The 56151-nt window shown below is 43.1% G+C and overlaps 1 protein-coding gene and 2 non-coding genes across 4 annotated transcripts; 2 read left to right on the top strand and 1 right to left on the bottom strand.

Annotated features, from left to right (window-relative positions):
- Positions 1–11793: 11793 nt before the first annotated feature.
- Positions 11794–55362, bottom strand: kcna4 (potassium voltage-gated channel, shaker-related subfamily, member 4). 2 transcript variants are annotated; one of them, XM_053421914.1, is made up of 2 exons: positions 52131–55362; positions 11794–11841 (listed from the first exon to the last, which is right to left on the bottom strand). In XM_053421914.1, the coding sequence occupies exon 1, from the start codon at positions 55360–55362 to the stop codon at positions 53260–53262; it is 2103 nt and encodes a 700-aa protein (XP_053277889.1). In that variant the 3' UTR covers positions 11794–11841; positions 52131–53259. The 2 variants fall into 2 exon arrangements, with proteins under 2 accessions (XP_053277889.1, XP_053277888.1); XM_053421913.1 differs by lacking the exon at positions 11794–11841 and adding an exon at positions 40354–40498.
- Positions 13520–13592, top strand: trnav-uac (transfer RNA valine (anticodon UAC)). Its single transcript has one exon. It is a non-coding gene; the product is annotated as a tRNA-Val (tRNA).
- On the top strand, positions 15217–15289 carry trnav-uac (transfer RNA valine (anticodon UAC)). The gene has a single exon. It is a non-coding gene; the product is annotated as a tRNA-Val (tRNA).
- Positions 55363–56151: the final 789 nt, after the last annotated feature.

Consider the following 56151-nt stretch of genomic DNA (forward strand, 5'->3'; position numbering starts at 1 on the left):
CACGGCCCTGGTTTTTTTCTCCAGCTCGATTCCTGAGAATTGATCCAAAGCTGCGGTTTGCATTCTGGGTACTTATCTCTCTTGCTGTTCGATAGCACCCTTCATCAAAACTAACGTTGTTTCTCGGGTTCCTGACAAAGATAAATATGTGTTTCCTTGACAAACGCGTCTATCCAATGTCAGGGACTGTCAAATTTAATAAATTGACGGTGAAGGGAATATGCCAGGGGAGTAAATCCAAGGTCAGCGCCACTGGAGCTAAGTGCAGGAGCTGGTAAATGTTCCCCTGAGGAGGTCACTGGCCTTGGCTGTGCTGTACTTGTCTGGCACTATAGGGCCTGCTGATATTTGTTCTGGATGTAAAAGAACAGTTTGTCTATAGCGGGCGAGCACAATTGTTGCTGACATCTTTTGCACACGCAGCCATGTGACAGTCACTGAGGGGGGGGGGGGGGGGGGGTACCTTTTGGGGATTTGGCCGATTGGGTTTCAGGGAGCTGCGGCGTCGGGTTTCCACGTGGAGGGGAAGCGGTGAACGCCAAATCCGCTGGCATGAGTGTGTGAGAGCAGCCTTCCGAGGTCATGTGCCGGAGATATTGTTCCCTGTCAGGTGTCGTCTTACACCTCTGAGCGATGGGGTCTTTTCCTGGAGGACAGTAGCCGACTCGGACAGAAGCCGTGACACGTGTGAAGTGTGAGACTTTGCTGTGGCAGCACTCTGACTTGTTTACCTCAGTCTGGAGGTTTTAGCTGAAATTAAACTAAGGGGGCGAAAAATAATCATTCTCACTGAAACTTAGAGTTTTATACAAATGCAGTTTGTTTTTAAACTTTGACTTTTTAAGCAACAGCAATAAAGTTTAGAACAGTAACTGCTACTACAGGGCTTTTTGGATTTGTGTCTCATATATGCTTTTTAGATTGTGGAGTGCGATGTACACAACAGCACTCGTGGCCATTCTGCAGCTACTCCTACACAACTAACTTTTCGATGGAAAAGAAGCAACAACACATGAAGTGAGAGTTGTTCCTTCAGGTCTGCTGCATGGCCCGGAGGTTTGTCCTCTATTCTACCTCAGGATGCTACAAAATAAACTCACACACACAACCTCCAGCTTCAGTCGACACAAAACAGACATCACACTTTTTCCTCAAACTCTTTGTTAGATTTGGAAAAACGACTTAAAGCAATCTGTCATTCCATCTTCTGTCAATCAAAACACTTTTGTCTGCAGGTCGTGTTTTTTACAGACTCACTTGATTAAACTTTTTGTGTCTCTCTTTTCGTTGTGTTTTATTGCGTTGGTCGCAGAATGCAGCATATCTATGATGTGCAGTCTATTCTTAACCAATCTTCAGCCAAAGACAAATTTACACAAATAATTTTTCTATTCTGTATTCACAGTTTTGTACAGGAGCAAACCAGTAAAACGAAATGTTCCCCATCACTGTTTCTCCAGGTTCACTCCCAGTCCCAGAGCAGTCGTCCATGTCTGGGTGCGGATGCAGCATTTACTGCTTGTTAGGGTTTCTTAAAAGTGTGTGTCTCTGCTTCTGTGATGGTGTAGGACAGAACTCATGGACCTTGTCTGGTTCTGTGGAGGTAGCTGTAACGGATGAGCTACTATATATATATATCTTCACGCCGGTCTACTTCTCTCTCAGTGTGAACAAACTGCAGAGTCATACATCGACGCCCTCAGGGTCACTGTCACGCTCAGCACACCTATGACAACCTCCTTTAGTTTCTGAAATGAATGTGAGACATTAAATATAATGAATAATGTTTATTACAGTCCGTGAAGGTTTGATTCAAGGTGAGCAGGTTTGCATCCTCACAGGACTTGTTGTGTTTCCTGCAGCGAGCAGGCAGAGCACCAACCGGCTGCAGCGCGTCCATCACCAGCTTGATGGATGAACTGGTGCTCGTCCAGGAGTCAAGTAATTGCACCACAACGGACCCATTTAAAATATTTAAACAGTGTCAAACATGAACGGCTCGGGGCGTCGGGTTTCCAGAGCAGCCGCCGTAAAAGGCCACTGTGGAGGAAAACGTTCTGTCACCATGATACTCGGCCTCTGCTGACTGGGCGGATTCTGACCGAGGGACACCAGCTAATGTTCATAAACATGTCCCAGCAGATCCACTGGCAGAAAACAGGACCTCCCACTGGACGAGGTGCAGAGTCTGAGCAAATTAACTTCTTTACCTGCTCACAACAGGACTGGATTATATGATATAAGTATTTATATTATTGGACGAATGTCTGTGGAGTGCATTCATCCACTGATGGATCTGCACTTTTTGTCTGGATCTCAACTGGAATCTCTAACCATGCAGCAGCTGAAAGAATCCCAGCCTTCTTGGAAAACACATTTAAATCCACTAGATCTGGATTTCTATTTGGATACGAACCAAACTGCACATACATGTAGATCAACCCTGTAAATATTCCAATTTTCTTTTATCCACATTCATTAATTATTTCCTGGGAAACTGGTGAAATTGTCCAAAAAATAATTGGCCTTTTCAATATTAAAGAAAGTGAAGCAATTGTGTATAGGTCCTGCTTATCAACCATCAAACACACAAAAAGTCCTTGGTAATGATAAACTTAAATGAACAATATTTATTGAACATTTGTTAAAAGAAAGTCCATTTGTTACTGGTGCTTTCTCTGTGGTGGAACTAATCTGCGGTTCCATTTTTATTCTAAGGAACTGTAGCTCGACCCGAGGAGACACTGACCTGCTTCACTCTGTCTTTCCAAATTATCGTCAAACCGTTATCACAACTTTCTGAGCTGCAAGAAACGAGAAGAATAAAACAATTCTCTTCTTTTGTAAAAACTTGATCTGGCTTTTAATAAGTGCTGACGACACCACCCTCGCCTCAAGGTTAAACAGCGTTGGTTCCTTTTGTTTGAGAGGGGATGAAAGGCCTGTGAATATAAATTATGGGATGTGCTCTCAAGCAACTCTATTTACCATTTCTTACACAGCTGAAAGAAGCAGATTTACAGTAAGAGCAGGGCTTCCCCCCCTGAAGATCGACTCCAACCAGCAGTGGAGAAGCTGTTGACTCAGTCAAATCAAATCAGTTTTTCAAAGCTGCGTTCTTCAGGGAGCAACTCAGCATTTTGTCTCAAAATTCCCAAACTACAAGTGCAATTTGTCTTTCTCTCAATGTGCTGATGTTCGTAGTTTTTCCAACTAGTTTCAAACCAGATGCAGGTACATCCCATTCTCTCGCTGCCTGATGAGAAGATGGTAAATGATAAGCTTTCACATCACAGATAGAAGAAGGTATTACATGAGACATGTCGTGCTTTTTCAGTTTGTCTTTCCTCTACTTTGTTATAAAGGTTTGTCATGTATATAAAAGGTTTTTAAAGTTAAAGTCCACAGAGAGAAGTCTGCTCTCCAAGCACCTCTCATCAGTTGTCCAATACTTTCTCACAATGTCATGTGTCATGTGGAGTATTGGGCCCTAGCGACTGGTCCGACAGACTCCCTGACAAAGATAGGTATAGTTGACCAATCAGAGCAGAGTGGGATAGCTGGCCAATCGGAGCAAACTGGTCTTTATTGGGAGCAGGCCCTTCAAGAGACGGGAGATAGACCCAAGTGTTTCAGACAGAGGCTGAAAAGAGGACCAGCAGCAATGGACAGTCTGAGGAAAGTGATGTTTTCTGCATGAAAATCTTTTTAAGTAATAACACTAATTAAGATTATGAACCTGAATGTGAGCAGAATATGTCTCCTCCAAAATAAGAGTCTTACAGGTCACTGGTTAGCTGTTTTTCAGATTTCCTGTAGTAAAACCACATTAGTTTCATTGATGAGTATAAACAAATAAAAGCATAAATAAACAGGATTCACAAGTACACGATAAACAAGAAAACATTTCAGTATCAATATGCAGGTTTATAAATAGATGCAGTCAATATTGTCTATAACAGCAGAAGCTGCAGGAGTTCACGTCTGTCAAGAAGAACATCTCAAAACGCTTCTGTTTTCTGAATTTTTATTGAATATATTATATTTTTCTTTAATCAACATTGCACATATTCCATTTTTCAATCACATCTCATATTGCTGTCTACAAAATGTTATGAATGTAGAAAATCCAGAAGTTGGAAGGTTTACCAAAAAGTAAAACAAAAGAAGAAAACAAAAGAGAAAAACAAAAAAAAACTGAGGATTTAAGGTCAGAAGTGACAAGCTCCAAAGAGAGAGAGAGAGAGAGAGAGAGAGAGAGAGAGAGAGAGAGAGAGAAGGAGAGGGAGAGGGAGAGGAGCACCCTCGGGAAAAGAAATACGAACATATCTTGGGTTCGGATGCATTTTTCTCAAACAAAGCATCATGCAGAATAAAAGCAAGGCTGGCCAAAACCTCACATGGATATTTCTCAACACCTGAACTGTAGAAATATATTATACATGGTCGTTAAGAGTAAGAGTCGCTGATTGACTGATGATTTACCTCCTTTTGTTCTGACTCAAGACAAAACAGCAGCAGGTGAACAGTTTGGATATCGAGCAAACACACGAACGTGAAGCAGCAACATCGAAGCAAATGAACCCTCGGTCCCTCGAACCCACCAAGAGCATCCTGGGAAAAAACAGGTAGTTGACCTCTCTGCAGGTGACATGAGTGTGTGTGTGAACCATCGTGACTAATGTGGATCTGCTGCACATACAACCGTGGGGTCGGCTGACCAGACTGCAACCTATAGCTTGCATAGACACCTGAATATCACGGGTTTGAATCCCATCCTTGTGTCGGGGTTGTGATAAATTCACCAGTACGTTCAGTTTGTTCTCCATCTGCAAGGTTTCATTTTTCAATATCACACACAAGGTGGGCGTCCTTCATCAAGCTCTCGTGGAGTGAAGTTCAGAAACTAAAACAAAGTTATCCAGAGTTTATTCACTGTTAAGAGTCTCTCAGCTAAATGCAGATGATATCCTGGATTGATTAATCAGAAGAATTGTGGGGGGGGGGGGAAGTGGATTTTGAGTTATACACACTCAGTGATTCCCTGCCGATAAATTTGGAGGCTTATTAAAGGGGAAATATTTCAATATCTGCTGCAACTGTGAGATACACAACATCTAGTCATCGACTGAAGCTTTGTTCTTCTAAACAAGTCAATGCCCTGCAATTAAAGAAACCACATCTTCACCAATATGATAGCATGAAACATAACAGAGCAATATTCTTGTGTGTTTCGCTGTGTTTTGTGTTATCTATATGTTGTCAAACCTGTTTTCATTCACCCAGGGCTGCTCAAGTGTCGTCATTTTGTTGAAAATGTTTCCTCTGTTAGTTTGTGTTGTGTCTACTCCGATGTGTGTTTCCTCAGATGCAGCGCGTCGAGCTCCCAGGGCATTGAGCACTGAATTTTTTATTACCTAAAGTGATATGAAACATTATGTTGCCATATTACAGAGCACGGAGCATTTATCACACAGCAGACATTACATCATATTCTGAAACTCCCTGTTTTCCGCCGTTGGAGCTGCAACGAAAGATTATTTTTCACTTCTGCCAGATATTTTGTCGTGTTATCAATCATCAATCGTTTTACAGTAATGTAATAAAGTCTAATAGTTAGGGGTTGTTTTTCAGATTGCTTGTTTTATTCAACGCTCCAGAACTCAGGACATTCCATCACAAGTGGCAAATTAAAGATATCAAACATTTGCGATGCTTGAACGGGGCCGTAACTTAATAAGTGTTTAGTCCATCGAGTTAGAATTGTCTGATCAATATCAACGATTTGTTCTGTCAAGTAAATCTTTATTGAGCTGCCGGGGTTTTCATCAGCGTTCAGCAGGATGTTCAGTGTGACATTAATATTCATTAAATACAAACAAGCCACGTTACCCATTCAAGCTAATGAGCACTAGCTGTTCTAAAGATGGATTGGAAATGTGCAACAACTTGTTTTGCCTTTTTGACACTAGATATCGAATAAAAGCACAAGACTTTATGGTATTAGGGATTCTGTGATGGAGGGCTGCCTCCATATCCCTCAGACTGACCCCTGGTCCTGGGTCTGCAGCTGGATGAACCTGTTGCTGACATCTACACCAAGCGTAGAGGGCGACTTGATGTAGTGGAATAACTTAAGCAGCAATGAAAACCAGGACCCCTGACTCTGCAGAGTTCTACTGGGACTGAAATGGCCCCAGAAGTACACACCGTGTTCTGACTGAGAAAAAACTGCTCAACTTGAGGAATCATCATTCGACCGATGGGACGTTGAATCTTTACCTTTCACTGCACAGCCCTGTCTGAAACACAGAGTATTTGGAACCTGTGCTTGAGAAATGACTGAAACCATCATCAAAACTGTCGCCAATCAATTAACTTCACATCCTGGAAATCTCCGTGTTGAGAGTCACTGAGCCTGATGGAGGAAGGCCGTAGTCATTAAGGGTGTGTTAACACATCTGTCCCAAACACCCAGAGAATGTCAATGTCAATTTCTATTCATTAAGCACATTTAAAAGTACGTGGTTGACTTAAGTGCTTCACAAATATTGAAGAAGACGGCAGCAGCCAGGACAATGAGGTCTGAAGCAAACACACACTCTGCTCAAAGAAACTCTGAAGTCACAAGTTGTCGTGACACTCCACAAGACGTGTGTGTGTTTGACTTTCTCAGGTCCGCGGCCGTCATTAAATTGGTGGAAATGCTAATTCGCTTTTAAGGATTAGCACTTAAGCATTTAATTCCCCGTCTTGATTGAGCCTAACATGGTCTCCTCACTGCCCCGGTACACTCTGAGCAGGAAATTTAAAAGGTGTTCCAATATTACCAGGTTTAATCTGTGTGACGTTAAAGCTAATGAAGGCTATTATCATTTAATCATTATCATAACATCTGAAAGAGAATGTGTCATCTTCAATCTGCAGCCAAAATGACAGCTTTAAGTGATGATCAAGTGACGTGTGATGGTGTTAACCCAGTGACGTCTGTGGAGAAGCTCACACCGAGGCCTTTCAACAATTATATGAATTCTGCAAAGCCTTTATATTTATCTTCCTCGATACAGATGTGACCGGGCAGACCCTGGATCAGCAGAGAGCACCAGCACTGTTCAGCAGGAGGCAGCAGACTGTGCAGAGCGAACCCCCGAAATCCAGTCGAGTCACATAATATCCAACACGAATACCAAATAAATTCCCACTGCGTCACTGTTCAACAGTTTTTGCAGCGCTCCTCATAAGCCACCTTGTTCATAAGGAGATTAGGACATAAAACGGGTCCCTGGTGTTATCTAACACTGTGCAGGTTACAGCTAGTTTTATTTTTGAATGTGTGTGTAGTTTAAAAACCAAGCCACGAGAAAATGTCTATAATGCTGCCTGCGTAGAATGTGAAGTGGGGTTTTTTTACATCTAATTTAATACAAGATCAATTAATTCAGATATGTAGAAAGTCGGTTTCGTATGAACCAGTTCATCCTGATTTCGAGTTCACCAGTTTCCCTGCTCCTCATCTGATTGGTCGGATCCCATGTGTGTATTTTTACACCATCATGGTGGTTTCCTCCACTGTTTCCCAGTGATTTAGCTCCTCCCCTCCTCTGGGCAGCATCACAGAGATTGACACGATCCAGATGATCATTAAGAAGAAAGGAAAAAGACAAACCCAGTTTGCTACAGCTTCGTTGAAACTCTTATTTTTACTGTTTATTTTATTATTATTCCTTAATCGGTTTTAAATAACCCGTGAAGGCTTGAGTCTCGTTCTTATAAAGGAAAGTCTTAATGTTTAATCAATACCCGAAAGATTAGCTTGAGGTACTTTTTCTCTTTTATGACCCGATAACCCCCCCCAAGTTTATGGTTTGCTTAATTGTGCAGATAAAACAGACGACAGAGGAATTTCCTCCCAGCACCTATTTTATGCACGTACGTACATTTTTAAAAATAAAATTATCTGACGTGCATCGGCCAAATATGTCATCGCTGGAAGGAGTGCAAAACCTCAGTACCTCACCTCATCCTAACACTGGGCTGTTGTTCCGCTTCTGGCCTTAGATCAGTGGTCAACTGGTTGTGTTTTTAGAAGAAAGCCTTTGTTATTGATCAGCGGAGGCATTCACCCTAAAGTCAATCTCGCCCGAGTTGCTCTGCTGAAAGCACAGAGAGGATCGGACGAGCCTCGGAGATGTTTAGGTCTCGGAAAAGTTACCGTGAGCTGGAGCTGAACAGCAGTTTCTCACCATGTGGACACCGGGACGGCTCGGGCCTTAATGTGAAATCAATCCCCAGCGAGAATTATCTTGCGAATTAGTTAAATTCTTATATTTTTAAGAGCGTAACTGAACATGATTAAACTGTGGAGGGGTAACTCTCCTCTTCCTCCTCCTCCTCCTCCTCAGGCCAGCAGCCCTGATGGTGAGGAAACATTAGAAAACGCAGCTCAGAGGTGATCGTGATTAAACTTGTTCTTCTCTCACCTTGTTCTGTGTTTTATCTGATGTCCCCACACAGACTCACTGTTAACCTCCCTGACAGCTTTTTCAAATCTACTTGTTAACGGTTCTGAGTCACGACAGTCCCCACACACATCACCACTGCAGGTCATTCCAACATCTACAGGAACATGTAGCACGAATAAGTCGTATATATTATTTTTTCCCCGCTCATGATATGACCCGAACGTCCTCGAGTGATGATAAATGTCCGTGTGGATCACTCTGGATTATGACCTTTTTATTCTCTCCTTCAGCTCACACCAGGATAAATTAGTTTTTTCCTCCTGTAATATTAAATCTGCTTCAAAAATCTGCCGATCGACCTTCATCATCCTCTCCCCTCACGCTTTACAGTACGCTGCCTCTCTCCGGGCTCCTCGGGATGAAGCAGATTCAAGTGAGGGCTCTGTGTGTCGGTGCAACTTGACATCAATTGTGGCCTCTAACCAAATAAATCACTTTAATTAATAGGTTGAGGAAAAAGGGTTAGACAGAGATCTCTCAGTTGTCTTTCTTTGCTCTTGTCTTTTCTGCCTGAGTTGATGCAGCGGCCTGGAGGACGGACTCTCAGGCTGATCTGGTGCTTTGTGCTGACCTGGGAACAGGTTTCCTCTTCGGCTCTGCATCTCTTGTGCTGCTTCGTGTCACTAAATAGATTTAATTTGTCTCTCTCACAGCTTTATCTGTGTTGTTGCAGTGCAGCTTCTGGCCACTATTAGCTGCTGGTTATGATGGTCCTGGATCTGGGATCAGCTCGGGGTCCATCAGCCCCTAATCTGACGTAATTACTATTAAAACCACGGCTTGGAAAAGATATTATGATTTTTATTTATTTATTTTCTTTGTCTTTGACTTTTTGGGGAATAGGCGTTTTCAGTTTTTGTGTGTTTTTTTGTGTATCTGAATCTTAGATGACAAGATGGATACCTCTCTCATGTCTGTGATAAGAATGTGCAATACAGGCAGCAGCCAGTTAGCCTAGCTTAGCAAAGAGGCTGGGAACACTGGGAAACAGCGAACAAAGACCTGAGTACTTCCTTGTCTATCGCTCTCTTATTGATCATTGTTTCAAGTTCAAAAGACGTCTAACTGGGAAATTTGGGAGAGTAGCGTGGAGGCCTATTCCTTGGCAGAAGTTTAATGTTGATACATTTAAGAATTACATTGGTAAAATGGTCTTTATGCTAAGCTAAGCTAAATGGCTGCAGGCAGTAGCAGCAGGATGGTTTTTGGTGACTGGATTTATCCTTAAACATTTAAAATTGTACTTACTTAACTCTTCTTTTTTTACTTTTCAACTCTCAGGCGTATACGATGATGTTTCATCTTTACATGAATGTGACTTAATTATTTTTTATTTAATTCATTCTTCACTGTTTACTCTTTCATTTCTTGGGTTCTATGTCATTTTACTTTTTGAAGAAGCAACAGCTTTTGCAAATGTGACAGTTCCTGTATTTCCTGTAGTTCCTGTATCTATGCTCTTCCCGTAAACATCCTCCCCATAAGAACTCCTACAGCATTGACATCTTAAAAATGATTGTGGCTATTCCGTGGGTCTGACACTACAAAAATATCTGGAACATTCAGTAAACAGCTTTTCTGAGGAATGCGATTATTGAGGTAATTATAGATAATATGAATATTTGGAAAAGAACAACAATGTGAACTTTGGATTTTTCTTGAAACAGACACAAAGATTAAGAGTGTCCTAATCGTTAAAATAGTATTTTAAGGAAAACATATGAAAATAAAACACTATCTTCATAAAAAATATGTCATATAACTTATTACTCCTTCCAATAACAGGTAAAATAAAACTTCCTCTTGTTATAATTTCTCTCAAGGGCAACACAGCGTGTCTACGTGAGGTAACACGATCAGATGCCTCTCTGACATCAGCGACTTCATGTTTCAGAATGTTAAACCAAAGAGAAAGGGGGGGGGGGGGGGGGATTTTCAATTCATAAGCCAAAAATCATGAGAATGGACAATGTTGAAGCAGCATTGGCAACAATATGAAGACCAGTGTTGTATCAGCGAGGACAAAACCGAACACAGATGACGATGAGTCGATGCTCGTAACAGTCAACGAAAGTAAAAAGTCTCAGTTCACTCTAACCTGCAACACATCTCAGGACACACAAGTAGAAACGTCTGCTATTTACATTGGGTTTTTTTTCTTCTTTTTCTCCTATTCAGTGTGCATCTATATCACAAACATTTTTTTCCAGAAGTCCACGACATACAATAGATTCATAGGGGTTTCACCTTTGGTTGGTTATGTAATTATCAAGGCTAGGTTTTAAAAAAATATAGAACACACGTCCATGTTGCTTTGTTGCATACAGTTAAAGTCAAAGTGAGAAAAACATTAAACGAAAGCAGCCGGTCAGCTCTGAAAGTTGCATCTGAGAAAGAAACCTAAAGGTGTTTCGCCGTTATGTCCATGCCTCTCGGGGGGGCGGGGGGGGGGGGGGGGGCAGAGTCTCTGTTTCCCGTGATAGAAAGTGAGAGTGGCGGATATTCATGAGGATGTTTATCTGCCTGACATCTTTGCTTTAGTGTGAGTGGATCTTAATGTAAGAGGATATACTTCTGATGTTGCAATTAGTCAGTCAGTATTTGTCTCGCCTTTCTTCTCCCGATCCCTCCGCACACTTTTCCCGGATGAGGATTGTTTTTCATGTGTTATGACTTAAAAGTTTTTCAAGTTGCCAGCAGGGTTGTTTTGTTTTTTTTCGAGCGAGTGAGCGAGCAACTCAGGGGGGGGGGGGGGCAGCCTTGTTTGGTTGGACGATATGAAACGAGATTAAAAAATAGATTGAAGTCGCCCGAGCAGAGAGCGACACTCACCACTTAGAGGAACCGGTGACACCTAGGAAGCCGACTCAACTAAAACATTATGTCGACGTTTACAACCAAACATTAACTCTATCATATTAAAATATTCACATCTGTTCCTTACAAGACACTTTTTTTTTTTTCACATGTAGAGAAAAACATCTGTAAGTCTCTTAGTTCCGTCCCTCCATACATCTGTATATGTGTAGTAATTAAGGCAATCATGTTGGGCCACGACTCACTCGTTTGCCAACTTCAGTCCCGACCCTCCAGGGTTTTTATTTACTGACGTCCAACAGCAGCTCTCACCTCCGGGTCCCGTCCATTTGTTGTTGTTGTTGTTGTTGTTGTTGTTGTTGTTGTTGTTATCAGTGTCCGCTCGTGCTCAAGACGACCGTTTCGCAATGTTTTGCTTGTTCTCTGCAATTTCCAGAGGTCTGGGGGCGGGGTGGGGGGGGGGGGGGGGGGCGGGCACTCCCTCTCCCTGTCACTGGCAGCGCTGCAACACAGACACACAAACAGGAAACGGATGCAGCTCTGTCATCATTCTTGAGATAAATGGCAGCGTGAAGATGGAGCAAATTGCCCCAAATCGTCAAAGTGATACTGAACATGTTTTCCTCCCCCCCCCCCCCCAGCGACTGAGCAACATGCATCCCTCCACTGATAATCATCAGGCTCATTAAGCAGCAGCTCTGTGTGAAGGGCTCAGGGAGAGCACAGGTCTGAGGTCTGTTAAGCACAGTCCTACGTACATAATAAGTTATTTGTCATCAATAAGTCATTAACATACACGTCTCCCTTTGTTTCCCCGTCAGCAGCTGAAAGATAAAACTCATTTCATTCACCTTTGAAGAGCATTGTCTTCATTGTTATGTTTTTAAGGCTGCAGCATTCCATCAAATGTAAATATTCCCGATGTAGTACACACTTAATACACACTTCAACCCCATCCAGCATTTTGTACCTATGGAGGTTTGAAACACTTCATTTCATACATATTTTGTCTTATGGATTCAGAATGAATATGAGTCTGTTGTTTTGAACAGAGTTTGGCTGTAGAGTTTGTAATGAGAAGCCTGCTGGTGTGCAGCCGAGGTTAATGGTCATGTTAAAATTCAATTAACCTCAATATTATTGCGTTAATGTTGATTGAACTTCTGCTACAAATTTAAATCATGAATAGTTTGATGATAAATGGAACTAATTCATATTCTTTAATGACACAAATTAAGCCTCGACAAAAGCACAGAGATATTTAACACCTTATTTTTAGTCCCCCATTCAGAAAATCAATTTGACTGATATAAACAATTTCATGAAGTTGAAGTTGTAATGGCATTTTAAATGTGTATTAACAGGGAGACTTAAATAGAGGTTTTACCAGGAGATGATATGCAAATAAAAATTGAATTGTTACAGACAGGTAGAGCTTAGTGATATTTACTTTCTCTCAAGAAGAGAATGTGTTTATGTTAAAGTTAGAAACAGAACGGCCGTCATAATTCCAGCAAGAGCAGAGGAGGAAGTCAGGAGACATCGTCCATGAATGGAGGAGTTCTGAGGTGGATTGATACATAAGCAAAACAAACCAGGACGAAAGATTAAAATATGCCACTGTAACCATGACATAAAAGTCTCTTAAACTTGAACAACTAATCAATTTAACCCAAATTATGATGTCATCTTGAACAGAACCAACCTCCCTGAACCAGTTTTGTCAAATCATGAAACAAAACAGGAAAAAAAATCATATTGTCTTGTGTTTCAGATTAAAAAAGACGTCTTGTAGTGTTGTCCTGAAAGTAGATATTAGAATTTGTGGTCGGGTAAATTTAATTTACACAGCGATTTTCACATGATTTAAAAAAAAACTCAATAAATTAATATGAAACTACATCAAAACTTCTACTTGAAGTTGTACAGATTTTTATAAATAAAACAAAAATTGAAGTACCTTCCAAAAATGTAACTTGTACTTAAGTCATAGCAGCATATAGAGTTTGCTATGTGCTGCTATTACATGAATCCAGATAAAGGGGCTGAACCTGGTGTTGACATGTTTTACAGTTTTCCCAGGGAGCAAAGCTTGATTGAATTCATTGATTACACAAAAAAAAAACTACCAAACTACTACAAGGTGTGTAAAACACCCAGTTAACATTATCACTGCCAGTGGTTTCATAGTGTAGTGGTTATCACGTCTGCTTTACACGCAGAAGGTCCTGGGTTCGATCCCCAGTGGAACCAGCTAAATCTTATTTTTTATTTAAGGAGTTTAACTTACTCAAATATTAAAGAGCTGTAAAAGAGATCCCACAAGGCCAAATGATTTGAGCAGTAGTGTTTGGTCCTCAACAAAGAAATCTTTATGATTTATGCCAAACAGAAAAATTGCAGCGACAGAGGGAAACAACACAAGTTGATCACAACCAAACCAAAGCAACTAACGGACACACAAACATGCCAATTGGCTTTCCGGCCTAATACGACCCTCCGCTGGGTTTGTGAAAATGATTCCAATTCCTTCTTCACAGAGTGTTCATGTTATTCTCGCGACCCCCTGTAGGCCGAAAACATTTCACACAATAACTGTTCTGTGTCATGGCTATTTGTGTTTATTAAGACGCAGCGTTCTCTTTAAACAGCTGTTGTATAATTCTCCACCTCAATAATCGGAGGATTTCCACGTAGTCTCCCAGGAGTTGAAGACGCTCTGTATGCAATCATAGCTGCGGCAGGCACAAGGCAATTACTGAGAGTTTCTATCTAATTCCCTTATTAAGACTTAAGAGCTAAATCTGCGCTTGTTTACATTCCAGGCTTTGTTTGTTTGGCGAGCTGCTTTTGGTGAACACACACAGGTACAATGTCCTGCGTTTACCCTGCACTTGTAATGGTAAAAGGACAAATATAGAAAATTCAATATTCAGGTCAAACACTGAACACACACAGAGAGTTGGAGACATGGAAATTGGCGAACGCGTGGCGGCTGCAGTGTGAATCCAGAGGAGAGCCGAGGGACGTCCTGAATATTACAGTATTCATCGTTGTGTTCCGAGGCTCAAATGTCACCGAGTCGCTCTGGGGGAAAGGAAAATGAAAAGTGCATTGTGAGGCAGCGTGGTGTTCAGCACTGAAGTCTCTCTTTTTCAGGTGCTTGTGTTGAAATATAAAAGCAGCTCCCGGTTGTGTGAGCAGTTGCAGACGATAACAACAGAACGAGACAGAGCATGAGACGAGAGGAGGTGGACGTGAACCAAGCTGGGACTTCGCTCCAGGTTTTAAAACCATAATAACAACAAACAGTGCGACTGCATTTTAAAATTACCTGCCTGGGATTTTATGAGCTGATATGATGGCAACAAATCAAGCTTAATTTCCCTCCTAATGGAAGGCTGTGGTGCAGTGAGGTGACCGAATGTGATGAATGGGAAAGGGAGCGGCGGGTGGGGGGGGCAGCCCCAGGAGCTTCAGAGCTGGTTGCCAAAGTTGACAGAGTAGTTGCCATATTTTTTCACAGCATCTAGCCGGAGTAATGTGATGTTTAGTAGACAATTTGTGTGCGTCGCCAAGGAGGTTGTGTTTCCTGCCCCCCTTTCCATTGGTTTGTTTGTTTGTTTGTTTGTTTGTTTGTTTGTTTGGATTACACCTGGAACATGGGCCAAGAAACAACCCTTTAGAAATTTTGCATGAATCCAGAAAAAGGGGCTGAACCTGGTGTTGTTTCTCACTTCCTTTAAATTTCAAGATGACATTTGTTACAGATTTCCTCGAGAGCAAAGCTTGATTGAATTAATTGATTACAAAAAAAAAAAACTACCAAACTACTACAAGGTGTGTAAACAACCAGGTCCATAGTGGCACTGACAGTGGTTTCATAGTGTAGTGGTTATCACGTCTGCTTTACACGCAGAAGGTCCTGGGTTCGATCCCCAGTGGAACCATCACATTCTTATCCTATTGAGGATTTCTTATTTAAGCAGTTTAACATACTGAAGTAAATACAGCTGAATCTGTCCTTTCTGATTCATGTGTTCGTAGTATCACCACACACATGCAGATGTCGCCTAAGAGACACAATACTATAACACAATGAGCGGTTCCCCTCAGTTCAGATGACAGTTTTCTCATAAGAGTTTTAGCAATAAACCGGTCGTGATAAAGGAGAAATATTTCCCCCGAGTTCTGCTGAAACCTCACAGCATGTCTGACTCTAGATCAGTCACTGAATCAGAGAACTGCTGGGACTCGATGTTCAGACGACACAGAAACTAAAACACAATCTTCAGAGTAACGGCTTGTTGAACCCGGCCCGGCAGCTGTTTGCACACCTGGATGCTCTCAGGTACGTGGCCCAGCAGGAGGCACGGCTGCTCTCCCGGTGCCACATGCAGATTCATCTCACAGCCCGTCACATTATGGGATGCTGACTTCTCACAGGCCAAGCCAAGAGCGCCGGGTTAAACCGTGTTCTGATCTACAAAACCACCTGCTACCCAGAAGCTTGTTTGTTCAAGGGACCGTGCTTAAAATGATTGCGGTGTTTGCAGGAAATGATTGTCACAGCCCCGAAGGACAATAACAACACAACAGCAGCGCTGAGATAAAAAGTTAATACAGAAAATGAAAGTAATTAAATCCAAATGACTCAACAGCTATTTCAACAGGTTTATGGAAGCTTGTGTTGCTGTTTTGGGACAAATATGTTTTGATTGACGTCATTTCAATTTAGGGCTTTTTCACACCTATGCCTTATTTGGTCCTAACCAGTATAACAGGTGGGATTTGTGCCCTGTACCACAGTCTGGACCAGCAGACCAAAATATAGTCTGAGCGAAAGAGGTGGTTTCAATCCAGATCACCATGGTTTGGTTTGTTGGGTAGTTTAAGAATCTTTGGACCAATTGCAGCTTTGAAAATATCTTTAGAAATCATCTAACTTATCCCCACGTGTTCCCTCCTCCATGCAGTCTGAGTGTAGCTTCATGCAGCCTCACATCTCGTGGCTCTCTCAGGTCGGTCGGTGGCATTAAGAATTGGGTCGTGACAAATAGCAGCAAACATGGATGAGATCGATGCGACCGTACAAATCGAAACGTTTCCTTGATCAATGTGAGAAATTTAGCCCCAAACAACAAGCGAGTGCAGCCTCTGTGAAATCTGGAAATTACATTGGTGGAACTGATTGTTCACGGCAAATGGAAAACCAAATAACTCCCCCCCCCCCCCCCCCCGCTGAACATGACTACAGACTCAATGGATCAAGTGATATAAATGGCGTTATGCTTTGATTATCACGCTCCTGTAAACCAGGGCCAGTTATTGGTTTTTCCGAGGGGAGTGGGAGGTCTTGACAAAGATGCTGCAGTTCTGACACTTGCAGGAAGTGGCCACCAGGGTCACAAGTGGCAGGAAAACATATACGTGAACTCAAGAGCACACACGTGAGTTCTGAGAGAAACATTACGAACAAGCATCTTTCAGAAAAACAAAGACCCTGTGACCCTCTCGACTTTCCATCACCTTCCAATTCTCTTTTCCCAGAAACCACTTCTTCTTTGCTGCTCCTGAAGAGCTGCACTTTCCTCCCTGTACTCCTGTAGTGTTTTTAGATCAGTGAGGAAGAAGGGATTTCCAGTAGTGTAGTGATAACCAGAGCTACCGCTACACTGAACTAAAATGTCAGCAATTCGCCGATATATGAAGCTGGAAAGTCCGAGAGTAAAAAAGGAAAAATGTATGCGTCTGCAAGACTTCAGTTTCTGTTCAGAAATGTGTATCGGACAATTCACAAAGTCCAGGCGTCAGAATCCGTGTTGAAAAGTAAAAAATGGAATCAGAACATCTCCTCTGCTGAGGGCCGCACGGAGGGGGTGGAGCCAATCCCAGCTGACATCGAGCAAGAGCTGAGGTTCATCCTCATCAGGTCTTCAACAATTCATAATCCATAATCCATTCAGTTATTATGTCCCCGCAAATAGTTCCGGTGAAACAAATATGTAGTCAAAACATACATTTTATTTCAAGAAGGAAGCGTTTCACTGCATCACTACAGATCTATTGATATGCAAACAAGTGCACGTCCACAGTGTTTCTTCAGTATCTATCTTTGGTTCAGTGTGAATGTAAATCAGGCCTTTGCATCTGAAATGATATTTATTCAACAGGACCACGTCCATATCAACAGCTCTGTGATCTTTTTTTGATATTTGAGTTTTAGTCCTGACCCTGTGCGGTTTGATGGCCTCTGCAGGGATGTTCAGAGCCGAATGCTTTTCCACGTGGACGGAGCAGTAATGTCTGCACCCCCGACCGGAACCGACTCCCCTCCAGAGGGCAGATAGGTGAGGACATTGGTGGTAAGTACTATCACGGCTGAATCAAGTGGGGAAATGAGACGTTACCATCTTCTCATTACAAACTGCTTTGCCTGCACAGCAACCCTGCAGCTGCCCTTGACTTTATTTCTTTTTCTTTTACAAGGAAGTTGAAGGTTAAATCAGTTTTTAATGGGTCTTATTACCTCCTCTTTAATTTAACATGGGAATAACCAAGCAGTGTGTTGTCCGTAATGTTCAATTATGTTCTTATGTAGCAAACAACTCTTCCTGTAAAATGAAATTATATTTTTTTCGTGAAAAGAATTCTGCAGTTTTTAATATAACGGGTTGTTTGGAACGTGCTTCCTGGTTACATGTTAATAACACTACATTTGAACCAGCAGCTAAATTGCTGGGATCTGAACATATACAGAGATGTCCCCAATATAAAAAGCATCAGGGATGGAGGCTTAAACGGAAAACAACACCCGCTAATTAAAAAAGGAAAACAATGAATAACCCGTCAGGACGCACTAGTGCAGTGAGGCGTGGTCACATGGCTGCAGGCCGTGAGCTCCGGGTTTTATTAATGTGTCGTTCGTGCTCCTCCTTGGTTTTAACACCCAGTTTCTCAGCTTGGTCCAAAACAACTCTGACCATAGGCTGTATGTGAAGATGGACAAAGACTCTCCACATCCTCCTGTTGTTTCAAAATGAAAATCCAGATGTTTCACTGTGTTTTATATCATCCAATAACTCATTTTTCTTGCTTAGAATTGAGATGATGATTCTTTTCCGTTTATCTACACAAACCTATCGACACTTGTCTCATTCTCTCTCTTTCTCTGCTGGGTTGTGTGCTTCTCTGGGTTGAGGGAGAAAACTAAGATGATGCAGTATTACGTGCTGCTTGAGGTCCTCTGGGAGAAAGTAGCTGCATTTGCTCATGAATCATCATTAGCTAGAAATTAGCTAGCATACAGGTGTGAATGGAGATTTCAATAGGATTAAATTGTGAAGCCCTATGTGACCTCTGCTAACATGGAGAAGGCCGGATTTATGACCTCTACTGCAGCCAGCCACCAGGGGGCGATCAAGATGATGCTCCTTCACTGTTGGGGAGCTGTCAGGTCAATTGTAAAACACGAAACAACTTCACTGCAGGTAGAAACTCACCTGTCGCCCTTTTCAGCGACACCTGCATGATAATGACAGGTTGCACTTAAGATCTCCCTGCTGAATATCCTGTGTGTAGCTGAAGGGTGTCTGTTAATAGACTGATCTACATCTTCTGATGTGTGTGTCGCTAGCACTCAGCACCATCACCATCAGAGCACCAGCCTCACCAGCCACTCACCTGTCACTCTCAGAGCTCCCAGGTGGTGTTAAAACACACAGGGGGCTGTTTGTTAGTGGGACAGTGTCCGGGAGCTTGTTGGGGGCTGAGAGGTCACATGATGAGCAGCAGTCTCTTCTCTGGAATGGCTTTGGTAAATGGTTTTGTATTTATATGAAGCTTCTCTAGTATTGATGACCACTCAAAGTGCTTTACAGTACAGTTTTACATTCACCCAAACATTCATACAGTGCATCTATTCGCTATCTGTTCTATGGGGGGGGCATTCAGGGTTCAGCATCTTGCCCAAGGACCCTTCGGCATGCAGATGGGTCAGACTGGGGATTGAACTGCCAACCTTCAGGTTGGAGGATGACCACTCTACCCCCTCAGGCACAGCCGCCCCACAAGGCAGCTGTTACAGGCCCTGAAGGCCGGATGCAGAAATCACTTCAAGATTGAAAACCTTAACAAATAGAAGTTGTATGTCGAACACGTTCACATCAGAGCATCACACTGCAGTCTCCACGCTTCACAGTCACTTGACTGCAATTACCAATCTGGCTAAACATCAACAAATAGACGCGGTGCAATCTTTTCCGTTATTTATCACAAATTACACAAACAAATTTTAGGGCTATATCCAGAAAAGTAGAAATATGATACTGATGAGTATAATCCTGAAGGGGGCTGACTTCAGGAGAGTGCACGGGGAACAGGCAGCACGGGGCTCGGCTTCCTGCTCGCTGACACTAATCCAGAGGCAGCAGGGATTTTCTGCCTCTTGCTGCTTCTTGCCTCACCCCCCTGCAGGGCTCTCAGATCCACACTGGCTTTCCCCCCGGTCACACACACACACACACACACACACACACACACAGATGCACACAGATGAACGCATGATAGACTATAAATATTCAGGCCAGGATCGGCGCTATGTGCGGCACCATGTACGCCGGGGATATAACACACACTGTGCTCATTTCAACCCGGCCACCGAGTTCTCTGTCAGCACTTTTTTTGTGTGGGGGGGGGGGGGGGGAACACAGTAGTCCTCGCACATCTGCTCGTCTGATGGCGTTCATTTAGGATGACATGTCCACGTACGCGCACAAACTCAGACGGGCCCTTAACGGCAGAGGCCTCATTAAACGTGTGAGCTGCTGCACGACAAGCCGAGCTTCAGGTGTTGTGTGTTTGTTTGTGTGTGTCTGAGGGTGAGAGGAGCAGCGAGTCGCATTACACCGTGGCGGACTGTCACGCTGAATTAAAGGCAGGACACAAACGGAGGCAGTGGTCAGAAAACATCATTAATGCCGAGATGCTCTTTCTCTAACCCCCCGAAAGCTGAGCTGCCAAAAAACGAGACGTGCATACTGACATAACTGCACCTCCCTGGTTAGTGTTGTTTTCTAAGAATCCTCTGAACAAAGAACACATCCATTTCTCCAAATGCACTGTTCTCTCTCTTACATAACCGATGTACAGTATATGTAGGAGGATGCAGGGGGAAGACGAGCAGCTGAAAACTGGGTTAGTGCCAATTACCTTCCACGCCAGCAGCCGAACAATCTATAAGTTTAGATGTTGTTTCTCTTTTGTGTGACGCTGATAAAAAGAGACGGCAGCTCTTATCTAATCCTTCAGACCCTCGACTCACTGACAGAACGAGAGTTTGAGTCTCCACCGTGTCAACGAGTAGAGAGGGAGAGACGGAGAGAGACTCAATGTGAACGCAGCTGAAGTCAAATGTTCTGGTTGCAGATGTTTGTTTTTTATAAATAGGACGTGTTGATATGGTTTAAGTGTGTCTGAGGAGCTGCGGGGGGGGGGGCAGTGTCGATCAATACTGCTCTGTGTGTGTGTGTGTGTGTGTGTGTGCAGAGGATTTCACACGATTCTGTCAGGTTTGAAAAGTGTGTTTTATGACACGTGTCTCTTGGGGACGACAGAGTCTACAGTTGGATTGCATTTCATTTAATAAACCCCGACTCTTTTTAAATGTGTCAACTGTTCCAGTATTAATCCATCACTGGAGGGTGTCTACAGTACAAGTTGCATTCACACACACACACACACACACACACACACCCAGTAACCAGTACCCAGTACCTTTTCTATCAGACGTCCACTGCTGTCAGTATCTTTGAAATGCACACTGGAGGAGCCAGGGATCAAACCACTGGTCTTCTGGTTACTGGGCGAACCGCTCTACCCCCTGAGCCATAGCTGCCCCCAAGTCTTGAGTCCTAATATTTTATTGTCTTACGTCTTCATATTTTATTGTCTTCAGTCTTAATGATTTATTGTTTCATCAATAAATCATTCCCATTTTGTCTGTCTGGTGTTTTTCTTCCTTGTAAAGAATGCTGTAAAATTCTTAAGGAAAATGTAATACAAATAGAGTACTACTACTATTTATATTATTATTAGGAGTAGTAGTAGTAGCAGAAATTAGTACTATTAGCAATAATTATTATTTGCATAATATTATGAATGTTCCATGGGAGATGTTCCCAATCTAGATAGAAATATAGTTGAACTGGACGTTATGCAACACGTAACATTATATAAAAGTGATTCAAGTAAAATATGCTTTCAAGATTAATGCCATTATTATTTTCTATTTATTAATTAACTTCATGAATACGATGTGCAGTTAAAGAAATACTTAAAATTAATCTTTTGTTGTGATCATCCTTTTACATTTAAAACTTCCCGACACTAGTCACAGTCTTTAAAGACACTAAAGGCAGGAGAGTTCTTCTGAGCGTCTCCTGCCTCACTTCTTCTGTCTCTGTGTCTCCTGCCTCAGTTCTTCTGTCTCTGTGTCTCCTGCCTCACTTCTTCTGTCTCTGTGTCTCCTGCCTCAGTTCTTCTGTGTCTCCTGCCTCAGTTCTTCTGTCTCTGTGTCTCCTGCCTCACTTCTTCTGTCTCTGTGTCTCCTGCCTCACTTCTTCTGTGTCTCCTGCCTCAGTTCTTCTGTGTCTCCTGTCTCAGTTCTTTTGTCTCTGTGTCTCTTGCCTCAGTTCTTCTGTCTCTGTGTCTCCTGCCTCACTTCTTCTGTCTCTGTGTCTCCTGCCTCACTTCTTCTGTCTCTGTGTCTCCTGTCTCAGTTCTTCTGTCTCTGTGTCTTCTGTCTCTGTGTCTTCTGCCTCAGCTCTTCTGTCTCTGTGTCTCCTGCCTCAGTTCTTCTGTCTCTGTGTCTCCTGCCTCAGTTCTTCTGTCTCAGTGTCTTCTGTCTCTGTGTCTTCTGCCTCAGCTCTTCTGTCTCTGTGTCTCCTGCCTCAGTTCTTGTGTCTCTGTGTCTCCTGCCTCAGCTCTTCTGTCTCTGTGTCTCCTGCCTCAGTTCTTGTGTCTCAGTGTCTTCTGCCTCAGTTCTTCTGTCTCTGTGTCTCCTGCCTCAGTTCTTTTGTCTCTGTGTCTTCTGTCTCTGTGTCTCCTGCCTCAGCTCTTCTGTCTCTGTGTCTCCTGCCTCAGTTCTCCTGTCTCTGTGTCTTCTGTCTCTGTGTCTCCTGCCTCAGTTCTTCTGTCTCTGTGTCTCCTGCCTCAGTTCTTGTGTCTCAGTGTCTTCTGCCTCAGTTCTTCTGTCTCTGTGTCTCCTGCCTCAGTTCTTTTGTCTCTGTGTCTTCTGTCTCTGTGTCTCCTGCCTCAGCTCTTCTGTCTCTGTGTCTCCTGCCTCAGTTCTTGTGTCTCAGTGTCTTCTGCCTCAGTTCTTCTGTCTCTGTGTCTCCTGCCTCAGTTCTTTTGTCTCTGTGTCTTCTGTCTCTGTGTCTCCTGCCTCAGTTCTTTTGTCTCTGTGTCTCCTGCCTCAGTTCTTTTGTCTCTGTGTCTTCTGTCTCTGTGTCTCCTGCCTCAGCTCTTCTGTCTCTCTGTCTCCTGCCTCAGTTCTTGTGTCTCTGTGTCTCCTGCCTCAGTTCTTCTGTCTCTGTGTCTCCTGTCTCAGTTCTTTTGTCTCTGTGTCTCCTGCCTCAGTTCTTCTCTCTCTCTGTCTCCTGCCTCAGTTCTTCTGTCTCAGTGTCTCCTGCCTCAGTTCTTCTGTCTCAGTGTCTCCTGTCTCTTCATGTGATCCCACCCTGACTCCAGGATGTGGAGATCAGGACTCTGTGGGGGTCGCTCCATCTGTTGCAGGACTCCTTGTTCTCCACGCTGCAGAAGTTAGTGCCTGTACGTTTGGGCTCCATGTCAGGCTGCAGCAGGAGTCGAGGCCGATCACATGCCTCCCATGGTGAATATAAAAATCTAAATATTTATGCTTAAAATCGCTGCACAGTACTGACTGCTTTGATCCAAATATGACTTTTATTCTTTCAAATCATTTGAGTTTCTCAGTGGAGAAGAACGTCCTGGAGTTCAAGCTCCTCTCCTGCATGAGTCTCTTCATGTCAGTTTTTCTGCTGCTTCCCTGGAAACATGGGTTTTCTCACAGCCTCCATGATATAGAGCCATCATGTTTAATCTACACTGGCTGTTGTTTATGTCACGTAAACATTTTTCCTGCGGGTTGTGCCACATTAAGCGCAATTTCATAATTTGCGTGAACAAAAGCCACTTAGCCAAAATAAAAACATGTCCTCATCTGCTCGTCCCCTTCAGTCACGTCCAACCACCTCCTCTCCAGCCTCCTCCGTCTCCTGCCCCCCCCCCGCAGGCGTTTCTCACATGCACTCCTCACAGTGACTTAATGAAACGCCTACAATCACTTACAGGCAGCAGATGGAAACGCCTGCCAGTTGTGCTGCGGAGCGTGAAAATCACCATGTTGTTTTTCCTCGGTAATGGCGGCTGCTGGCATCGCATCGTCCAATTTGCAAAGTAAATGACAAACAAGGTCTCGTCTTTCATGGACTGACCCATTGTAATTGTGTTATTGAATATTTTTTATTGTTAGGCTCTAAAAGCAGTGTGGCTGCTTATCTCCTGCAACAACAACAACAACAACAACAACAACAACAACCGTGGAGTGTGAAATAAGAAAATAAAGAGGTGGCCGAGATGTTTTATTATCTCCTCTCAAGCTCATTGGCTGCGTAGCAAGGTAGTTTGAAGTAAAAGAGTTGAACAACTGCAAAGACGGGATAATTAGCAAGACAGCAAAACATGTGCTTTGATGAATTTTGTATATAAACACATGATTTTTCGACATTTAATGTTTGGAGAAGTGGACCTGACACACACACATCTTCCTCTTGTGAAAGGAATCATTGTTAGTGATGAACCTTCAGAGGATTATCACCCAAAAATCCCAGCCTCCATTGGTTTAACAGAGATTTAAAGAGATGTTCAGGTCAGAGTGTGTCTCTCCCACAGCTCCCACAGCTCCCAAAGCTCCCACAGCTCTCACTGCATTATTTTCAGTCACAGCAGGGATGAAGCTCTAAAAGCAACTCTATACAACCTTATCATCTCCAAACAACAGCAGACACAGTAACATTCGAGCTGGGGCAGTGTTCTCTAGCAGTGAATCCCCTCCACGGATCAGGATCTGCGTCCCTCACCAAAGATAAAGAGATAAATAAATGAAAATAATAAGATCAATAGTGATGCAATTATTTTCACGCCCTCCACATCAATGCACTAAGGCTCCTGTAGTGAAAACCTCTGATTGTAACATTCACTGTATCCAGGTGGCCCCCTCTGGCAGCGGCCCTGCATCCAGGCCCATTACCTAGCACCGGTCAACGAGAGACTCTCCTCTTCTCTAATCACTGAACACGTAGAACTGATCTTTATAAGAAACCTGCTGAATCCATGTTTATGTTCCTGGATGAACAGGGAATCGCTTCCTCTGCAACAATGAGGTTAAAACACTGCGCTGCGTCATTATCTGCAGGAAAAGTTTCTCTCTGCAGGAGTGTGTGTGTGTGTGTGTGTGTGTGTGTGTGTGTGTGTGTGTGTGTGTGTGTGTGTGTGTGTTTACTCGTCTGTGTTACCTCACACAAACTAAACGATCACATTTATCTAGTTATTAATCTACGGTGTGGGATCTTGAATCTGGATCGTTCCAGTCGCTTAAACCCTGATGATATTTTTTCAACGTGTTTTATAAACTCTGGAGCAAATCAAACAAAGTAAGTAAACTTCAAGTACTTGTTCATGTTTGTGTCCTGTGTTATTGATTGGTGATGGTGTGTATTGTTAAAATGAGTGTAACATGAGGGCAGGTCAGCGATGTATTTAACTCTAAATGGGACCATGACTTTGAAACTAGAGATTGAGATGATAAACTCTTTTGAAAATGGATATTTAATAATACAAGTGAGAAGTAGATTCATTTCCCCATTGACTTCTATAGAAACAGACTTATTTGTGCAACCAGTGGTCATTTGAGATAATACAGGTCTTAGGCTCTTCTGCATTGGCTTCACTTTTCAGAACCAGAGTGTAGGTTGTTTTCTTATTAATAGTCTATATGCTTATAGTGTTCACAATTTGTTTCTGTTGCCTACAAATGGCCTAAAAAATCTGCTATTGCGTTTCAAAGGGAGTTCCTATACCTCGAATAATTTATCGGGTTAATTAGATCCATGATGATATCAATAATCATTCTTCATTTCTAACTAGGCCAGAGTTTGATCAGCTCTGAATCCCACCTACCCAATCTGTTGAATTAAACTGTGCTGGATTGAAATTGATTTAATAAACCAATAAAAAATAAACCAAGACTTAATTGTGTTTTACCCGAGGTTTGGTCAACACACCAGAAACAAGAAATTAGAACCTGAAACCAGCAAGTTGATCTGGTCAGATATAAAACAATGCAGTTGCTGTATAATACAATGCATATATATTCATCATCAACAAACAAAGCAGCACACACACAATCCCATCGTATTGATGATCACTTTGCATTCAGCTCGGCCCCGGAGGCTGATCTCTCAAACGTGATTTCATGGCTTTGCCCTTGTTGCCCTTTATCTAACCGCCCTCCCACTCGTCTTCGAGAGGTATGCAGCAGCTCAGCGGAACGAAATAAATAGAGACAAACATGGCAGAGACGGACTTCAGCCACAGAGGATGAGGGGACAGAGACCTGGGAGAGACACTCAAATCCACATTTCAGGATAATTGACATCGCCGGGGGAAAAATCTGACAGGCGTCAACTTCCATGAGGGTCGACCCAGTGGTTCAGACACAATAAACCAACAACCACACGTTCTCCTTGTTACGACAGGACGTAGCCACATCTTAGCTCCGTCTGTGAGTGTGATCGACCGAGTCGTCCCACAGCTGGACCGCGGTTCTGTCTCCTGTCAAACCGCTGAATTAATTTGTCCTACTCGTCTCACAGCGTCTCCGGTCGGCCTCTCTCTAGAAATCTCTATTTACTTTCTTTGACGAGTAAATCTTAACAAGCCATGTCACTCAGAAGTCCCAGCTTAAGTTAATAGTGGTTTTTTTTTTCTTTCTTCATTTACTGGGAATGGAAAATGGAAAAAAAAAGGTCCAACCCGGAAATCTAATTAAACACAGTCTGGCTTCTTCTTTTCTTTTAAACATCTTGAGGGGAAACGTGGCAAACTCACTCTTTTTTTCCTTTTCAAGCAAAAAACAACTGTTGACTCTTTTCCAACTGATCCCCTTCCAGTTGTCTCTTCTCCATCCTGCTCCTTTCTTTTAATAGACAACTCTCAAGTACATTTATTCACATCTGGCAGAGAAGCATATATTCTGTTTCCTACTGAGCCCGACTGATTTATCTGAGGTCTTTCACGGACGTATCAGTATCAGCACTCATGTCTGCAATTTTACCTTTTATTTTACAGAACAAGTAATTTAGAAAAGATGTGTATAAGCGACTAATTTGTGTTTTTGCATTATTTTATCATAATTTTAAGTATTTTCTAATTAAGCTTATGGTTAAAACTGTAAAAAATGCTGAAATTAATTAAACAATGGCTCAATTTACAAATATATATCAAACTAGTCAATATTTAATGCTGACTCAATGTAAAGAATGTTTATCTATTTTCAATCTGATCAGATATTGTTTTCTTTCTTGACTTTATCTTAATATTCAACTCGTATAATAGTTGTGATTATATAAATTGTACAGCTGATTATGTACACGAATAGCTTTAAAAGGACTTGGATCAATTACTTCTCAGAACAGATCCCTTTAGAACACATGAACAAGACACACTTTACTCCCTAATAATTCTCCATATTGGTTTGGGCTCTGGTTTCCTAAGTTATATCTTGTTCTCATCTTGTATTTCAGTTATTACAAATGTGTAAAAGTGCCCGACATGAACTCGTGAGTGCAGTGACTCATACATTTATCCTGTTTACCTGTTGGATTTGACTCGGCTCACCTCAAAACCTGCACGTGGCAGTTTGCTCGGATGAATAATGAAGCAATAATCCACAACCGGCCACGACTCGGGGATATTAAATCTGTGGCTGCGTGACGCGGACACAGCTAGAACGGTTTAGTTGTTGCATGTTGTGTTTATTGTGTCAGAGAAAAGCTACTGATCTAATTTGTGTGTGCGTTTACGTGGCTGATGTGTTGTAATAAAGCTGTAATTTAGATCTGCAGCTAAAAATCGTTTTTGTGTTCGTGCATCCGCTGATAATTTTATTGATTAATCCTTCAAGCTACAAATTGTCAAGAACATACAGTTGTGACATCAAAACTGATTCTGTGCTTTTTTCTCCAATCAGTTGTTCAAATGATTAATTTTCTACTCGGAGGAAAAGAAAAGGAGAACGTGATTAGAATGTCCGAGATGGAACCGAAGAATGTTTCTTGTATTCTTGCTTTATAAAAAAAAAAAGGTTGAAATGATTAATCAGTTATTAGAATAGTTTCAGCTCCCCCCAAAAAAACAATCAAATATAAATTTACACCAGCACATTTTGGCATTTTAATAATCTTACGGTAAACTGTCCTTCCAGCTTAATGGCACCTACGTCCAAGGCCCCAACAGTCCTGATAGATCACACGCATAGATATCAGTCCCGTAAACAAGCCATGTATATATTTTCTTTAACATCCATGAATTATTCCCTCAAGAAATGGAAAAGAATATAAATATCACAATATAAAATCAAATAGCTGAATTTGCCCCCTGATCCGAATCCGTACCACCATCCTGGGCCCATGTTCAATTCTTCAGTCTCAAGGAAAAGTGTTTTTTTTTCATTATCATCCTGTCAAACCAACCAACCAAATCAGACGGGGGGTGGGGGGGGTGAAAACCACCTCGACAGACACGATAATAATTTCCCACAGAGAGGTTCACAGATTCCATGTCGGCCGATGAGCTTCGGTGTCAAACTGAAATAACCGGAGCTCTGCGTTTCCGACGTTCAGATTCTCCTTCGTTTCCTGGCCACCATCTTGTAACCCTGCAGATTTACCCTGAGCTCCCAGTTTAGTTCACCAGTGCACTGTACTGTACACTGTGTTATTATTATTATCCACCTGACGCAGATTTATTCAATCCCCGTCAAGAAAGGAACACTAAAAGTCATAATAGTTTAATTCCGTGCCCGTTTTTAATCCGTTTGTTGCACTGGATCCATCTTTCCCACACGTTTTGACTCGAGGTGACATTATTTTTCCTGCTCTGAACAGAAGAGGCACTCAGGAGTATTTTGTATTCTGTCTTTTGAGCACAGAGCACAGTCTGTATTTACACTGAAGACATGGTGCTGCTTTCATGACATCGGGGGGGAGAAACAGCTCCTCTCAAACTCCTTCAGTGTGTTTGAAACGTTCTTTACAGATTTCCTCCTGCTCTCTTCCCCCTCTAGAAACTGTGCTGCTTCTTTTCCCACCTCACTCTGTGCTGTACTGTGTGTCACTGTGAACCCTCCTTCAAGGTGTTCAGTCTGCCTGGGACCATCTCTATTATCTATACTGGTTATCCTGTGAGACAGAGACACACTCACAGTCACACCTCTACAATTAAGAGTCTCCAATTAACCTCAGACTGAGCAGGTCAGACATGTGGACACGAGGAGAACGTGAGAACTCCAAACACAAAATCCCTGGCTGGTTCAGGTTCGATGCCAGATGTGACGGTGCTAACCACAGCACCACCGTGCCCTGCATTGAGATAATCAGAATAATCCTATAGTCTGAACTAGGGCGGTCACTTTAAAATAGACTTGGGATTTGAACAAATCTGACCTTACAAATCATTTGTTCAAACCTTACAGCTTTTTAAAAGATAGAAGAAATGACTGCTCCCCACAAGAGAAGGCAAAGCCCCTTGAAAGCCCCCTGGTGGATGGTTGCAGTATAGCTTATAAAACCCCACCTCCACCAGGTTAGTGGCCGGGACATTGACCAAACTGAAAAGTCAAAGTACATAAACATTAAATAAACGTTTCTCAAAGAAGTTTTTTTTGTAATTTTAAGTAGTTTTCATCACAATTGTTCTTATTTCTGAAAAAACTATGTGAAACGTGATGATTGACAGATGAGACTAGGTTGTGGTTGGTCGAGCACATGATTGATCAGCACCTTGATACTGTGGCTCCACCCCCCCGAAAATGGGGAAACAAATGAACTCATCAACACAAAATGCCATAATTCAAATGTCTATGAAAGTTTGGCTTCACTTTATATACAGTCCATGGTTCAAATTCACTCAAACATAATACATATATGATACCAAAGTTGTTCATGATTATCCAATCAGCTTGTGCTTTACTGAAACATCTATATTCTGTATTTAAATCTTTAAACCAATCAGAATTCACAGAAACTGCATCAACATCTCATCCGTCCCGGTGCTGTGTGGAAAACTACTTCAGGTTTTGGTTGCTCGTGGCATGATGGAAATAATTATTGACCGACTTCTTTATTAAAACAACATGAGTTTGTTTGTTTGCACTGTAAACACACACACACAGCAGCTGCTCCTCTGTGGACCAGCGTCAGGCCCACCGTTTATATGTCACAGTGACATTAGTGAAACCACGAATCACGAGTGTGGAGCACAGAAACTTGTCACAACATAACAAGTTGACAGAATTTGTTTTTACTGTGGGGATTTTCACCACCGCTAAGAGGTTGTGTCTCAGTCTGTGTTTGTTTGTTTGTTTTTCTGATAGACGGATTATACATAAAACAACTTGACGGATAACCATGAAACTTGGTGGAAGGACGTGTTGTGAGTCAGAAAGTTAAACTTTGGTGTGGATCCAGGAATTCTAGTGATTTTAGTTTCAGCATTAAAATCTCTAAGATACATTTACAAATATTGATAAATATACAATTTGCGCAGATCCAAATGATATTAAGTGTTTTAGTGAATTGAATGTGGTTGTAGGAGGTATTCACTCTACTGAATACTGCTCTAGTTACAAATATATGATTCATTTTGGTATATTTGGCTCATGCAGTCGCAGCAGCCCGCTCCCCTGGTTGTACTCTTGGTTATCTACATTCATCCACTGAAGAGCAGAACACAGATGAGATTCTTTGGCGTCTGATTCAGGCGTCCAGGAGGAACACGACAGGTTCTGCAAACAGCCGATGTGGACGACTGAAGAAGGGTTTTGTTTTCCCCTCTGTGCTGCTTGATTAGACACTTGTGGTTAATTGCAGGGGTGTAACGGCCATGATTACTGGGTTGACTGGGGGCCAGCTTCCAGGGATTGTCATTAAAACCTCAATCTGGAGACAAAGCGAATCCTTCAATAGAGAGCTGCTGTTAACACATCGGAATATTCTCAGTAATAAGTGCAGTTTCTATCTTTTCCTCTCTTTTTTGGAATATGGATTTCTTTCAGAAATCCTTCAGGGCAACATAAACACTTTATGCGTTTTGTATAAACATCCTCATCCACTGTTTCCCTCTTTAAGTTATCCTATGTGTAGCAGGTTTCACACCAGAGATCTACTTTGGCAGAGCAGAACTTTTTATTTGCAATAAACAGAGCAGCTTTTCCACTTCCCCCCCCCAAAAGTTAAACTGAAAAGTTACGCTTGTCAAAAGGTGGAAAAGTTCATTTTTCGTTCGCCTCTGATCCTCCCGGGGACTGGGAAATCTGAATCATGGCGGAAAAAATATGAAAGAGGATGAGGATACCTGTCAAGAGAATTAGCATTGGGATTATTTACAGGCTAACGCAGCGTGTAGCTCTGCTCCTGAGCTGCTCTTCACTCTGAACACGACCTCGTGGAAACTATTCACTCGAGTTGGTGCTTCCAACGTCTGCTGCGACTGTCAAGTGATATGCTCCAAATTACATCTGTGTGTGTGTGTGTGTGTGTGTGTGTGTGTGTGTGTGTGTGTGTGTGTGTGTGTTTGTGTGTGTGTGTGTGTGTGTGTGTGTTACACTTTAATGTGGTTTGGGGATTTAAGACAGGCTCCTAATTAAGAGGGGGGAAAAAATACAGAAATTGGTTTGAGAAGGAATCCATGGAACTCAAATGGGAATTTCATGTTCATCAAAACAAACCACTTCTCACTCAGGATAATTATATCAGGGGGTGATATTTAATTAGTTCATTAATTAATTAAACTGCAAGAGTTTTGAGTCATTTGAAGGAAAAAATTGCAAAAACTTCTCCGGTCAGATTTCTTTATATGAGAGTAAACTGAATATCTTTGGGTTTTTGTGTTGGTCAGACAAAACACATCCGACTGCATCCAACTACACAACTTTAATTATGTTTAATTCATAAATTCGATCTGTAACTGGATAACTTCCTCAGATAAACACCTCAGATTACACAAACCCCACCTGGCAGCGACTCTGGGACTTCCTGTCCTCTGCCTTCTGTGAACTGGTAATGAAACCTCACCATGTGGAATTCAAGGAGCCGCTCGTCAAGCCGGATGACGTCATCCGTCAAACTTTACAAATGAGCTGAAAGCTGTTTTCAACTCAACACTTTTGTCACAGTGCGTCGTAGATCAGCAGCAAACAGGGAGCTGCTGCATAATGTCACTGCATCTTTCAGAGGCACATTAGTGGCACATATGATGCTAATTACAAGCTGCACAGAGCGAAGATGGTTTCAGATGTGCTATGCTATCAATATCATATCCATTAACAATGAGATCGGAAGCACAACAAAGGGAAGAGCCATTATTAATTCTGCCTGATTTCCGCCTTTGTCCATTTGTTTGTTTGTCAGGAGGATCACGCAAAAAAACCTCTGAATGTGTTTCCACAAACCTTGATGGAAAGATGAGACATGAGACGAGAAGATGATGGATTTATTAATAGTAAAAAAAGTTAAAAAATGTGTATCTTTTTCAATTTAAATGTGTTGGCATGTTTTCTGTCAATGTACAATATCAAATAAGGCTACAAACCTGTAACTACCACCAACGTGTAGCTTAGATAATGTGGATTCTGTAAAGGATCAACAGTTTTATGCCTTTGTCCAAATGAACAGGATGGATATGGTGCAGAACTAAAGACTAAAGACTGAATGCCATTGGAGTGATATATAGACTTAAACTTATAGAAAAAAGTTAAACAGTAAAAGATAGGTTGGTTAGAGAAGGTCAAGCCTATTCCCTAGTGCCACCCCAGGGAGTTACTGGTCATTAAACTAAATGTATGACTCCCAACAAGCTCACAGACCCGGAAATATGAAACGTGAAATAAAACAAGACAAATTCTGGGCATCTCAGGCATTTACAGAATCTGCATTGCAGCCCCAACGTACTAACACTAACCTTGAAACCAATACAAATATATAATCATACAGTAAAAAAATGCTGCAAATTCTAATGTGGTAGCTATTGTGATTTCCCCTCCTCTCTCTCTCTCTCTCTCTCTCTTCATGTGGTGCCACAGATGAGCTGCTGCAGAAACCAGTGTGGGCCTTGAAGACAGGACGAGCCCTGCATTTGAATAGACATGGTGTAACGTTCACAGTAATCAGAATTCAGCCCCGCGCTGTGGATTAAAAACCTGCTCCCCAGCTGTTACACAGAGACACTCTCAAAAAAACGAGCCGCCAACACCCTCGACTGCTCCTGATATCACACGGTTTCTCTGTGGCTGTGGAATTCCTCTCCAGAATCTGTGGCTGATTGAAAGTCACTCATTTATATATTTATATATCATAATCTTTTATTTTTTCTACAGTCACCCTGTTTGCCAGTTCTCTGTTTGGGAAAAAAATCTCACATTTTCCAAACAAAAGGTGAGGAAAAAGAAAAGAGTTACAGAAAGTGCAAATGTTCACACACACGCACACACACACTCACACACACACACACACACACACACACACACACACACACACACACACACACACACACACACACACACACACACACACACACACACACACTCACACACACTCACACACTCACACACTTGGGGACAGTGTTTTCCACAGACAGATTCGGCCCAATCAGATATTCCAGTCCGTGTTGCCAAGACGATGACCACATTTACCCCAAACACTGGTTTATACCCCCCCCCCCCCACCCCCTCTCCTCGGGATGAGTGTGTTCTTCACACAATACATGTGAGGTGCAACGTCGGAGCAACTTTACATGGAGCCAATTGATCAAGTCTGACACATTGGGGGGGGGGGGGGGGGGGGGGGGGGGGGAGGCTGGTGTGCACAGGGAGATAACACCAGATTTAAAAAAAAAAAAGAAAATGAAAGCACAAGTATAAATCTAAATGGAATCTGAAAACACCTCACCAGTCACTTGCATGTGAATATATCCTGGACGTGCTTCTATTATATTTAGATTTAAAAGGTGGTTTGTGTCTCTCATGTCCACACGCACGTCTCATTAATGGCATCGAGCAGCAGAGAGACAAGGGGACGTCTGTCTGTCCACTAGAATGAAAGGAAATTGGTTCTGTATCTTTTCTGGAGATTTGCTCCTGATAATCAAGTAAAACTGACTCGAATGCAGCGTTCTGTCATCAGGCAGCATCCTGCGCTCGGTAATGACATGAGGGTAATTGTACCGTTTATCTCACGGCCGTTTAAAATGAGGGATGGAATAAATACTTCCAGGGGTGGAAAATCCTTCCTGTAGTTGTGTAAACCCCCGGTCGGTGTTTTTGTACAAGTAGCACAACACAGTGATCAAATGCTCCTTGTGTGTTTGGGCTGTTTGAGTTTAAATGACCAGGGGGAAAAGGGCAAAACCTCCAGGAACAAATATGAAGAGTTTAGCAGAGGGCCGGAGAATAGAATTATATAATCGCAATATCAATTTCAGTCAGTATATTGCTTATGCATTGTGTGAGTACAGTGAGGACATAAAGCTTAAAGGATCTACCTCAGATTTGTTAAATATTTTGCTGTTTATCAAGTGTTTGTCATTCTGTGCTCATAAGAAAGAGTTTAAAACCTCAACCTTCACTCAGGAGCCAAAATCGTTCAAGTTCTTAAAATCAAAACAAAGAATATTGTGACATTTATCCTGTTTTATCTTGATATCAACCCCCAATTTACTGAAATATTGTTGAAATCTGCAACTTTATACAAATGTCTGTTCGTCTCTGCAGCAGAATCCACCAGAAGATGCACAAACCTTTGTGTCATTAACCCTTGAGGGGTGTCGGCCATTGTTTTCCTGTAACTGCTGCCTCAGCTAAAAAGTCCGTTAGACATCAGTAACACAACGTATAAGTGTGAACACATTTTTATTGTCAGCATCACCAGAGCAGTTTAAATATATGTGCGACAGTGTTGTCGTACGACATCATGAACAGTTATGGAAGGCATCTCAAAAAAGGTTTCCATGGACTATATAGTGTTTTTCTTTGCAACCAGTCAAAGTGGTTCACACCACAACTCACATTCACTCATTCACACACTCACTCACTCAGTGCTTCTATATGCAGTGAGTTTTCACTCTCACACCGGCAGAACAGCTGTCAGCAGCAATCGGGGGGGTTCAATGTCCTGCCCAATGACTCTTAGTCAAGCGTACAACCTGTGCCCCCCCCCCCCCCCCCGATGCTTATACATAAACTAAAACCTCTCTACTATTGCAGGAGATAAAAAGCTCAGATTAAACTCACCACCAGTGTAAAATGTCAGTTTTCCTTTTGCGTGAAAGCAGAGATGTGGGAGCAGGAGGATCAGTGGTTCTGTGGAAATGAAATATTATCGAAGAACAACTCACAACTTCAGACGTTTAGATTTGTATGATGCAAACATCATCAGGGAGCCGTCTGCCGCTACACAACTAAATCAGCAGCAGCACGACATCGACCTCAAACACAAAGTCAGAGTCATGAAGAATCTTCAACGAGAGGAGGAAGTGAGAAGTCACGGCTGAGCCCCGACTGAGTCCGGATCTCAACAGCACAAGACTTTCTACTGCTCTTTATGTCAAGTTAAATGATTAAAAAAATATATATTCATGTTTTTTTAATTACCTAAAACCTAAGTCAACGTATTCCACAGTTCAGCGTTTAACTGTCTCGGATGAATGTTTGTGTTCAGTTGATCGCTGGAGCAAAAGTAAAGGAAACCAAAAAAAAACATAATAATATATTCAGTAGAGCCGATAATAAGATCACATCAGCCGATATTAGAGCCTTTCTTCCAGTGTCAGCGTTTTATGTTTGCTGATATTGAATCTTTTACTGATTAAACAATTCAGAAATAATTTGTGTTTTTGATTTGACATAAAACAAGATATAACTGTCTTAACTCAAGCTCCAAGGATTTGGTTGTATCTCTGTTATCGTTTTATTTAGTTGTTTATAATAAAGGTTGTGGTTGAACTGAAAAATATTAAACCTGCAAACATCCACATCTCATATGAATCTAGCTCAAATATTCTGCAGTGGGACTTCTTCTGCTGAGTCAGGGTTTGGGGCCTGGACTGGATTTCAAATTTACATCTACTGTACATTTTCCCAAAAAGCACTTGGATCTGCAGTCACAGTAAATCTGCCAGTTTATCTGTACGAGGATCCTTCACACTGATGCTGATATGATTATCATGTTATGAGTCCTCTGACAGATTTGACATGTGATCAAACAGTGACACTGTGTTATTCTTTCATAACTGGTGGTCGTTGTAACCCTGCCTGGTTTGAATGGGCTGATTTCTGGTTCTGTGGTGACGCTGGTTGCAGCTTTTTTTCCGTTCTGAAACTAGTTTACCACGACATGTCGGTGCAGATCGGGGTCGAGGATCCGGGGCTTTCTATCACCTTCCTTTAACGTTCAGAGATTGTTTGTTATTTTGACATTTTCACTGAGTTCCAGAGAATAATCTACAGATCTTGATCAGAAAAAAACATCTGGCATATTTAGGGAACTGATATCTGCGATTTGGGGAACTATTGGGGCCTTAGCAGAGGTGTGGCCTCTATAGTGTCAGTCCAGTTCAAAGTTTAATGATAATGAAACTATTAAATGTCCAGATCGCACTAAATTCAACACGGCACGTCCTCTATCTAATGAAGCCAATAAGATGAACAGCTCCTGACAAATATGAGCCATATACATGAGATTTCAAGATGTACTGTAAGAAAACCATGGCGTGTAAAGAGTTAAATCCCACTGTTACTATAATGACTTCATATAAATCTATAAAAATGCCTCAGTGCATATATAGTATATTGTTCACATTTGCAGGCCTGCATGATTACTGGATTTCAGAGGCAGCAGCGAGGATGAGAATGAACGAGCAGAGCCGAGGAGGGGTCTTTTTGAAACCAGTCCTGATCCTGGAACAGCAGGAAGTGCTGTACCTATTTTTAACCACAAACATGCAGCTTCTCAGCTGGGACACATGGGAGGGCTCCAATTAGCTCACAGGAAAGCCACAGAGGCAAACACTGAGATAACTAACATCTCAGTGTTTCCCCGTGCACACGCTGACACACTGCACGGGAGAGACGCTCAGCGAGGACGAGACGGGTTCGGGTCTTATTGTTGCACGTTAACGTGAGGAAAATAAAGATTTCATTACATTTATGAGCAAAATATACAAAGTGATATTCAAGAATCTATGTATTTTCAATAGTTACAATCAAATCACTTCGAAAATCTTGTTTAGACTAAAAAAAACACATAAATATACATTGATCTTCAAAATTCGTTTTTCTTTCTTTCATTGTTTAAATCACACAACATTGTTTGATTCTTCCACAATCTTTCTCATTTCACCATTTCTTTCATTCAATCACCGAGTGTCATCCATTCATCAACTCATTCATTCATTTATTCCTTTATTCTCACCCACATGTTTGTTCTTCTATTAATAAGCAGATGATTGAATGATCACTCGCTCACTCATACTTTAGCTCTAAAGATCAATCAATCAATCAATCACATTTTATTTGTATAGCCCATATCCACAAATCACAATTCGTCTCATAGAGTTTTAACAGGGTGTGACAACCTCTGTCCTTAACCCTCAGCAAGAGTAAAGATGAATTCATTCAATCGTTTATTCACAGACTGACTCACTCATTCACCAGTCACCATTCATTCACTCTTTCATAAATCAATTTAGTTAAGAAACCAAGGTCCATCAGAGAAATCTTATCTTAACGGAAATCTTCAGAGAATTTAATAAATATGATCAATGATAACAAATTATAAATAAAAACTGATTTAACATCATATCAAGTTTTCACATGGAAATAGTATAAACTCAAAATTATTATTATTACAGGGAGGTTAGTTAATAGTTTCTATTGTGATGCATTTAAATAAAAAAAACTGAATAGGAATTATATCTGCTCCAGTTCAAGCTGCTAATTAACTCCACTGACTTCAATTAAACTGTAGTTTCCACTTCTGACAAACCTGAAACTTTTGAGTGAGATTTTTTGGGGGAATATTTCTCTAATAACCGCTGCCTCTGTAACACAGCTACGATTCTTAATGAGTAACGATGGTGTGGAAGAGGAGATGGAAGTGTAGGTGTGATATTATCTGCAGTGGTGACAGATTTACTGAACTGTCTCAGTCACAGTTAAAGATGCAGTAAAAAAGCAGTGAATGGGCTTAATGCGGCTAACGGCTATAGAATCCTGTATTATCTTAAGTATGTGATAAAACATGGGATGGTGGAGATAGAGGAACAATATTAAAGTGATAGCGATGGTTTAAAATATATATATTACTGCCCCCAAAACTTGTTCTCTGAGTATTACTGCAGTAAAGAGAAATACACTGCAGTCTACTTTCATGTTTTCGATGTCGGGCCCACACAGGGAGTCGATGCAGCTTCAGGAAGAAAATCAACAAATCAAGTTTGTTAACAGCAAAAAAAATTAAATGGAATTTTCCATCAGTGCTGTGGCAGTGACTGCAAAGTCCAGCGTTCTGAACGAAGAGGCAGAAAAACCGTGACTGTATAAAAAAAACCAGGAGTTGGCTGTAGGGAGAAAGGATTTACTGTTAGTGGCCTGAGAAGTAAAACAAAAAAATCCTAAAAGAGGACGCTGTGGTTTCGCCGCGTAATCCAACAGACGTCAGTGAGAGCGATTCCGAAATAGCTGCGTGGACCTGGCCCAAGGAAAATGAAACTGCAAAGTCCCTCGAACATGAAGGCGTTTTTTTTTTTCACCCTGTGAGTTCCAAGCGAAGCCAGAACTGGTAACACTCGTCCGCAGGGAGAATTATTTCCACAACATGTCATAAGCATTTGCTGAAATCAAACTACTAGCTCCTTAGAAAAAAACCTGGACGAGCAGTGTTGGCATCCAGACGCATCATTAACTGATATCGGATCCACGAGAGAAAAATAAACACAACGAAAGTTCAGCAAAATTATGATTTCATCCCACAAAAAAAAGTGAAACTTTCTCAGATTTGTCAGAACGGTTCACATGTCAATGTGATCAAACACGATTCACCGCTCTCCTGAAAACTTAATCACACATCAAAACAACAGCCTCGTCCTCTGAAGCCAACACAACCCATGTTTAAACCTCGTCCACATCCGTCTCGGCTACAGAAAATCTAAATGACCACAGTTTGCACCTCAAAAAGAGCCACAGAGAAAAACACTAATTGGAGCCAAAGTGGTTTCGAATCAGCCGAGGCAGAGACGCGGAGCCGAGAGGCCTGACAACACATTATCTGAATGAGAGGTAAAGTGGCGTAAATAAATTAAAGCCGACCTGCTGCAGTAAATGGAATCGAAAGAAGGGGGGGGGAAGAAGCTGGGGGGAAGCCAGTGGAAGGGCTGTGTGTAAACAGAGTGTGTGTCTGTGTGTGTGTGTGTGAGATCAAGAAGGGGTATAGGGAGGCCTCCATGACCCACTGAGGGAAACAGTCACGATGAATCACACAGTTTGCATTCAACAGATATTTGCTGGAGACGAGAGGGGAAGTTCTCTGAGTGAAAGTGAAAAACCCAACTGGCACAGGATGTGACTCTAAACCCCCCCCCCCAACACCACGGGGTTTACTAAGTCTGGCATCAAACTGTGACCTAGATCCGGAAGTGAAACTGATCAAAACATATCATGAAAAATATTTATTCCGTCAAGGAGGTTATTTTTTCCATTGCTGCTTGTTAGAAGGATTATTTAAAAGCTACTGAACCGATTTTCTTTAAATTTAGGAAATTAAACGAGCCCGAGGTGAGCCCGACGGGTTTTTAGTTTTTTTTGTGTTTCCGAGTCCGAAAAATATATATTTCTGAGCTGAAATAATGTTAAAATCAATAAACTCTTGTAAAATCGAGGAGGCCAACTTCATGCAGCTGACTTTAAAAGTGCCCTCCAGGAGCCAGGAAGGTATTTTTAACATTAATTACTTGTATAGCATCAGTATAGTTATTTTTATTTTTATTTTTATTATTATATTTAACAGCAGACTGGTTTTTAGTAACATAACATTCATCATACAGACTTGAGAGAAGTCTCAACCTTCTCATTTAACTGTTATAATAAAGATCTCACAGCACCTGGACTCAGTTTAATGCAGAACAAGTCAACAGGGATTTGAAAGAGGAAGTGTTAACTCTATGGTCATTATCCTAACTTTAACCACAGTGCTTTCGATGCTGAACTAATGTCGGGATGTTAAAGTGTTAATTTCTGTGGACACATATAATCCTATTTAAATAAGTTTGTGTGTTGCACGTCTTCAGAAACTACACAAACTGTTGAGAGGTAATAGAACAACAATCCTCCCAAATGTCACATGATGGTACTTCTTTGAATAAAGACGTGTTTTACTGAATTAACTTACAATGATAATTATCTTGATGCTACGTTTACCCTAATTTAACAAAACGTGACTGAACCGACCCAAAGTCTGCAGACAGGGAGATTCAGGATTAACCCCACGAGCTAAAAGGCCAAGAGGCCAACAAGCACCGAGTCCACTGTCCTCAGCAGTTTCTCTCTTGTGTCTTCTCTCGGGCGAGGACCCGTGTGGCGTTGAGGGCAGCGAGTCTGCACGAGAGCCGGCTGGATGATTCTAGTCGTGTCGGACAAGTGGTGGAAGTGAGTCGTTTGTTCATTTCAGCACTAACTCCGGTCTCGGGAGTCAGAGTGCTGCACTTTGTATCTCAAAGCATCCTCTCGACCGTTTCACTTGCGATTCCATTGCCTTTTAAAAAAAAAAAAAGAGGTTTGAACACAATCCAGGCGGCGGTTACGTTTCTAATCACGTCTCTGAGAAAAGAAAAGTCAGCGTACAAACCTAATTTAACCGGCGATGAAAACAGATATGGAAGAAAAAACCTAATGGAGGAGAGTGTGAATGTGTAAGAATGTGTGAGTGGATATTCAAGCAGCAGGGATTCAGTCGCTGACCAGCTGCTGCTTTGAATTCATCTTTTTTCTAAATCGCTCTTCTTCTCACCCCCAGCTCCCTGTGTGTGTGTGTGTGGGGGGGGGGGGGGATGCTTTTCTCCCATAAGGCGTCTCTCACCTCAGAAAGCCAGTCAGCAATTACCGCGTTAATGAGCTAATCAAATACGAGACGTGGAATGTCCCCAGAAATGTCCCTGCATGCACATCACAGAGACACAGAGAGACACTAGCAGCACACAGGTGCACTAACCATGATGTGCACTCGTCCATGTTCAAATAGAAGCTTCAGGCAAACCAACGTCTGCTGAGTAAACCACCTGCATTCGTCTTCATTAACATCCACACACCTGCTGCACGGTGACAAACACTGATCCACTGTGACGCCCCGCCCACAGAGTGAGAACTGCATGATGGGAACTCACTCACTAACGAAGAAGGAGTTCCTTCTGGCACTGGAAGGGTTCATCTTAACTCTGTGCCTGGAAACCTTACTTAGAATAACAATTAATAAAAGAAAAACACACATTGAGTGTTTTTTGCCACAGATAACACTATCACTATAATTATTACAGTAACACAAAGCAACACAAGCCATTTAAAAATGGACATTACTACTTATTATTAATCTTACTGAAGTCTCAGTGAAAAACACGATCTTGAGCAGCCCCCAGTTGAACGCACAAACCACTGCCAAGGTCCAGTTGCCTTCAATTAAAATCAAGCCGCATCAAATTGCTCACACACTCATAAACAATCAATCCCATTAAATATATCAGATTATAAAATCCATTAATTGAATCCTGGGGATAATCCGATTCTGAAAAATGTCAAAGAATTCCTGGATTCAGCCGAGCCCTTTGTCCTGATGGATTCTTTCTTGGCCCGTGTCCCGTCCTCCCATCATTGAAAAATCCATTCAGTAGTTTTGGCGTAATGATGCCAACAAACAAACAAACAAACAAACAAACAAACAAACAAACAGACAGACGGTAAAACTGAAACTCTTTGATGGATGCAATGAGGGAAAATACTGTCAATGCCCCTACAAGCAATCTGACAGTCTCACAGTGTTCCTAATGCCCACACACACACACACACACACACACACACAAGTGGTCACACAAATGCACAATACCCCGACTCCTTCAGCACAAACCACAGTGTGTTGTTGTTGTTGTTGTTTGTGGCTCTCTGGCCTCATCAGTCTCACCTCCAACCTCCTCCTCCTCCTCTCCCCCTCTAACTCTCATCCCGCTCTCCTTCAATGCGCATGAGTTGGCTCCACGGCGTTGTGGTACACACTGACTCCTGTGCACGATTACAAATCAAACCATTTGCATGGATCGAGATGAAGTGTGTGCGTGTGTGTGTGTGTGGGGGGGGGGGGGGGGGGGGGGTGGGATCTGGATCTCTGCAGACCATGGAACTGACTCATCTTCATGTTGGCTCGCTGATTGGTTGTGTAGAGCATTTGCACACACACACACACACACATACATACACCCGCAAACACACACACACACACACACACAGTGAGATACACCCCAGGCCCTTTAGAGCGAGCATTAGTCACTCCACATAAAAGCATCAAGTCACTCCAGAGCCGGAGAGCAGAGAGAACGAGTGGGAGAGGAGGTCTGTGGAGGTCTGGTCGTGGCAGCCATTTTCCACCATTCCACGGTGAGGACAAGAGCCGAGAACTCTCTGATGTTTAAGAGCCGGCCTCAAAGTTAACATAACGCTGATCGATACAGGAGGAGACCCCCCCCCCCCCCCCCCCACACCCGATCCTGGCTTATCTAGGATTTGTGTTTTCCACGTCCACGCCGACCACGGGGGGCGAGACCGGAGGTCGTCTGACTGTAACCGATGTTGACTCACATGTGGCGCTTACATAACTGGATATCACCTCTCACCGATTAGCAATCACGGGTCGTCACACTGTCGAGAACTGGTGGAGAACAACCCCCCCCCACCCCTGATGAGCGCCGTGTACTCTGCTGCACGTGGCACCGAGACAACAACGCTCAGATTTGATCTGGATTTAAACCCGAGTGGTTCTGTGGTTCAGCAGCGTGAGTGAGTCACACAGGACGTCCCTGTGCTGTCTATTAGGTAACGGTGATACAGTGCTTACTGACAGGGTTATCAAAACTGTGTACGATGCAATCAGCGAAACGTTTTTGTCAAGCTGCTGATATCTGACAGGTCGAGGGAAAATTGGAAGAAAACCCAAAACAGTTTCAGGAGAAAAGGATTTGGAGCAGATGAGGGATCGTTGCTGGTGATCCACGCTGAGCAGCAGATCTGTGTAGGTGATGATGAATCAGTGAGCTGCTCAGAGCATTTAGATTTCCATCTCGCTGCAAAGCACAGATAGATCTCCAGTTTCTCACTTCTCTGTGGATTCAGTGAATTCAACTAACACGCGAGTAGGAGTGATTTAAGTTTGAGTGTTTTCTGTTTGGTTGGATTATGCAAAAGCTCCAGAACAGATTTCCAGGAAACTTCTTGGACGGATGGGACACGAGCCAAGAGAGAACCAATCAGATGACTGGATGTTAAAAAGCACTCAACCCTTTGCCTCCATTGGAAAATACTACATAATTACACGGGTACTTTACTTTACATGTAGTCACTACTGCATCATTGGGTCCTCGGCCGTCTGGGTCGTCTTGAACTTGAGCTTTAAAGTTGATTAAATCAAGAAGAACAGACAAGACAAACACCTGACAGTACACACACACACACACAGACACACACACACCCACACACACTCAAACATTCAATCACACTTTATTTGTACAGCAAGGTGCTTCGCAATTGACCGATGAGCCAAAAATAATACAAAACCAATAGAAAGTAGACCAGAAAAAAGTTAATAAAATGGAATAAACACTTAAAGCACACATACAAATAATATTAACAGTATAAAGGGAATAAAATGAAAACATAGATGCAATAAAATAAGTGAATACAATTAACGTTAGTCTATAAACCATAGGGAATCAAACGTCAGGATGAACAGATGGTTTTAAGCTTCTGTTTAAAGATTTAAAGAAGGTGTAACTAACACCTCACACCTTCACACACACACACACACTCCACTCTGAGGGTCATATTTGTGTTGTAGTGTGTTGCTCAGGTTGATGCTGCATGCGTTGTGTGCCGCAGCCTAATATAACATGTCTGCATGAATAATGTACATAATTTGACTCATCGTTAGTCAGAGGCTCCTCTTGTTACGTGGGTGACACTATCGATGAAGCACAAACTCTGAGTGCAAACAGACGAAGTTGTTGTAAACCCACAAATTCAGTTTGTTACTGCAGCTGTTGTGTCTCCTCTATTTGAGCACGTCGCAGCAGGACTCGTGCTTAAATGTACTTTTCAAGCAAAATTAGCAAACGCACAAGTGTTGTGTCTCATCCCGACTAATGAGTGTAGACACTGACAGCTCAGTAATGTGTCTCTGACGTTGGCTTTGTCCTACACGGGTCCTTGTTGTACAGGAAGGAGAATTTGTGTGTTGTCTAACGTGACCATCACTGGCTCGAGGTATTTTTAGACAAAACACTTTCAGTGGCTCTGACACTGATCCAGTGAGACATCATGACAACAAAGAGTAAAACCGCGTGAATCAATAATTAGTATGACGGGAAATCACAGGACGCAACTTCATTACACTTAAATGTCAACATGTACAAGTCAAAATAAGATAACAAGTAGTTGTTTAGACATTTGAATGAAAAACTTTGACATTTAATTAGGGATGGGAGGGGAAATCGCTTAATGTGAGGGGGATATATGGGGGGGAGGAGTAACCTCACCCCAGAGCTTGTTGACCAGCTCCTGTTTTTGCACAAGAATCTAAACATACCCAAGCACTAGCTTTTTCATAGCCTACATGCAAACAACAGTGAGGCATAGCCTACTTATTGTTTATTTCAAAGTCTATATTTTAAGTAAACTTTAATTCATTCTATTTAATTTACCTTTTATTTATTGTTTAAAAGTAGCCTAAGTGGTATACATTTCTTAATCTGTCAGTTTGTGTGCAGTTGACAGGGACTATACAATAATAGGGCACATTTTTATTTATATTCTCTATCGGCTGCCCGGCAGTCATTAAGTTAATGTTAATATTTTAAATAAAACTTGTAAAGCTCTAAGTGAATTTGACTGTGTTGTATTTGAAGGTATGATTCAACTGTTTTCCATGGTCCCGTATTTAAAAAAAATAAAAATAACCAAAAGAAATCGCAAGAAATCGTAATATCGAATCGTAACACTTACAGAATCCCTACATATAATATCTTTAAATGATGAAATCCATTCTAAAATGTCCAGAGCTAAATGTTGACATTGCTATTGACCTCTGATGCCTCCTGCATGGCCTTCATGTTTGTGTGCACGTGTGTTTGTTGTGTGTTTCGAGTCCCGCAGTTGATGATCAGCATCTGCAGCCCCACACACAACTCTGCAGGAGCAGCGGGGGGGGGGGGGGGGGGGGGGGGGGCTGTCTCCCGCTCTCCAGCTCATCTTCACAGCGAGCGTGAGAGGAAACTTTTTTTTTATATTATGGTTGAGCATCTGTTTCATTTAATCAAATCTCAAACTTGGTCTTAAAAAGCTGCAGCGTCGTGGAGTTTTCAGGTCTCACTCTGGGGGAAGAAACCTGTTATGACAAATCTTTGAAACGCTTACCTTTCCCAATGCCACAACAAATCTCAAATCCTCTGTTGGCCCAGATTGTGTGGATGTGACAGCAAACTTAATCAACATTTTGACCACACACACACACCTCAGAGCGCGCTGCAGGTGAACTCGCAGAACAGGATTACCGTGCCATATTGTATATATATACCTTTTTTGTAATCTTTTTTTTTTTCAATTTAAATTTAACCACTGTGGAATCTATAAGCCAAACAATCTGTATTTCTCCCTCTAAACACGCAAAGCAGCGGATTTGTCAGAAACGGAGAAACACAACACGGAGGCACGTGTGTAATTGGCAACACGGTCGACACGTCTACTGAATGAAGCAACACAATAAACCCTGGGATACTGTCAGATTAATGCAGCCAATAAGAAGGAGTGTGTGTGTCTGTGTGTGTGTGTGTGTGGGCAACTGCTACATGGAAACCACGAGCTGGTTTAAACTTACACTGGGGCTGAAATCCCCACGTGTGCTTTATTAACTGCTCTCGTCGGACGGGGGCCGTGAGTGAACATTGTGTTTACATGGAACAAAAAACCTCAGGTGACAAACAAGACGTCCTGGAGCAGCTACGAGGACTAACGTGGACCATTTGATTGGTCAATGACACAGGAAGTGGATGTTTGTCACACAGTTTATAATGATGGCGGCAGGTTTACTGAGATTACTCTTCTTCTCGCTTCTTCCAGTGTCAGTCATATTTTTTCTTGACGGCCTCCTGGTCACAAGTGTCAAGTGCAGAATTTGTGCATATGTTATACTTGCTGTATTTTTCCTCATGAATAAATATAAGATATTTGTCAGATCGGGACCTTTTTTGTTTACACCATTATCTCTACTTCAAAACAAACCCAGAGCCAACGACGAGCCCACTGTGCCTCGTTAAGGCTGCTCGGCTGTGATTGGACGGTCTCTGCTTGGGGGGAGGGGCTTAGCCACAGAGCAGCCGCCTGTGTTTATTTCCTCTCACCTGGTTAAAAGCCTGTTGTCTTTATCTCACCTATCACGGCTCTTGGTTCGACCAGCGGCTCGGCTACTATCAGTCAACCGACTTCTCGAGTTGAACCTGATGAATCGACCCCCGTCCCGTTTGAACCGTTCTTGATGATTCTACAAGAGGCTAGCGCACGCCGGGGTGAGGGACAACAACTACCGTAAATTCTCACGCGATGACAGCAGCTAGGATCGTGTTGTTTACGCTGGCAAGCTGACGGCCCTTTATCAGGTCTGATTTATGTGTTGGCAGGACAGAAGGACCTAAACACAGAGACACATTCCAGCCTCATGAAATTCCTCTCTGCTTTTTCGTTGTTTCCTTTTCATGTTGTTTTGATTACTTCCTAAGAAAACAGATTGTATCAGTGAGGCATGACGGCTCATCTGTGAATTCATTATTAAAAACACATTTAAGGTAATCTTTCAAAACAGGCAGACGTTATTATGTTGTTCCAGTTTTATGTAATTGTGTTTGATCGATGACCTTTTTCACTAAATCGTTTCGTGTGTGGAAAAAATGACCAGATGGGTCAGTGGAAAAGCTGTTAGGGCGAGAGGAGCTCTCCTGGTTAAATGCTTAACATTTAAAGTATTTATTTAATTCGCCCGCAATAATGTGCTGAGGCTTTGTTGGAAACTCGGTGCTCTTGTCGATTTCACTTATTGTGGTTGATTACATCTGTGCCTGGGCTTGGACACACTGTTTAACGGACATCTACTTCTCTCTCTTACATCTTAACGGTACAACTAAGGTGCTATATTAGATTTTCCTCTGGCGTCAAATGTGTTTTCCTGCCGGGAGTGGTTGGTGGTGATGGCCGCTTTCCAAAAAGCTTCAGCCGCTGCTTAAGGTTAGAATCTGAACTCGGACTCGGACTGGACGCGACTGTGACTCGTTATCTGGGAGGGACTTGATGGATTAGCCAGGTCGGGGATAGTTAGCATGCTAACTTCAGGGGTAAGTTGTGATAGAAATATAAGTTGGCTTTGTTTTTCCACTGTTTGAAAAAGCTCTCAACAAGTAATGGAATCAAGTTTGATGCTGAACTCATTTGAATCACAGCAATGTAAACGTGGGTTGTGTAGCAATAGCACAAACTTCCATACAGCCTCTTTAAGTATTGAGGAATCACACAAATTTAGTTCCTGACTGGAGAGATTGATATGAACGCCGTCTCAAGTCGGAACAATAACAATTTACTCATCACTTATAAACCAAATCAAATGATTTCACATTCAGCTTTAAACAGAAGCTTCTAATGTCAACATGTCATCACTTGTCACTTGCAAACTGTAGATCTGTCTATCAAAAGACCACTTCTGTTCTTTTAAATGATTTATCTGCCTGTCACACCGGATCCTTTTCTCTTTGCTCTTCGGTATAATGCAAATATAAGACAGATTTTTTAAAGGTATTGTTCTAAACGCTCTAAACACACAAATACAACACATATTGTTTACAGCATCCATGTTTTTTTTCCACTTTTCCACCTCACATTTTCCAACAACCACTTAACAGCTCACTTCTCAACTAACCCTGACCCTAACTGGACAGTGCTCTCCCCTTAAATACACAATTTCATTCAACGATTTGAACAATTCCTCTTCATGTCAGTGGTTGTGGGTTGGTTAGGCCCTGTCATGGTGGTCAGGGGGGCGGTTTCCCATTAAAGGTGCCCTGCAGAGATTTTTGACCACTAGTTTAGGACCACTGCGGAGCATTGTTTTGATGTCTGGGTCCTTGTTTTGCTTGTATCAGCAGCACACACACACACACACACACGCACACACACACACACAGGCGCAGAAGCATGCCAGTGAAATAATACACAGTCATGCCAATGGTTTCACACTACTCTGCTGCTCAGCGGGAGGCGGTGATGTGGCGAGAGAAGAAGCAGGAAGGGAGAAAACTGCAAGCCAACAAACTTAACAGTTCACTTTTCTTTTTTTTTAAGGTTAACAAAGGTTGAATGACTCACACACAGAAAAGCATACACACAATGATTTTTGGTTACATATATATATAGATGCAAAGTAAACACAACTGGGAAAAAAAACGACTAAAAACACTGTTGGTGTGCAGGCACTTAAATATTTAAACTTTTTATGACAAGGTCTAATATAAGAGTTTTACCACGGTGCTGCATTATCGCCATTAACAGCCTGCTACTTTTTAAATGTCATTCAATATCCTATTTGTCAATGTGAGCGATTGAATGATTTCTTTGGCTGCAGCTCGGAGTCGTTTTCTGAACAGCTAGTCGAGCCACATGTCAGCAGTATGGTCAGCTGTGACTGTGACATCACGGTTTCACTTCTGTTTGTGCAGAGCGGGTTGTGTTAATCTAGAAGTGGGATGTTTGGGAACACAGTAGAACATTAGTGAAGAGCTGATGCCAAACATATATTAAATTATATGTTTTTGTACATTCGCTCAGTATTCAGTTTGTTTGTCTCTCTGCAGTATTACACAAAAAATGCTAAACAGATTTTCACTAAACTAAAATTTACAAAATATAAATTAATTAAATATTATAAAAAATAAATGTGGCACTGATCTGAACAACGAGGCAAGTCCAGAAATCCATTAACACTATGAGCCCAGGTGTTTTTCACAGATTTCCCGGACAATAGTTAATGAATCTGGACAGAAAGGAAACCCGTCACATTAAGCAGACTGATAACTGAAATTTGGTGACACTTCATTGGGTTTAAGGGGACGGTTGGCCCTTAGCAGACGTACACACTCGACTGAGTGCCATTCTACTTTAGTGAATCCTTTTACGCCTCATGTCCTCGGTTATGGTCTTATAAGAGGAGGTTGTAAATGTGTTTTATGTGACTCATTATTATCTACTCTGTACCACTGGCTAGATTTACCAACAGGATCGGGTAAAGATGCAGGAGCCACTCTAGGGTCGTTCTCTTCAGTTTGTAATTGTAGTACAACCGAGTAATTGCCACACTGAAAACCTGGGGCCTCGGGGGCCTCTGGGGGCCTCTGGGGCCCTTGTGCACTTGCTTACGTTGCCAGACGTTCAGCTTTGGCTCTAACAGAAATTAATCTCTTACCACAAGAGTTCCTTCAACAAGCCAAATCTGCCACTCGGCTATTTACCATTGTTTGCACTGTGCACTACAGTGAAGCACTGTAAAAACAAAAACACAAAAGCATGAGGCTGTGATGGATAACTACCCTCAGCATCATCGATCAGTTCATATCAAATGGTAAGTCAATAAAGCATTTAGCCCGTATACAACATCACTAGGTTCCAAAGCTTAAAGTGATATATTCAAACTGTTTATGTTTTCTGACCCAACAGACCAAACGCCAAAGAAACCCTCATCGAAATAAGGTCAAGCAGCAAAGTGACTCAAACTATTCATTGATGAGCAGAACTAGCAAATAACCTCCTGTTAACCATCTCAACTCATTTGTACTTCTTACTAAGAGCCGAGGTTCAGCGATGTCCCAAAACCACAGTAGTTTGAACAATGATTGTTTGAAACATAGACGATATACAAAGATGGACGACATGATAACCCCCCCCCCCCCCAAAAAAAGTGAAGCCAAATCATCTTAATCGTCCCCTAGGCTGATTACAGTGTAGGTCATAAACCCCAACTCATCCATGTTAGTCAAAAACTTAAATATAAAACAAATGTTCTCAAACCTTAAATAATTAGTTATTTGATGCTATAGAAATGGGGTGAAACATCATGATTGACAGCTGATTGGTCGAGGGTGTATATCGGCAGGACCTCTTTACCGCGGGTCCATCCCCCAAATCCCTACAGGGAAAAAACATAGACGTCTCAAGATGGCCGCCTTGCATATCAGGGATAGTTTGGCTTCATTTCTGGAAAGTTTATAGAAGTGGAAACACATCATCCATCTTTATTTGCAGTCTATAGCTCATACTCTGTTAGTTACCAGCATAGCTAGCATGACAGTTATGGGATATTCTTATATCACAAACAACAGGGTTCCAACTATTTACGTTATGAAACAAACCCCTGGTTTAACATGATGCAGCCTCCCCCAACCCACACTCACACACACACACACACACACTTCTGCTTTGACAGGCATGGAATACCTTTCTGAAAAACATTAACCATAAATAACTCTCACTTCGTCACATGTCCCGGCCATATGTTCTAAATCTGCACCACAAAGACTCGCCGTGCACGTGACAACAGGTTCGCCGTGCACAGTCCAAACCATTCAGCTCTCTCTCTCTGTGGCTCGGGATGAAACAGCCTGTTTCCACAGTCGGCTCAGCAGCTACAGGCCTAAGAATATGCCTGACCCACACACTTTGCTTGAAAAAATGTTTTGGATTGCGCCTCTTGCCATAAGCCATGTTATGTAAGTGCTAAGTGTGAGGTATCAAGAGGAGTTGTGTGCCCTGTGCCAGCATGGTGTGTGTGTCTGTGTGTGGGCGGGTGTGGGTGCAGGTGTTGAAAATATCTTGTATGAATAGTTCCTCTGAGGAGACAAACACACGGCGCAATAAATGATTCTGTGTTCTGTGTTGATGGCCCCCGGATGAATATGGGCCGGGAGGGGGGGGGAGCAGGGAGGCTCTGATGCAGTGACTGACAGGGTGAATGGATCTCCTGGATGAATGCAAATGTCCATGGACTGTGACAGAAGTTAGGAGAGACAACTTTATTAAATGGAGTTGCGATGCAGTAAGTATCACTCAGAAAACTTTGTGACTTTTCTGAGAGCAACAAATTTTAACTTGTCCTCAACTTTTTCCCAACATTTCAGTTACCTGTTTAAATCCCTCAAGATTACATATATAATCGGAATCGGAATGTGCAGTTGTTGCCAAGTTTTAAAGTTAAACTGCTGCAGTCAAGTTGTGTATCGGACAGTGATTGTCGCTTTGTTGCGATGCCACAATAATTCTGCTCATGCAAACATCTTTGATTTAGATTTAAGGTGAACACACTGAAGCTTTTCCCACCAGATGAATATGAAAACACCCAAAGTGTCAAACTCTCATTCTATAAAGTGACGGTCAAACAACCAAAAAGGCAATTTCGAATGAAAACTACTTTTGCTATATCTGTACAAACCATATGGAGTGGATGGTAAATGTTTCTGACAGATAAATGCAGTGTGGTGTGCTTCACGTCCCAATGTCCTCGTCCTACACTTGATATACAAGGTGAATCAATTATGTGGAGGGACTGCAGAGACAAACAAAAGAACCATCCAAACCTAAATCCCTTGTTTTGACTTGAGAACAGTGAAAACTGTCAAACCCAGCAGAGGAAACTCAGTGGTGATTAAACATTGTTTTTCAGAATTATATAAAAGACCAACTAATCCCAAACTGCATCTGTAAACTATCCAGACACTCTATTAATGAATCCTTTGTGCTAAAGCTCCCAAAACCACCGACACGAGTTCTCAGCAGGCCGACCTCGTGTCAAGGTGGATGAGATCATTACTGCTTTTACAAATGAGAAGGGACGTTACCTGACCACACGATGACGTCATGTTTACCATCATCCATCTTAATCTACACACACATCATCAGGCCTCACTCACTGATAGAGGACAACCGAGGCCGCAAAGTGAAGGTTAGGTTCAGATATTTTTAAACACTGTTGCATATCTACACACACAAGTTGTTTGCATCACCACTGAATGAAAATCACTGTCACACATGCACTGCAGGCCACATACCTTGGAAGACGTCCACATCCTGAAGATCCTCTGAGCTCGGAGGTACTCATAGTCCTCTTGAGAAAAAAAGAAAAAAAAAAATTGTGCACAGAGTCCAGCGGACAGGAGAGGAAGTTGCTCACAAACTGCCCTCCGCGGAGTTTCCACAACACAGAGTCGTTTTTGCTATAGCTTTCCATCTGCGTCCATGTAAAGGGATATTGTCGTTTTGAGGTGGTTTAAATGAAACTTGGGAAACTGTTGTTGCAGAGGCTCCGAGCCTTTCCATACAAAAAGCTGGCGGGGCGAGTCGTCTCTCCAGCCACGTTCGACTCGGATGACTCATGTGCTTAGCTCTCATGGTGGGTCAACAACATGAGGCCTTTGAGGCCTGTTGTGGAAGTTATGTCATAAAAATGATTCTAGCCCTGGTTCATTTGATGACTACTAAATGCTTTATCTTATCAATGAGGGTTTAATTAATATTAACTGGACAAGTAATAAATCTCTTAGAGTCCAATTTCCATTGGCAGCATATTAGAGGGGTTCTTATTATCCTTAGTTTGCTCTCTTTGTGGAAGCCTCTCAAACATTCTTCAGCTAAGTTGGAGGATGACTAACGTATTGTCATGTGCATTGGCCTACAGCTTTTGTCTCTGAAATAAAAAGATGCCAAACCCAGCGTGAATTCTACATTAGTGCAAACAAATTTGTAAGTTTATTGCATAACAGCAGAAATCCCTTGCCCCCTATCCATTCTCTTATTGACAGATGAAACCCATAAAGTGCAAATGCAAAGGTTGTCTTGTCTCGAATTTCCATTTTTATGTCTAATTCGGAAGCCCATTCAGGTTAGATGGATTAATGAATCAACCAATTAGGCAAATATTAGCTGTGCTTGTTCCTAATCGTTGGCTCTTGTGTGTGGAGAGAGGATTTAGGAGAAACTATTGTTCTGAAATGGAGAGAATGAAAACTGCCAATTGGTGTCTATGTGTGAGCGTGTGTGCGTTTGTGTGTGTGTGCGTGTCGTGCGTAAAACGTGTGTCAGAGTGGACCACCTGCTCTTGGGCACAAAGAAGCATCTTTATAGGGAATATTCTTCTTTAGAAACCAAAAAAGAATACACGAAACGAAGCTCTACTTGTAATCACACGTCAGTCTGAATGGATTTTGAGTTAGTGCTGTTTTTCCTGCTGATGTCTGTGCCGTTTCCTTTACTCGGGCTCTTGTCCAGGCCGCAGAGCGACTCCGTGACCCCCTCCTCCATCTCCATGTACTCCGCTTTGTCGCCTAGCGAGGATCCAGAGGGCGAGCCCTTGAATTTCCTTAGAAAGTCCGGGAAGTAAGGGCACACCGGGGGCAGGGTCTCCACCACCGCCGCCGACGGGTCCTCGTTGTCCGTCTCCCGGTGGTAGAAGTAGTTGAAGTTGGACACGATGACCGGCACCGGGAGCGCGATGGTCAGCACGCCCGCGATGGCGCACAGCGAGCCCACGATCTTCCCCCCCACGGTGATGGGCTTCATGTCGCCGTAGCCCACCGTGGTCATGGTCACCACGGCCCACCAGAACGCGTCGGGGATGCTCGTGAACTGGGACGAGGGCTCGTCCGCCTCGGCGAAGTACACCGCGCTGGAGAAGAGGATGACGCCGATGACCAGGAAGAAGATGAGGAGGGCCAGCTCCCGCATGGAGGCGCGCAGCGTGTGGCCCAGGATCTGCAGCCCCTTGGAGTGTCGGGACAGCTTGAAGATGCGGAACACGCGCACGAGCCGGATTATTCTCAGGATGGCGAAGCTCATCGCCTGCTGCCCGTTCTCCTGCTGCTGCGCCAGGTCCGTGCCCAGGGTGATGAAGTAAGGCAAAATGGAGACAATGTCTATAGTGTTCATAATGTTCTTGAAGAAAACGGTTTTGCTGGGACACGCGAAGAAGCGCACGATGATCTCGAAGGAGAACCAGATGATGCACACCGTCTCCACGATGAAGAAGGGGTCGTTGAAGGGGGTGAACCCGTGGTCCGGCTCGGTGGAGTTGACCCGCGGCTTCAGATACTCCTTCTCGTCCCTGAACTCCGGCAGCGTCTCCAGGCAGAAGATGACGATGGAGATGACAATAACGAGGACGGACACGACCGCGATGCCCCGGGCGGCGGTCGAGCTCTCCGGGTACTCGAACAGCAGCCAGATCTGACGCTTGAACTCGTCCTCCGGCAGCGGCTTCTCCTCCTCCTTCACGAAGCCCTCATCCTCCCGGAACTTGAGGATCGCCTCCTCCCCGAGTTCGTAAAACTTCACCTCCTCGGAGAAGATGTCGAACGGGACGTTGACGGGTCTTTTCAAGCGTCCCCCCGACTGGTAGTAGTAGAGAATGGCGTCGAAGCTCGGTCGGTTCCGGTCGAAGAAGTACTCGTTCCTCAGCGGGTCGAAGTACCTGATCCGCTTGTCGGGGTCCCCCAGGAGCGTGTCCGGGAACTTGGTGAGAGTCTGGAGCTGAGTTTCGAACTTCAGCCCGGACACGTTGATGACCACCCGCTCGCAGCAGCCGAACTCGCTGTACACGTTCCCGTACCCGGACTGAGGTCGCCGGTCCGTGATCGACACCGTCTCCTCCTCATCATCCATGTTGCACAGAAAGCTCGACCTCTTGCTCCCCTTGTCCCTCTCCTCCTTCTCCTCCTCCTCCTCCTCTTCCTCGGCGCCCTCGGCCTCCTCCTCCTCCTCGATCATGATGTCCTCCTCGGATCCGAGCAGGGCCAGCTCCGAGTGGCGCAGGTCCCCGCCGAGAGTCGTCCGGCTGCGTCTCCACCGGCCGACGCCGCGCTGCTTCTTGCGCTCTCTGAGAACTCGGTGCGTCTGCTCCGGCTCCTGCTGGTGTTGTGGCGGCTGCAAGGAGGAGGAGGAGGAGGAGGAGGCGGAGGAGGAGCGCGAGGCGGTGCCGCTGATGTTGGCGCCCGCGGAGGAGGAGGCGGCGCGAGACTGATGCTGGCGGTTGTTAAGGAGATGAGCGCCGGAGGAGGTGGATGAGGATGAGGACGAGGTGGTGGAGGTGGAGGAGGTAGAGGAGGTGGATGCGGACCCCGTTACGCCGCCGCCGCCTCCTCCTCCCTCCTCACCGCTGCCGTCCTCGGCTCGAGACCCTGCAGCCTCGCGCTCCGTGTCGCGCTCCCTCTCCCGTGCGCGAGCTTGGGCATATCCGTACGGCAGGTGACTGTTGCACCCACCGTCCGCACCCACCATGGCGAACTCCATCTTGATGGTCGGCTCGCTCCTACTGGGCCAGCGGGTAAAAGTTGCAGCTCGGAGCGCGCGCGGACAGAGAACGAGGCATGAACTGGTTTGGACTGGGAATAGGAGACCGTCACGACAACAAACACACCTCAATCCGGTCCATGCTGAGTGCCGTCCATGTGGCTACTAACATGACAGCAGATATTCACCTCCTCCTGGCCTCCAGCGGGTTATGACATCATAAGCATAACCAAAAATATACGTCCGTCTATATTTGGATGAGGGGATGAGGGGAGGGGAGGGGGGGGCACAGCCTGTTACGCAGACGCCCCGTGCCCAAAACTTGCAGCGCCCTTTATCTGTTCGCCATCACAAATCACCAAGTCAACAAGCGACACCAAAACAGTCTCCCCCCCCTCCCTCCCACCCGGTTCCTCCGGTGCCCATCAGGTGGTTAAATCCTCCACGAGCAAGGGCGCGCGTCCAAAATGCGTCCGCGGTCAATCGTGTGTGGACATGTAGATGAGCCGAGATGTGTTTTTAAAAAGAGCAGATGGAACAATCAGGAAGAGGAGAGTGGATCACTGCCGGTGTGTGATGGAGCTCCGGTGAATCTCACGGACTTTACCCCTCTGCCGCTCTGGAGCTGCGAGAGAGGAGACAACAAGGCAACAGATAAATAAATAAAAACATTTAAAATGAGGTGATCACATTTGATGTCTGTGGTTGTGTTGGCGACCGCACAGTGATTCTTTCTCCTAATGGGAGGCAGTCAAAACTTAACAAGCTCATGAATATTATTATTATCGT

This window comes from Pleuronectes platessa, chromosome 1 (genome assembly GCF_947347685.1).
Source record: "Pleuronectes platessa chromosome 1, fPlePla1.1, whole genome shotgun sequence".
Lineage (NCBI taxonomy): Eukaryota > Metazoa > Chordata > Actinopteri > Pleuronectiformes > Pleuronectidae > Pleuronectes > Pleuronectes platessa.

Coding starts and splice junctions, on each gene's coding strand:
- kcna4 (XM_053421914.1), bottom strand. CDS start 55,362: ATGGAGTTCGCCATGGTGGGTGCGGACGGTGGGTGCAACAGTCACCTG.